Genomic DNA, 72,089 nt, shown 5'->3' with positions numbered 1-72,089 from the left:
AATAAAAAGGATGGAAAGAGAGATAGAAGGTGGCCATTAGCCAAACTTGGCGAGCAAGTTGTCAATCTTGGAGGCGATGCTGAGCAGTTGATGGTTCATCTGATCATTGTATTCTTCAAAGGCCTCTGCGGTGACAAACTCATTTGCCAAGGGCCGGGTTTAGCAACATGATCAATATCAGCGTCTTCTTCTTCTTCTCCATCTTCAGAGGGGGTCTTGGACTATTCTACAGCAGGTTCTTCCAGAGGAAGTTCAACAAAGTACTCACCATCTTCACGAAGTAGTGGAGGAGCATTGATCATTTGGAACTTCTCGGGATGCATGACGAGCAATATGTGTGGTATCAAATTATTGTTCTGTTATGATATCTTAAGCTAATTAGAGAATTATTTTCCTCACCATGAGTGTAACGCCTCTTGCATGACGAATCATCTTTTCATGTGAATATAGTATAAGAGAAAGGTTTCTACTTTATTAATTTGAATTAGAAATTTTATTTGGATGTATTACTTAAATTGCAATTGTTATATATTAATATTAAATATAATAACTTTAAGTATAAGAAAAAATATGATTTTGTCTTCGGAAAACCTCACTGTGATATGCGAAGTTCAACTGTCCAACTAAATAGGGGGGAAGAGAGAAGAGTAGTGATTTTAAAATGCACCAGACATGACTGGTGTGCCTGTTTAAATAGTCTGAATAAAAGTATGTGTTAGATTATCAAAATTCAAACCCGACATAAATTTAGCACAACTTAATGCAACCCGAAAATGAACCATTTTATTATTATTTATAAACAGTTAAAAATAAATGTAAAAGAAATAAATAAGTGTAGTAATAAAATATTTACTTTTTTCTATTTTATTTATTTTATCTTCTCATGTTGTAGAAAAATGATTTTGTTTTTTGAATTATTTTGAAAAATTATTTTCAAGTTCATTTTTAAGATGCAATGGTTCATGTAGAGCCGTTAGATAGACCTAGCCACCCCACTTGCCGACTTGCCGTTGGCCCATGTGCACACATGGCCAGAGCAAAAAAAGTCACGTGCCTTGTGGCCAAGAATCAACATATTATTACTCTTATTTGACGGATATCACCACATGTTTGAGAAACAGTTGCATGTTTCTCCCAATAAATGTCTTTTTTAGGATTTGAATTTGTAATCTCATTTTTACGAAATCTAGTTTACTTACCACTAAACCAACACGTTGATTACCAATAAAGTAAATTTGGATAAAAAATTATTAAAGTGACTTACTTAGTACACTTTATGGGGTAGTCCACTCCATAAGCCTTTTTTGGCATAGTTCTAAATTATGAATATGATTATGCAATAAAATAGTGATGTGCCTTTTTTATATTCTGATAATTATTTGAATTTTTTTCTGTTACATACAGAAAGAAACATCACATTATTTAGGGTTAAATATGTTTTTCGTCCCTGGACTTTCAGCGAGTGCTGGTTTTCGTCCCTTGCCAGCGTAAAAGCTGATTTTAGCCCTTGAATATAAGGAAAATAGCTGGTTTTCGTCCCCGCCGGAGTGGTGGCGTTGACCACCGTCTCCACATGTACTGGTGAGCTTACGTGGTCCTTCCACGTCAATTAATGAGGCTGAGGTGGATTTTTTTTCTTTTTTCATTTGTTTTTTTTTTCAATTTCATATCATAATTAATTTATTCTTTTTCTTTTTAAAATACAAAAAAATTAAGTAAAATTAATTAACATAAATAAACAGAAATACTTAAATCCTCATCTTTTTATCACCAGTTTAAAAAAATAAACTTTTTTTATCTTCAAGAGATCTTCATCTTCATGAGAGACATACACACAGACTGAAGAAAACGTTCTAAAAAACTTCCTCTCTTCATCTTCTTCTTCTTCTTCTTCTTCAAGTGTTTTCCTTGTTTCCAAACCCAGAAATTAACCCAATCCAAACCCAAAAAATCCAAACCCATAAACCTAAGATGTAGAAGAGGAATAAAAGCTAATATCCCTATATTCTTCATTCTCTTTCAACCTGGATATTTCTTCTCCATCAAAACCTCTAGTCCCCTACCACAAACCTCAAATTTATTTACTAAAAAAAAACCCAACCGTAATCCCCACCCAACCCATAACCAAGAACCCCCACCCAAAACCTGGAACCAAAAACTAAGAACCCAAAAACCAGATCTTGGCTTGCTAACATGCCCCACCCCACCGCAACTCCCCACCCTCAGCACTTGCAACCCCAATCCAACCCAGAAATCTCAACCAATCAGCATCACACGTATCAACACCCAAACCCTCCACCCCCACCTCAGCCTCACCCAAATCGAGCCACCCCAACACATAGCCACCACCCTCAACCCCAACCCACACAGATTGAGCCACCCCGACACCACCGAACCCAACAACTAGTGGAACAAGCAGAGAAAAAATCAAGAAAAACCCCAGAAGAAACAGAAAGTTCAGAGCTTTGACTTCGAATTGAAGAACAAACATGGACCGGCCACTGTTTCCTCGTTCTTTATCTTTTTTGTTATCCCAGATCTGGAGCTTATTTTTCTTCCAAACCCAGAAGAAAAGGCGGTGTTGGCTAGTGGTTGGTGGTGGTGGCTCGCTAATGGAGTTGTTGTGGTGGTGGGTGCTAGGGTTGGGAGTGGTGAAGAAGAAAAGGAGGAAGAAGAAGAGGAGAGAGGATGGAGAGGACGTAATTCTAATCTGATGAACCTAATGGTGATTTTGTTTTTCTATTTTTTAATTACTTTTTTTTGTTTTAAAAATAAAAGAATAAATAAATTATAATATGAAATTGAAAAAAAAACAAATGAAAAAAGAAAGAAAAAACCACCTCATCTGCCACGTAAGCTCGCCAGTACATGTGGCCACGGTGGTCATTACCACCACTCCGACAGGGATGAAAGCCAGCTATTTTCGTTATGTTCAAGGGTTAAAATCAACTTTTACGCCGGCGAGGGACGAAAACCAACACTCGCTGAAAGTCCAGGGACGAAAAACATATTTAACCCCATTATTTATTCTCATAAGCTATGTATAGGGAAAAATAAAAACAAAAATATATAAAAATAAGATAAATAAAATTATTTTTAATGTATTAAAAGATTTAGCAATGAAAGAATGTATCATATGTGAATGAAGCTTTTAAATGAGAGTGAGATGAGTTATTATGAAGCATTAAATCTAATCATTAAATCTGGACTGGGCGGGTATAAAGAATTCCATGCCCACCCAAAACAAGTAGTCAGCCGGACGAAGGAAGACATGGCGGGAACTGGTGAAGCACTGAGGATTCTCGCCCTCCCCTTTATGCGGACCCGCAAGCCAGCTGGAAGATTCTTCCGGATTTGTCTTATATGCATAGGGATTTGGGCCCTAGTTGTCAGGCCCAAATGTAGGAAAAGTCCATATCATGACCATACCCTCTATAAAAGGGAAGGTCATCACCTTGTACTAGAGACTTTTGAACAATTAATGAGAATATACCCTTTTTATTACATCTTTACTGCTTTAGTGCTCTGCTAGGGTTTGCTTTCCATTCCTCTTCTTCCGTAAGCTTACCTTAGGACAGTACATTGGCGCCGTCTGTGGCTCTAACCTAGATCTGCCAGTGACGTAGAGGGTGAGAGTTACGATTCATGGAGACCCGTTCGTGCGGCGTAGGCCGCCATGATCATCGCCGGAGAGGTGGTGGTCGTTAGGGCGGACGCGGCGGCGGTCGAGGCAACAATCGTGCAATACTTCAAGAGCAAGAGCAGGAGGTTTCCTCAGAAGGTGTTCACTCCGTGGCGCAGTCACCAGCGTCGCTGGTGAATTTAGCTCCGGGAAAGCCCTCAGATCTGATAGCCAAATCTGATCCAGGTGTCAGGCGACGATCAACGCCGCCTGAGTACGTAAACTTAGTAGATCTTAAAAACAACACTCCGAGGAAAGCACAAGAAGTGATAACGGGTATCACGCTCGTGGCTTTGAAGCAAATGTTGGATACTTTGCAAAAGGTACAAAACCAAAACGAGCAGTTACAAGCCCAAGTGGAATATTTAACTCAGAGGTAAGATTTTAAGCAGGGACAACGTTTTGAGGCTGAGGACGTCGTCGAATTTCAACATTTTGTTCCCGCCATCACAAAGGTGGACATACCAAAGCATTTGCAAACAATGGCATTAGACGCCTTTTCAGGCGATTCTGATCCCATGGAACATTTGAGGTACTTTAACACCAAAATGGTAATTGGTGGGGCGACGGACGAGGTGAAGTGCAGATTGTTGCCTTCGACATTCAAGGGAATGGCAATGCAGTGGTTCATCAGATAACCGTCCTTCTCCATTGACAATTTTACGGATTTGTCTACTAAATTCTTAACTCAATTCTCCGCCAACAAAACTACAAAAGCAACTATGTTTAACCTCAATCAGCATACATCAACAGCCAGGAGAGAAGCTAAAGACCTACATGGCGCGCTTCAGTAAGATGGCTGTTCAACTGGAGGAGGATAACCCAGATGTATGCCTGGCGTCTTTCAAAAATGGCCTTAGGGCGGGGGATTTGAATCGAGATTTAACAAGACGACCAGTGAGAGACATGATGGATCTTCGCGCTCGCGTTCAGGAATTCATCTTAATTGAGCAAGACGATCAGAAAAAGCAAGAAAGGGAGGAGGGGCGAAAACACGCCCAGCCCGGCGGAGTTTCGTAGGAAAGACCCAAGGCGGGAAAGGAAACAAGGATAGCTCAAACTCCACGTATGCCAAGGCCTGGTCCGTATCAAAACTCCAAACCCGGAATCCAGAATACATGACATAGGAATCCCCAAGGTACCACTGCAGCATCGGCTGGTCAACATGGTGCCTCGCCAACTCCAGTTCCACTTACTAAATTGAATGCCCCCCTAAGCACCATCTTGAAAGCAGTGGGACAGACAAATGTTGTGCAATATCCGCCGCCGCCTCGGCGACCACCAACTAATGTGGATACAAACAGATGGTGTGAGTACCACAAAACGTTGGTGCATACCACGGATAATTGTTGGAACTTGCGGCGGTAGATTGATCGGCTGATCAAGGCTGGCCATCTGGCAAATTTTGTTAAAGAGGTAGCAACACCGGAGGCCACTAAGGTAACTCAAGGGGACAAAGGAAAAGGAAAGGAGATAGTTGAGGAATTGGGCGATCCTGTTGGGGAATGCTCATCCATTGCAGGGGGATTTGGAGGGGGCACGATTTCTAGCAAGGCCATAAAGCGTTATGTGGCGGCAGTACATTCCGTGCACGAGGCATACGAGGGCGAATGTTGGTTAAATCACTCTCCAATTATATTCACCCCTCAGGATTTCGCACATGTAATTCCTCATGACAACGACCCGATTGTAGTAACAATTAGGGTTAACAATTACATGACGATAAAATTGTTTCTAGATCAGGGATCTTCGGCGGTCATCATTTATGGAGATGCCTTTGATCGCCTGGGGTTAAAGGAGTCAGATTTGAAACCATATAAAGGAACCCTAGTGGGATTTACAGGGGATCGTGTCAATGTGCGGGGATACGTGGAAATACCAACAACTTTTGGTGAAGGAGAGTTTGTCAAGAAATTTCAAGTGAAGTATTTAGTATTGGCGGGTAGAGCCAATTACAACGTACTTTTGGGGCGGGACACCCTTAACAAATTATGCGCTGTAATTTCAACCGCTCATTTAACTGTCAAATACCTAGCCTGCAATGGGAAGGTCGGGGTCCTTCGCGTGGATCAGAATGCAGCGAGAGAATGTTACCTAAGAAGTGTGGCGCTCTATGGGAGAAAGGCCGCCAAGGAAAGACACCGTATCACATAAATTTTTCCACAAGAAGGGTTTAGTTTAGACCCAAGGGATGATGCTGATGACTTCCGCCCACAACCTTTGGAAGAAACTAAATCGGCGCAAATCAAGGATAAGGTTTTGAAGATTGGCAGCAGTTTAACAAAAGAACAGGAGGAAAGGTTGATCACCCTTTTGGGCGATAATTTGGATCTCTTTGCATGGACAATTAATGATGTACCAGAGATTGATCCCAATGTGATCACTCATAAACTGGCCATACGGCCAGGGGCGACGCCAGTCATCCAGCCAAGGCGAAGGATGAGTGATGAAAAGAACAAGGCGGTGCAATTAGAAACTGAAAAGTTAATCAAGACCCAATTCATTCGAGAGGTGTAGTATCCAACCTGGCTCGCCAACATAGTGATCGTCAAGAAAGCCAATGGGAAGTGGAGAATGTGCACGGATTACACAAGTCTGAACAAAGTGTGTCCCAAAGATTCATATCTTCTTCCCAATGTTGATAAATTGGTGGATGGAGCTTCCGGAAATGAACTTTTAAGTCTCATGGATGCATACTCTGGGTATAATCAAATCATGATGCATCCCTCGGATGAGGAAAGTACAACATTCATGACTAATCAGGCGAATTATTGTTACAAAACTATGCCTTTTGGTTTAAAAAATGCGGGAGCTACATACCAACGCCTCATGGATACATTTTTTTCAAGCCAAGTTGGAAGGAATATGAAAGTATATGCGGATGATATGATTGTTAAGTCTGCCAAGTCCAGTGACCACAACGATGATCTTAAGGAAGCATTTGCTCAACTAAGAAAATATCGAATGAAGTTAAATCCCGAGAAATGTTCATTTGGGATTCAAGGGGGAAAGTTTTTGGGGTTCATGATAATATCAAGAGGGATTGAAGTGAACCCAGATAAAGGTAAGACGATCTTGGAAATGAAAAGCCAAACAAATGTCAAGGAAGTACAACAATTAACAGGACGCATGGCTGCCTTAACACGTTTCTTGCCAATGGCGGGCGACAAAGCAGCTCCGTTATTCACTTGTTTGAAAAAGAACTCGAAGTTTCAATGGACCGAGGCATGTGAACAAGCTTTTACTAAATTAAAAGAATCATTAGAAACGTTACCGGTACTATCCAAGCCAACACCAGGCGTTCCTTTGACGCTCTACTTGGCAGTCACGGATAGGGCGGTCAGTACGGTGTTGCTTCAGGAAGAAGGGAAAAAGTAGAAGGTTATATATTTTGTGAGTCATACTCTGCAAGGTGCTGAATTGCGATACCAAAAAATTGAAAAGACGGCCTTGGCAATTCTAAAAACAGCGAGGCGCCTTAGGCCACACTTCCAAAGTTTCCTAATCAGAGTTAAAACTGATGTTCCCTTAAGGCAGGTACTGCAGAAACCCGATTTGTCAGGGCGATTGGTCAGCTGGTCAGTCGAGTTATCTGAATATGATATACAGTATGAGCCAAGGGGACAAGTTACAATCCAAAGCTTGATTGATTTTGTGGCGGAATTAACACCCACAGAAGGCGAGAAAACTCAGGGAGAGCAACGACACGGGAAGTGGAGCATGAATAACTATTGAAAGCCCGGATAAGATGTTCATCGAGCAATCTTTGAAATTCGAGTTTAAGGCGAGCAACAACCAATCAGAATACGAGGCACTAATCGCCGGATTAAGGCTCGCCATTGAATTAGGCGTTTTGAAATTGTTCATCAAAGGCGACTCACAGTTGGTTGTTAAACAGGTAAAAGGCGAGTATCAAGTGAAGGATCCACAACTTTCTAAATACCTGGAAGTGGTACATAGATTAATGATGAAGATAGAGAAGATCAGGATAGAACATGTTCCAAGAAGTCAAAATGAAAGGGCTGATGTGCTAGCAAAATTGGCCAGTACGGGGCGATTGGGTAGTTATCAAACAGTCATCCAGGAAATCCTTCCTCGCCCCAGTATTGACTTGGTGGAAGTTAAGTTAAAAGTAGTGAAGTCAGTGATTGAAGGCGAGCCTTCGTGGATGGAGTCAATCAAGACTTTCCTAAAAAATCCTCCAAAGGATGATGATCTGAACACAAAAGAAAAGCGTAGGGAGGCTAGTTTTTACACGCTGGTAGACGGTGAGCTATATCGCCGGGGAATTATGTCTCCTATGCTCAAATGTGTTGACACAAGAGATGCCCTGGGAATCATGGCGGAGGTTCACGAAGGAGTATGCTCTAGTCACATAGGTGGGCGATCATTGGCAGTAAAGGTATTGAGAGCAGGATTTTACTGGCCGACGATGAAGAAGGACTGTCTGGAATACGTCAAGAAGTGTGAAAAATGTCAAGTTTTTTCTGACTTACATAAAGCTCCGCCTGAAGAGTTAACAACCATGATGGCACCTTGGCCATTTGCTATGTGGGGGACTGACATTTTAGGACCATTCTCAGTAGCAAAGGAACAAATGAAGTATATCATTGTGGCGGTTGATTATTTCACTAAATGGATAGAAGCGGAAGCAGTGGCGACTATTACAGCCGCCAAAGTCAGGAACTTTCTATGGCGACGAATTGTGTGCAAGTTTGGGGTCCCCATGGCTTTGGTAATGGACAATGGGACTCAATTCACAAGCAATTTCAGCCAACAAGGTTATTTTGAAGGGCTTAAAGAAAAAATTGGATGAGGCAAAAGGTCTTTGGGCAGAGGAGCTCCCAGGCGTCCTATGGGCGTATAACACGACTGAACAGACAAGCACGAAGGAAACCCCATACCGTTTAACCTATGGAACTGATGCCATGCTCCCTGTGGAAATTGAAAACCAAAGTTGGCGAGTAGCCCGATTTAATGAGGACGACAATTGGGAGAATTTGATAGCGAATCTAATCATGCTGCCTGAGGAACAACGGGAGGCACACTTAAGGAATGAGGCGGGGAAGGTGAAAGTTGCAAGGAAGTTCACAACGAAAGTGGTCCCAAGAACGATGAGGGTAGGAGACTTAGTGCTTCGAAAGAAGACTATACCTGACAAGCATAACAAACTTTCGCCCAATTGGGGCGGGCCTTACAGGATAATTGGTGATGTTGGAGGTGGAGCTTATAAATTGGAACAACTTAATGGTCAAAATATTCCACAAACATGGAGCGCCTCACATTTGAAGCAGTACTTTAGCTAAGAGGAACAACAAAAATGAATGAAGCCGCACTCTTTTTCCCTTTCTTTGGAAATGTTTTTAATGAGGCGGCATATGTAAAGAATGAAGGGACAATAGCTCCCATGTATGGAAAGTAATGAAAAGATCATTTCAAGAGATTGCCTATTTTTTTTATTTATGTTACGAATTTATGCGGCGCAAGTCGTATCAGGGTATAAAATACCGCGAATAATCCTTTCGGAATAAGAAAGTATCGCCATCAAATATCAAAAGTCTTGGCAATTCTAGTGGCCACTAGAAACCAAGCCTCGTTGAAAAATCGACTAAGGTATATAAACCTAAACGTTAATAAAATTCAGTAAATAACAACTTCAAGGTAACAACAGTTAAACTGAAAAGAACTTCATTAAAGATAAGAAAAGGGCGTGGCCCATACATGTTTAAAGTAACAACAAACAAAAGGGCAAAGCCCAAAACAAAGCTTGACTTAAACAAAATAAAACAACAAATAAAATCAAGCCAGGTTCTCATTGTTGGCGTTGTAGTCTTGGCTTGCGGCAGCTTTTGGGTCCTTCTCCCCTTCATCCCCATTCTTGTCCTTGTCATGACCATCTTCACCATTTTCTTCCTCAGATTCACTTTCAGAATTGAATTGAGGAAGGAGGTCAATATCAACATCATCATCGCCGACTACCTGACCATCCTTAATCTCCTTCAAAAACCCGATACGGGAAAGATCAAAGCCTGGTTCAACAACACTGATTTGCTCTTTAGCCTTAAGAAAGCCTTGAGCAAATTGAATGGATGCACGCCCTAGAATGGAGGCATTCAGGGGTTCATATTTCTCTTCCATTTTTCGGCACTTAGCCTGAGCAGCAGTGTGTTTGACATTAATGGCTTCCTTCAAAGATTTAGTCTTTTGAAGGAGCAGGTCAGAAGTCGCCAAGTCTTCAGTTAACTTAGCACATTTTTCCTCGGAAGACTTCAGGTGCTTGTTGGCGGTTTCAGCGTCGACCTTTGCTCGCTCATATGCAGCCTTATAGTCAGGCGCCTTCTTCTCAAGACGGTTCTTGGCCGCATGCAAATCCTTCACATAGTGAGCCATACCCGCCACGGTACTGGCGGCAGAAAGAGCATGGTGAATGGCCATGGAAGCAATGTTGGGGGGACCTTGACCAGAAATGCCTTTGTGAAGCCTGTTGTCAAAGGTTCGATTCATAAAGTCCAAACCGTTGAAAGTGAGGATCGGACAAGCTTAGCAAGGTAGGGAGAGCCTCACCTCTAATGGCTGAACTAGAGCCAGCATGACCAAATGGAGTTGGCGGGCGGTTGATCATCGCATTTGGATCCTCCCGGGGTGGCGGGACATTATCATTTCCCTTCTTTTTTTCTGCCGGTCTACCTCTAGAGGCTAAACCGGAGGGATTGAGAGTCGTCTAGTGTAAGGGTTTATCACCAGCAGTTCTTTCAGTGGCGCCTGAAGTTATATGGCGCTTAGGATCCCTGGTGTTGTCAAAATCCGAAGTACCTTCAAGTTTTTTCTTCTGCTCAGCTTCCGCAGCTCTTTTTCTCGCCGCCTCAGCAGATTGGGCGAGATACTCTTTCATCTTCAACGGGCTGGCATCGACCTTGACTTTACCCATCGTGGCTACACAGGAAAGTATCACAGTTAGAAGTGAGGCATGAATAAAAAAGCAAGTTATGTGTGAAGATTATAAACTTACTAAAAAATTGATTTAAAGTGCCAGTTTTCGACGCCTCGATCAAATCATGACCAGAGACTACCGGCAATGAGAGAAGATAATCGGCGACCCCTCGCTCAGAATCATCCAAGGCGTCAAATGAAACAGAGATTTTTTCGGCGAGGATTTTTCGTCCAATAAAAGGGGAAGAGAGGATTATTGTTGGAATCTCGGAACAAATTCTTTACTTCAGGCGACTCAACAACTTTAAAGTATTTTTTCTGCCACACTTTGTACTGGCTCTTAAGGACAGTAAACCGACTCATTTTCTTGCGGGCTAAAAGAGGGACCCACTTCACGGAAGTAGGTTTCTTGGTAACAGACTTATAGAAAAGAAAAAACAAAGGGTAGGTGGGCGTGAAGCTCAAATAGTCACATAGAATTTCGAAGCAACGGATAAAACCCCAGGCGTTGGGCTGGAGTTAGCAAGGCGCCACATTCAGAAAGGACAGAACATGACATATGAAAGGCGAAAAAGGAAGTTTAATGTTCAAATCAGTGAAAAAGTAACCATAAACGAAGAAGAAGTCGGGCGATTCATCTGATGATTCTTTGCGTAAAAGAACACAATCATCCTCGCCGCATGGAAGAACGTTTAGCTGAAGGTCTTCGTTATGAGAAGTGGCGGGATTTACCTTCGTAAACCCTTGGGCGGATATCCGAAGCGAATTAATGCTCCCAATACTACCCCAAATGGAACGCCACAGACATTTATCTTCAACCAAGTGGACGTTTGTACGCCATTCGGGCGAAGATAAATTCCCATTGGAGGAAAGGACAGAATCAACAGAACCGGCTGGTCCGGAATCCTCGTGAATGGAAGGCGAGGATTGGATTTCAATAACGGAGGGGGCAGGAATTTCCCCCTCCGTTGAAGGTGATGAAAGTTCTAAGGAAGAAACGCTAACACTATTTAATGACATGCTTGGTAATTTCATGAAAGTTAAAAAAGGAAGATGAACAGTGTCAAGAAAGAGAAAGAAAACAAAATGAGAAGAAAGGATGTAAAGAACTCACCGGAGGAAGAAATGAGAGATTGGGTAAGGAGAACGTCAGCTAAAGGAGAACACCGCGCAATGACGACGGCCGAAGTAAACGAAGGTTCGCCGGAGTTCAAAGAAGAGAAAGTGGTAGAATTTCAGAGGAGTTTCAGAAAGTAAAAAAGAGTGTTTCAGAAAGTAAAGAAGTGAAAGGTTAAAAGAGGTTTTATAGGGGAAAAAGAGGAGAGAGAATGAGTGGGATAGGTAGCGAAGAGTCATGGGATTTGAAATTCAAAAAGGTGTGAAGTGAAAAGGCATAACTCCTCGAGACACACAAATGGAAACTGCATTCATGACAAATGATGACGAATCCCGGAAAACAAGGATTGCGTGTGTCAGTCGAAAAGACGTGATTGACGGTTATGACAATGACGACATATCTCTATAAAAAGTGGCGGCGTAACAACAAACATAAAAGTGGCGGCGTAACAACAAAACATAAAAGCGGCGGCATATCAACGATTACAAAGAATGGCGATATAATAACAAAAGTGAAAGGGGGAGTGAAGAACAACCAACATTCACAAATAACTCCACCAAAAATCACTCAGTGAACAGTGAAGGCAGGCGACAAAATAACATATTGAAGACATTTCGACTCAACCTACCTGAGCCTCATGTCTTGGGGGCATGTGGACTGGGCGGGTATAAAGAATCCCATGCCCGCCCAAAACAAGTAGTCAGTCGGACGAAGGAAGACATGGCGGGAACTGGTGAAGCACTGAGGATTCTCGCCCTCCCCTTTATGCGGACCCGCAAGCCAGCTGGAAGATTCTTCCGGATTTATCTTATATGCATAGGGATTTGGGCCCTAGTTGTCAGGCCCAAATGTAGGAAAAGTCCATATCATGACCATACCCTCTATCCTTGTACTAGAGACTTTTGAACAATTAATGAGAATATGCCCTCTTTATTACATCTTTACTGTTTTAGTGTTCTGCTAGGGTTTGCTTTCCATTACTCTTCTTACGTAAGCTTACTTTAGGACAGAACAAAATCTAATCATTAATGGCCAAGATTAAAACATAAATTTGTGTGATTTTTTCACATGATATTTTTAATTGATCATGTTATAATCAAATGATAATTAAATTATTTTAATCTTGATTGTTTATAATTAGATATAATGACTCATAATTAGTCCCTCACTCTCACATTAAAGCTCAATTTTCATACTCATATGATATATCCTCTTAGTTATGATACGAAGAGGATATCATATATATCCTTCGTGTCAGTGATACGAAGAAAGAGTTTTTTTTTCACAATTTTTTCTCTTCAACTCTTTCATGGAATTTGATACGAAGAAATAATTTTTTATATTATATATATATATATATATCACTTATCAAATTTTTTTTTTATATCCCTATTGTGATAGATGTCTAAACTATTTAGATGAACACCAAATATTTTTCCTAAGATTAATCAGTTCTCCACCAGCGCGCACGTGAGATTGTAATGATTACCCAGCCACACCCATACACTCCTCATCTTTTACTGCAAAAGAAAGGTCAAAATTGTATTAAAAACTAAAAAGATGCCACAAACTTTTCACTTTCTCAACAAGTCCACGGGTTCATCGCTTCCCATCCCAATAACGTGATCCGTTATTTTCCCTCCCTTTTTCATGTTTTCATAACGGAATTTCCCACCTTTTTAAAACCTTCGTCTCCTCCTTTCATCTAAATTACTCCTTTGTCCTTCTACATTTTTATTCTTCTTAGTCTTTCAAGTTAGTGTAAGATAATATGTAGATAGTTCGGCGTCTTAAGCATCTAGTTTAGGGTTCGATTCCTGAACAGTATATATGAAAAATATTTGTTATGAAAGACTTATTCGCTTAAGATGTTTTCAGAGACTTGGGAGACTAATCTTATGACAGATAGCTATGGGATACCTTGGAAAAACAAGATCAATACTTGCAAATTAACACGTAGAAAGGGTGAAAGGGTCATTTGATCACGTAGAGATGTTTATATATAGCTACCGCTACGGAGAAGTTTCAGCCCAAACTTCCACTTTCGTCATTACACGATCAAACACAGCACTTTCATTCTCTCCCCTCTGAAACCGTACCCAATTCTTCTTTTTCTCCTCAAATGGAAGACCAAGTGAACAGAGAACTAGACCTTCTACCACCATCGCGGGCCGACTCCTCCCTCCTACGTCTGCGATCCACGGCGGCAGCAGACAGCGGCTCTCCATCGGTAGACCTTCAGCTATCCATAAGCGTGCGGCCGCCTGCGGTGCTGATGTGCGAGGGCGTGGAGGCGCTGAAGTGGCAGACGGCGGAGCAAATCCAGCTGGCGGCGATGGAGAAGGCGTACGCGGAGAGAGTTAGGGAGCTGACGCGGCGGGAGATGGAGCTAGCGCAGTCGGAGTTCGCACGTGCGAGGCAAATGTGGGAGCGTGCGAGGGAGGAGGTGGAGAGAGCAGAGAGGATCAAAGAAAGAGCAACCAAACAGGTTGATTCCACGTGCATGGAGATCACCTGCCACTGTTGTAGGCAAAGATTCAAGCCTGCTTCTGCTTGAAAATTTTCACTTGATCCATGATCCATGATCTATCAAATCCAACATTTTCCATCTCAATTTTCTTTCTCTTTGATTTCTTTCCCTCTTTCTATTTTCTAACAATTGAAACCAAGCAATAACACTTTCCTTAATTGATTCCCCTGCCTTCAATCGTTTCAATAAACAATAATCAGAAGAAGAAAAAAAAAACAAGTTCATGTTTCAATTGTGATGACCGATGAGTACTGGATATGGACATGGTTTCTTAGAAATTTGCTATTCAATTCAATGAGTTAGTTAATTAAGACGGTGTGTTCTGTAATCGTTTCGTCTCTTGTTCATTCTTTTGATCTTGAATTAAGTTTCAGGAGCAAGAGAATTGACAAGAGACGATACACGTACAATTAAATGTACGTATAAAGGCAAGATTGAAGGCTAGAAGATTAAGTTCCTTTTTAAATTATTTTTTGCATGTTTTTATGAATTTTTTTTAGGGGCTAGATGGATAAATCAGAAAGAGGTAATTATTAGTACTCGATGGCGACCTTGCTCTGTTGTGTTATTTTCAGAAACTTGTTATATCATGTAGCTATCTCGAGTATTGTAATTTGTAACCAAGGTCCAAGATCACAAGATTCCATCACAGGTTCAGAACTTTGTGCCAATGATTCTGTGTGCTATTCAGCACCCTAGTACAGTGCTATTGGGTATTCGCATTAATCATATAGTACGTCTATACAGTTTCTGATGATTAGTTTAGCTGGTAATAGTGTTTGTTCGTTGTAATAATTGAAACTGATTGTGAATACCGGGGTGGCGAGAAACATGGTGAAAAAGTTAGATGAAGATGGAACAAATGAATCACAACAAAAAAGCATAGCATAGACACGATATATAGCTGTATCCACTTGTATTCATGCTTGTTAACTTTAGCTCAATATCACAAACCAAACACCCACTATCCTTGTCGATTTTTTGGATCGGATTATTACTGACTAAAAGCATCAATCAGGACAGTGCTCACCAGTGTCTAGTGCTCCTTTTCAAAGATGTTGCAAGACTGGAATTTGTTAGCTTCATATGTCAGCAACCTTTGTTTCTTTTCTTAAAAAAGTTTACATTTATAGGGAAATTCATCAATTTAGACTACTATGTCGGCAAAAATGTATAGTAATATGATCATAAAATTCATAATGGGTTAATTATTGTCCTGAAATTGATTTAAGTTCTGACTTTACTAGCTAGTTTGGATGATTGATAAAAATGTGTCAATCCGGTTTGTTCCTTTCAAGCAATCTTTAAGTAACGTAACACTCAGAAACAGCTCAAAATGTGAAGGGTGTGGTGTGACACACAATAATAATACAGCAGTCACATTTGATTCTATGATGAACTGCGAAAAGTATCTAGTGGGCACAAATCAGAGACTTTGCGAAAAGTGAGTTTTAGAAACGTTTGGCTAGTCGCAATCTCGTGATGATAAGCTAACTCTATACCCTGCAGACCCTCAATTTTGTTAATTAGTAATAATGTAGAAATAATTCCTTATGAATTGGCTTACTAACTACTAGTGCTCTTTTCTACCAACTTTTGCTCAACTTGCTTCAAAAGAAAGTTACACTGCATGGAAAACTTTTAACAAACGATTAACAATGGTTTAATTAATTTGCACATTATTCATGCATGTCATTAATTTACATCTTTTTTTTTAAATAAAGAAACTTAAATCACCTGCTACCGCCCAATGCGCTGACTGTGAACGAGAGTTTAGTCACATGACTATTGGCGTGAGAATACCTCGATCCATTATTAAAAAAAAGTACAATTCAAGTGTACTCTTTATTGTCAACTTGGATTGACACAACTAATCACAAGTTGAGGCTTCAAATCACCCTTCGTTGAGTAAAATCTTAATTGGTGAGCAATCTCATCAGGAAGATTATTTGTTGCTCCTACAGTCCTACCTATATAGGAGTGCACCTTAATCTGTCTCCCCAGCATGTGTCACTGTTGCTCTGTCCAGTAGACTGGATGTGTCTTCTCTTAAAAATGTACTTACTATTTTTTTGAAAGAATGATAAGAAATCTGTTTTTAAGAGCTTTATTTTTTCTTTGATACAAGTATATCAATTTGGGACCATTCTATCGGAAAAGTCCACATCATGATAGAGCTAACTCTTTTAATGAAAATTATTATTATTATTTTTTAACTTGCAAGACTCTAAAATCATTAGAGATATTACTAAGGGATATTTGGATTTAAATATGTACCACCTAAACTAACTAATCGCCTGTTGAGTTATTTTTATGTTGTTACCAATATATTTTTTCTTTTTAATTCTTCTGTTTCTTATTGATGTTAGATTTTATCAAAATGGGTTTTTTCTACTTCTTCTTTTTGCTGCTTAGAAATCGGCCCACGTTAATACCTTTGTTCTGTGTATAGTATATATATTCAGTTTCATCAACATCTCAAAACTTTTGTTTGCAGGTGGCCCTGTGATTAGTTCAATTTTTTCATAAAGCTTCAAAATCAGCAGAAAATATTGGAATGTGATTAAAGAAACAGTTTCTCAAACAAAATAAGTAGTCTGCTTGTCCATGAGGAAAACTCAGGTTCTTTTTATGCTCTTTCTTTGTAAATGAGGACAAAAACTTCAATCTCAACCACAGAAGAACAATAATTCTATGCGAATCCAAACTCAGCTAAAACATTACCATTTCACCATGGTCAATAAAATTCATGATGATCAAAACGTACCCCGACAATGACCAGCTGAATCGCAGTTACATTGTCTTTTATAATTTATTTGGTTACAATCATAGAAATGCTAGAACAATCAATCAACTTCGTTCACAAAGTCGAAGGCACGATAACTATGTAGGACATGGTGACCGATCCATCAAACTAGCCATCATGACAAAACCTTAACATTTGTCTTTTCAGGTTGTCCGCATATAATTGTCAAGTGATACTGTTTCCTTGCTAAGATTGTGGAGAATCATATACAGATGATGCTTACATTATGCATGAATCATCATATATATGTATAAGGAAGACATATCATTTTCATTATAATGGGACAAGCAAATAAATCTTCATCGGCATTGCAGGGATATGCAATGCACAGTTCACATCACTAACTTTGATTAGTACATTTCTATAACACCATGAAGACAAACAACTGTGCCACGTATTATATATAGGGCTGCTGCAACAATGTTATATGTTCGTATATATTAGAGTTGTGTTGAATTGAAAGTCTTTTCATCGAATCTAACTCTTTTATTCTTTGAAAAAATGTGTTTTATCATTCAAATATGTGCTAATGTAGTTTAAAAGTGTATCTAAACACACTTTAAGTTATTTGACGGAAATATATATATGGTGGTACAATGGAGATATCATCATAACTCTTAGTAGTTTCCATATGACAATTTAGATCAAAATCTTATATTCTTATTTGGTGTTTATTTCTTTGTCGAATTCTTTAAACATCACTCATGTGGGTTGAGGTTGACGGAATCTCTTCTTCTATGTGGGTGATGCACGACCTTGGAAGACTTCTTTGGCACAACGAAATTGTGTTGACATGATAGAAGGTGTACCTATAAAAGACACTTTGAAAATCAAATTAATAATGAGAGAGTAAACAGAGAATCTTCAAGTATAAAAATAACTCAAAGTTTTCATAATCAGCAATGCGTTAATAAACGAATGACTGCACATGTATTTATAGGCTCCGTAATTGTCATATTGTGAGGTCTATGAGAAGCATTAAGATAAGTCTCCAAGATAAGGGTTACCTTTGAGTATCCTTATTGTGTCGAGACCTTTGCTAGAATGTAATGTTCTTTATAAGTTGAGTCATCTATTAGAAATTGAGAGGTCTAACTCAACTCAAAAGTTTGCTCAAGAGTTGAGGGTTGTTCTACCCCTATAAAAACTATATATGTCATATATCTAGTCAATGTGAGACTTCTAACACACCCCATCACGCCCGGGGTTGGACAACTGATGCATGGAATGAAAACAACAGATGGCTCAAATATAAAAGGTCTTCACAACAAACAAATGGATCTTGGATAAACTCTGATATCATATTAGAAATTGGGAGGTCTAACTCAACTCAACAGCTAGCTCAAGAGTTGAGGGTCGCTCTACCCTTATAAAGGTTATCTATGTCATATCTCTAATAAATGTGAGACTTCTAACATCATCTCGTCTGCCACTATGTAGTACTTCCTTTTGTTATAAGACATTTTGGCCAACTGAGATGCTATTGCCTATTGGGTTTTATGCCCTTTTAAGTCGGTCGGAATAATCATAACATGACACAATTTAATTGATAGGACATGAATAATACACCACATGGGGAAAAATATATTCTGATTGTTCAATATATATGGTTCACAGCATCAAGATTTCCTTTAACTAGAACAACTTTTTGAAAATCTAGGTAGCTAGGTAAGTTACTTGTAAGTTATATACAGTTGTGAAATCTGCTACAATACAAATTAAACTTGGCATTTACTTTGGAAAATAATGAATCGGTCAAGTTGTCATGTGAAGATTCAGGTTCAGCAAAGATGATATTTATCAAGTTCTCTCACTGACATAAAGTAGGAAAACATTTCCAAAAATGACGGAACTGTTTTCCATCACTATCTAGGCTGTGAAGGAGAAAATGAAAAAATGAAATAGAATGACCAAGGTTGTTCAATCAAATCATTTAACCAATCAGGCAATTAAAAAAGGTACCCAGCTTTCAAGAGCATAGGAAAGTTCGGATCCTGTTAGGCTAAAACTCTTGTAGAGTCACACCATGTGAGATTGTCAAGTACACTTTCTATTATTGAGCTTTGCACGTATTTGCTCTGGGATGCTCAATATAACGAAATCCAGGAAGAAAACACATGAGTTAAGCTGGACTGCATGTTATGCTGAAATATTGTCTTGTAGAGATTCCTAATTGTATCACATGCCATGCATCCGTTTACACTAAAATTTCAAAATTGGTTTAAATAAAAGGAAAGCCTCATTTATGTACAAGAGCAGGGCTTAATGAGTTAGTTCGAAGGCTAGCTTATTCTAAAAAAGACCATCTCGAGGTGCAAAGTATTATCATTAAATTAAGAATTCACTTAGTGATCAAAGTTCCATAAATATAATTGAAGGTAGAATCCCAAGACCCAATACAAGTCGTATGCTTTCGTGAAGTTGATGCGAAGGGAGTTCTAAGACAACATAGCTCAAGCTTAATTCAAGTTGTTCCAAAACCAAAGTGTTGAGGCTCGTGCGGATTCTCTCACTGTTGGATTGGGTTGGAAACTTAATATGTTGTTCAAAGAATTCATATATATGGCAAGCACGATTGGCAAAATAGAAACGTGGGTAGTAGTGTAAAGTTCAAACGACTTATTTATAAATTCTCTAACCCTATGTTTTGAGAAGTTTTGAATAATAATAACGTTCTTAACTGTCTTATCACAAGTTTCTCTTTAAACATTTGATGTTTTGCATTTTCAAGGAAACCAACATTTATACGCCCTGTCGTTCGAGGAATCGGTACCATCGTCCATGTATCTATCGTCCTCTGAGCTCAACATGGTTTGCAGTTTACAACGTCCAACCTTACATCGACTAGTTAGCCAAAGGGACTGTTGCACTTAGTTGAAGAAACAAGAAAGATTCGTTGAAGATACTAAGGCAACCCTAAAGAGATAAATGACTCGAGGAAAGAGAAGTTATCACGTGAACTACAAAGAAGCTAGTTGAGCAGAAAGGGAAAAGGTGAAAGCACAAAGTTGTCACATCGAGTCAAATCCGACAGCCACCTACCAACCCTAGACTTTCACTCAAAAGGAAGCTATCAAGTGTTTAAGATATCCTACCTAACACTCAGATCTCATTTGGACAAGTTTTCTATGAAACAAGTACAATAACGGGCAAAAACATTTAATGCGTGGCATATGTCGATTGTACTCAGCAGAAGGATGGACGATCAAGTATTGATGATCTACAACGTTCAACCATACATATGAAGTTGTATATAAAGAAGACTTCACAATTAGACAAGATAAGAACTTCATCTATCTATTAAGCATTCAAGCAAAAAACAAGTCAAAAGTAAGTTCTTCATTCAGATTCAGATCATCTAAGTGTCTAATCCTCTCTGAAATACTCTTGAGCCTATTAGTGTCAAATTCATACACTTGTATAAGAGTAACCCGATCTTAAACTCTGTACATTATTCTTTAAGAAGAGATTCAAAGTAGAACAAAAATCCTTTTGAATTTAGGAGAAGTCTTGTCTAATACTAGGATGAGTCATGTAGAATACTTGTTGGGAGAAGTCATGTCGAATACTGAGAGAAGTATTGTTTAATATTTTTTTAGTGGAAATCTTGGTGGATACCAAGGCCTGAACGTAGCCCACCAATATTAGATGAACCAAGATAAAAATCTCTTCTGATGCAGGTCAAAAGGTGTCAGTCAAAATCGGTGCTATTGAACCACCCAAAACTGGTTTGAACCAACCATATTTTAATAAAAATTAAAATACAATATTATTTTTAATTAATATATATATATATAAAGGTGTCAGTCAAAATCAGTGCTATTGAACCACCCAAAACTGGTTTAAACCAACCATATTTTAATAAAAATTAAAATACAATATTATTTTTAATTAATATATATATATATATATATATATTTCATTCGAATAAATATCCAATGTTAGATTAGCATACTCATATATATGAAATTTTTGTTACCTTTATAATTATTCTTTTTTATCGTATAAAACATAGAAAAATAGTAATTTTAGTTCAATTTAAAATTAGATTAAATTTCTCTTAACATTATATTAATAAATATTTAATTTTGTCACAAAAAATAATTATTATTTAATGTATTATAAAATATATATATATATATATGACAGGTCCAATTCACAGTTTGGCCATTTTTTTGTAAACATATACTTATTTTTAAGGATTTTTGCATGTAAAGAGATCTTGTCACTATACATATCATTTAGGACTCATTTGAAAGATTTATTTTAGCTCACCTTAGTTCTTATATAAGTGTTTGAAAGAGTTTATGTAAATAGTATATAACCTACCTATACGTTGTTTTGAAGTTATTTTCACAAGTTATTCATATAACTTATGAATAAGAGTTTATGCTTACCTATTATCAGCTTATTTCAATAAGTTTTTCAAATTAAGTTATAAATAAGTGTTTATGCAATAAACGCTTAATGGTAACCTATTTCCCACAATTAGACCCTTATTCCATTAAATTCTTGAAGGGAAATGTTAACAACACTGTTCTAATATTGAAATAATATTGACAGTTTTAAGCTCGAAATCCTAATAAAGGTAGGGTCTTGTAGTAATCTAATAGCCTATGCATAAATGGTCCAAAAAGTCATTTCTCAAGGTGCAAACATTCCATTTTATAGGGGTACATGAAACCCTAAATTAACCCTGTTGGACTCTTGGGCCTTATAATTTCTAGCCCAAGAGTCCATACAAGCACTATGCCCGCCTTTGGCAGTTACAAATTAGTACGTACACACTAAGCATTATGGGCGGGTTCCCTATTTTATCGAGGGTGCTCGTTCAGTCCAAACTCTTTCTTTGACACTCTTTTAAACATTTTTTTAACACTCTTTTATTGATTAATCAAAATACATGTAATATTATCTAATTTATATGAATCCATCTCACAATTTGGTGAAAACCTACATAAATTTTAACTAATAAATAGGAGGGTTAAAAAAGTTTTACATAAATTTTAACTACTAAATAAGAGGGTTAAAAAAAGTTTTAGATAAGCTAAAATTAATAAATTAAGGAGTACAATGGGTACTCCAACCAATTACAAGTAAGAAAGAAGTTAGCAAAGGCTAACCAGAGGGAAAAGAGGACACTAGCTCTCAAAGGGACTACTCCAACAAAAAAGAAACTAAAGAATACATAATTACAAAGTCATAAGCATACAGCTGAGTAATATGCTACTCCCTCCGTCCCTAATTATAAGTTAAAGTTGTAAAAATCACACTTATTAAGAAAGCCTTAATTGATGCATTGGTTTTCAAAAAAAATGTACAACTTTCTATGTTTACCCCTATTTATGATAACACTTTTTCATCATTGTACTACTAATGGTGGTGCTCCACTACCAATAAATGCAAGGGTGAATATGGAAAGAAATATTAACTTTTGCAAGGTTAGCTTATATTTAGTGACACAAAAAAAGTCTCAATATTAGCTTATAATTAGGGACGGAGGAAGTATATGGTAATATAAACCAGCCAATAAATTGGCGTGAAAACCACCTATGCAAAGTCAATTCTTGAAAGTAATCCCCTAAATAGGATTTCTTAAAATAGCTTCTTATCTTCCATGTGCATATGTCTTGATTCACCCGCTAAAAAGGTAGACAAGCCAGTGATGCTTACTATTACTGCCTAAGTTCCGTGTCTTTTTTGCTTGTGTTTTATGTATGTGGTGATGACTGATGAGCATAAACAGTTAAATAATCATCAGAATTTGACTAGTTGAGTTTCAGCAATGTCGGTAATTCCATATAATATGATCCTTTTCTTGTGGGCTTTTTTTGTTATATCCTTTTCTGTTGTATGATTGCAAGCTCAAGGGATCTGGACTAGTTTTCATTAATTATTTTCGTTACCTAATTGCATGCCTTGATAATGATACTCCTTTTGCTTCTTACAATATAATTATGCCAAAGCATTTGTACCTTTGTTGCTAGTATTTCCTTTTATGTTTGTCTGCTTCTTTCTCTCTTTCTTGGTTATGTACTACCTTTGATCCTATTTATAAAAACTAAGAAAATTATTTATGTTAATATTTTTTATATGAACCAAATTGAGGTTTGTTCTATACTTCATCTGTTTCTATATAACTGACATTTTAATGTTGTTGCACAAGTATTAAGAAATAGCTAGTAATTAATGTTATTGTTTTATTCAAATTACTATCTAACTTTCTCTTATACCCTTTATCTCTCTTATTGATTCTAACTTTTAAATTTTCCTACCACCAATAAATGAAGGGTACAATTGGTAAAGTATAATTAATGCTTTCTTGAAATTGTAAAAGTGGCAAATAAATAGGAAAAAAAGATAAAAATAGTGGCAGTTATATAGGAACTAGTGTGATGACCCGTGCGTTGCACGGAAATTATAAATTGTTCATTTTTTTATATATATGAATGATTTAACTTAAATTTATGTAAATTGTGATAGTATGTATCTTTTTTATTGTTGAAGAAAACGTGTTAGTATGTATCTTACATGTTAGTTATGTTGTTTAATAGTAAAAATTTCCAATATGTATACTGGATAATTTATTTAGTAAAAAAGAATAAGTAAATACATGTTCGTTTAATACAACAAATATTAGTTTTCCTATGCACCAAAAAAAATACAACAAACATTACCAAAAACTTCCTTATACATTACATTCAAGGTAGAAGTTTGTATGTTTCTTGCATCACACAATATACAAATTTAATGTCCCCTCTTTGATCGTACTCTAGAGCGTGCTACGTACAACTGACCGTGAAAAAGAGAAAGAGGGGAGTGCTACGTACAGCTTCTAAATTACTTCACTAATGAATTTATTCAAATAACTTAATATAAATTTGTTTAAGTAGTTCCACCAACAGTGAAAAAAGGTAATGCCATGTATCCAACTATAATCCATCAATTTGGCATGACATACTTAAATTTGAACTTAAAAATACTTCAATAATGCGCTCATCGTATTCATTATCATTGCTCTTTCTTACATCAGATTCATAGGTGTAATTTTTTTGCTTTGGCAAGACAAACACTCTCTCGACTTATATAAGGCTCATAGGCTCAAAAGGCTATGGGGTTCAAAAGGCTCATAAATTTTATCCCAGCCTTTTCCTCGTCTCATTTCTTCCTTTAAAATCCTATGCATAAAGTTAAAAGAATTAGCATGATAGGATGCAAGAATTTTGGAGCCAAGCTCATTGATATTATCTACGTCCATCAATATAAAGAATCCAGCCTCATGTTGCCATCAACAACATCAGTGTTGTCTAACATCTAACGACTGCAAACCAACGGCTCATTCTAGGACACGTGTGCGCTAGTATCAAGCCCTTTGCCCTTAAAAGCTAAAATATCCCCAATTGATTGTGCAATGATGATTGGCGATAGATATTTCACCGGCACCCTAGATTATAGTCTCAAACCCTTAGTTGAGAGTCCTTCAAATTTAATCATAGCCAATTTTATCCATGGTCTCTCTAAGGCAACCATAGCTTCCGATACTATCTGAATGCACAACTCCACATTTAAAACATAGGCAGTTCAAAAAATCTAAATAAACCTCAATCTAATGCACAATATTTGGAATTCATAAATGTGGTTTACTAAATCAATAGGTAGCAAATTGCTTTTTACAGATACATGTGGTAAAAGTGGTCTTGATTCCTTTTCTATGTACTCGCGTCTGACTTCCAATTCTTCTTCTTGGTGCCCATCAACACTTGCAACTTCTTTGCATCTAAATGTTCAGATCAAATAGTGTTTCCTTTGTCAACACCATCATTCTCATGACTAACTTCATTGTTGAATAGTTAATGAGGTTAGCTATATGTTTCACTAAAGTATGTTATGAAATTGAATCCTTAATCTGAATCAAGTTTGGAATAAATATCTTCTCGTAAAATGTTACTCCTCTTAATAGATTCTAACTTTGTAATTTAACATTAAACAATATAGACTATGCATGTATTAATATATTTTAATCTCCGCACGACATATTTTCATCATCATATTACCGTACATTGATATATATATATATATATTTACTTGTAAAATTATTTTAAAAATAATGAAAAAGATACTTAGTGAATTAAATTTGAATTAAAAATATGTTTACATTAAATTATTTCCATTTAAAATAATTTATCTTGTGAGACTTTTTTATCGTGTAATTTAAACATAATACTTGTACCAAATATATATATATATATATATATATATATATCCCCACGATATATTTATACTGTCAAATTTTCATATTTTCATTTATATTTTACTTTTAAAATTTTTAGTTTAAAAAAATACTTTTAAAATTATTAAATAAATTATGAAAAATGTTTTTATTTTTTATAAAAAATTACTTTTCTATTAGTTTTAACATTAATGTATTTTTTTAAACTGTTCCTCCCCACAAGAGCTTTTTATTATTTAATTTCAATAAAATCAAAAGTAGACTGTATAATTATGTTAGTGCATATTAACATTAATCTATGCATGTCAAAAATAAAATCATATATATTATCTAAAATTGGCAGTTTAAAGTAAATTCCTATTAAGTGTAATAAATTATAACACCTAATAAAACACCACAATTTGATATGCAATAAAGAAATGAATAAAGAACATAGAGGGCAAGGAAATTCTTGATGAGAGTTGTCAATTATGAATACTTTTACTAAGTCAATTCCAAGAGCAGTCAAATCTTTGGTGTAGGTACCATTGTTGGTGATTTCTTTCTTCAGATAGAAGAAGGATCCCTCGGTAGCTGTAAGGTGAAAACCTAGCAACCAAATGAATTCGATGGTGGTGAAGAGAGTGATGATGCAGAAAAAAACAAAAAGTTCCTCTGTATTTGTTCTTGCTCCCCCTCATATTATTGAGGATAGTTAGAATTTTGTCACGCTTACTTAGTAAACTTCTTGGAAAAGAATAATGTTAAAAAATTAGTTAAATATTAGTAAGAGTTATATGAAATATTCATGAAAAAAAGAATAATAAATAATTAAATATGATTTCTATATTGAATGAAAAATGAAAGTCATCCTCCATTTTATATGTACAACAATTTCATACAAAATTCATCCTCATGTCATCGCAAGAGAAAGAGACGCCTCCCCAATAAAAGACTCTTCTATCAGCTTGCTCCAATATCTCTATTACGATTGTTCTTTGGCGGATACCAAACATCCTCTCTTTGCTGGCAGGAAATGTTGGGTTGAAGAGTTGAGCTTTCTTAAACACAAATTTTGTTGCTTATAGGCTAGAAAAGAAATCATCACTCCAGGACAACCCGTGGGACTTAAACATAGAGGCACACCTATAGAAAAAGGAATACACAATTATATGATAGCATCTTCCAATAGCATTTTGGTTCTAGCTTTTGCCTTGAATGAAATTTTCGTGTCCATATTTAGCTCATGAATCTGAAAAGACCAAATGTTGGTTAAACTCAATAATCATGCGTCAAAGAGAATGAATTAGAGCAAAAAGAAAAAACAGATCTTCAGACTTTGCATAAAATGATATTCGTAAGTAATAAAAAACATTTATCATACATTTAATTAGATGGCATTGAGTTATAATATGAGATCTAATAATAAGAGCAGGTATGAAATTTGGACTAAATTGAACCCAAGTACACTTCATGAACGGTGGATGGCTAACTGTCTTCCAAACACCTAAGCATCAGTTGAAAGTCATGCTGTCAAGTAGTATGATCATTTTCAAAATCATAAATTCACAATCAAGGCAAGATATTAGTCTCTACTGTGGAAGCAAAGGAAATTTGTGGGTCAAATAAAGTGACACCTCATTTTGGTAACTATTCGATAAATTCTATAGAAGAAAAAGTCAATTTGAAACCAAGACACTAATCTTAAAGCTATAAGAACTTAATCAAGAAAAAAAAAACAATACTAAGTTATCAATTCCATGAAGAACATCAAATTAGAGAGTCTTTATCATTTTCAGTGCACATATTATTTAAAGTACAACACCAGAACATCATGCAAGTGTGTCCAACGCTATTTCTTTAATATTGTGTTAGAGAGCTGCGATGATAAAGGAAAGGATATGAAAACTAAAAAATAATGAAAATTTACCAAAAAAAAATAAAACTGTCAAAGTAGCACTCATATATTAATCTAAATCAAACCATAAGTTTAAGCAAAATTCTAGAAAAGTATAAAGCAAGGGCTATAATTACATCAATAGAAAATGTACAGAGATATCTTCATCTTTATCAAAGTGTCATGCATAAAATCAGACATAATTATTATGTCTATAAATTGCAGGTGATGAAGCTTGCTTTTCTTCCCCTCCACTATTAAACTTGTTTTGGCTAGTCTCTGTTCAAATTTCAGTACTAAGTGGAAAACTCCAAGGAATGCTATGCTGACTATCAAATAGAAAAATCAGCTTATGACTTGTGAACATTGCACTTGGCATGCTTACTTAACTGGCATGAGTAGAAAACACCTCACCAAATGTATTACATTCTTACTTTTCTAGCAACAAAGGCCCAAAGAAAGGATGTCCATAACAGACTGTATGTCAAACACTATCCAGAAAAGTTAAATGATGCTCGAACTCATAATTGGTACATCAAATACTCAATGCTCAAACTCAGTCACTGCTTCTACTGGTAAAAATTCTATATCACACTTTAAAAATAATCAGGGGCAGCAGTATTGCAATGAAGTAAAGCTATCTATATCCAAGAGACTTTCACAAAACCATGGGAAAAGCAATTTCAGGGCAGGTCACATGTCAGAGAAGGGCATGTGCATAACTATTCTTATAAGCGGATATATTGGTTCATATGATGATTCAGGTGGTATATTGTATTCTTCAAATACTTGCTCAAACAAAGGGGAGGATAGAATGATAGATCCGATCCATCATCCATCAAACCAAAGTTGAATAAAAGTATGAGTGATAAACGAACTTGAACTATATGGACATGTGATTAGTACTCACTTCATGAAGGGAGACCACCAAACAAACAAAAAAGTGATTTGATATATGTGTTTGAGTAGCAGACAATCTCCAACCTCAGTAAAACTAAAATCCTGAACAATAAGAGTTGAAAGGGTACCTGTAAAAGGGCTCATTCTCATCAGAGGTGCCAAGCATTTCATTGACCAATAGTTGACGTTCTTAAGGACTACCAGCAACCAATTACTTTATGAAACTTGTTCTTACAAAAAATGCTAAGATAAAACAAAAGAGAAAAAAAAATCAGAGAGCAAAGGTCTCATCATAGACATGCTTCTAAGTTTTAAAAATTGGAACATAAAGTGTTTTATATATATGAATATTACAAAGAGGACGATGGAAAGCTCTTTATATATTTTACCCCACGTTGTAAACAGACCATGGAATATCACAACCTTTGGCTGCTACAAATGAGGTATCATCATCATATTTTGCCACCATGGAATATCAGCCTGTAACATGTCAAATTAGCAGCTGCAGGTGCAGCCACTAAAGGAAAAAAGGTGAGGCAAAATCTTTGTCATCTGTTAAGGCCAAATCCCATAACTCATATATTTTCAAAGAAACTCAACATTTTTTCATACATGCCTTGAACTGAAATAGCATGTTAATGGCTAGGGGCATGAATTCGGGTACCTGTGCAAACAAACAAAATATAATTAGAGAGACATTTATTATTCAAATTCAAATTTGAATTGCAGGTCAGCATATCTTGGCTGATCTTAATTCACGCAACAGGAATAAATTGTTGATATTAATTTCTATCTTGAAAGCATATAAATAAATCAAGATGTAACTGAATGAAAGAGTAACTATGAAAAGGAAAAATTAATGGGATTCCTTTTTCAGCCTCCAAACAGTTTCAAAATTAGGGAAGAAGAGATGGACTTGGCTCGGAAGGACCATGGTGGCAGCACAATGTGGCAGTTCCAAAATCATTTGAATTGAAATAAATCCAAAAGATTCACTTTAATTTTGAATGATTAATTTTGAATTTATGACTTACTGTGAGCATGCTTAACCTGCAGATGAATCAGATAGAAAAGAGAAACCATCTGGAAAGCAAAAAAATAAAAATACGGCTTGAAGATACCAGAGATGGCGATGAGGGCAGCCAGGGTGAAGATAAGAGAAGATCTAACTGCTTGTGAAGAAGATACCTGAGTCGTAAAAGAAGAAATTAATCAAAAATTTGAATGAGAAATCTAAATCCCTAAATCAATTGAGAAATCTAAATACCTTAATCTATTAAGCCCAAGATGAAAATAGCTGAGTCGTTGCCGTCGCGCCGTGGAGAGGAGGGAGGTTGCAATGATCGGAGTGGCGACGGCGCTACAGCTGAGAAGCTTTAGAAGAGAGAGGTAAGAACGCGAATGAGAGATTGAGAGAGGAAGGAACGGAAATGCCTTAATTATAATGCAGCTTATGTTAATAATTTTGTCAAAATTTCCATTTATAAACATTAAAAATAAATGCAAAATGACGATTCACGCTCAAATTTGATGTTGAAAACGTATTGCATAAACATGTGGTATTTAATGATTTATTTATTGGTTTATTGACCTATTAATTTGGACCAATGAAAACTAACTAATGTAGACCAATAAGATTAGGACATTTGGAAATTCAATAGTAACAGCCAATGAAATGAAAACATGTGGAAATTAAATAACAATGTGACCCACTTTGGTGGATGAGCTTTATATATTATTAAGATAAGAGAAGTATTACAGTAGAAACTCTTTAAATTAATAATCCTTAAACTGTACATACCAAACAAAAATACAACTTTATGATACAATACAAAAAATACAACACCTGAGCTATTGGATTCAATAAGAAAAGTTAGAGATGAGCTCCAAATAGACTTGAACTTTAAAGGAAAACAGACAACTATTGAATTATATTTCAATAGAGTGTAATATTTTTTTTCAGTTTCTTTGAATTATTAATTTATGATTTTCTTGGGACCGAAAATTATAAAGGGATCTCCCGAAAAATTATCTTATTATTTTATTGAGTTTTTCAATTTTTTACATTGGCCCAAGTCGGGACCGGACAAATTTATTATTTTAGAGAGTTTATTAATATACCGAGTATTAATTTAAAGAGTTTCTACTGTAGTTATTTTTTGACACTATTGTCCTTAATCATTTTAAACTAGTAAAATTTGTAGCTCATTTATTATATTATCTCTCATCTCACTCATCAAGACTAATTACACTTTCCTATGTCACTTATACATACAAGAGTAGATTTGGAAATTTAAAATAAATTTAGAACAAACTTATTACATTTAACTATTTTAACTTCTTTTTTTAAACTGTTTGAGGTATATTTTTGGCTCTTATAAATAAAACTAGAGGCAATTTTTTTTGGCCTAGCCTATATATATTATGTATATCAAAATGCGTGATTCCAATCTTCTAAATAGAACAAATTCATTGATCAATTTTCTATAGTTTAATACACTTGCTAGTAAAATGAGAGTTTTTTTTTCACATTAGAAAGATAAATTGCACCTGTTAGGAGTTGATTCCTGAAGCTTCCCCTTCCCCAACTCATATGTCACTCAACTCTTACCACATGAGCTATCATCGGAGACAGTAAAATCAGAGATTAATCTTACTATTTTCAGCCTGGGGAATATTTTAATTAACTCTGAAAATGTGTAATTCCAACACTGATGCCATTAAGACACTGTTTTAAGACTCGGCTCGGACCGGCCGGTCCGACCGGTTGGACCGGGACTCGGTGACCTGACCGGTCCGAGCCTCACCTTAGATCGGTTGTGCATACCATTCAGCTGGAACCGGTTGAACCGGCCGATTTAATGATTAAACCGGTGACTCGGCCGGTTTTTTATTAAACCGGCGAGTCACCCATTTCATGTTTTTTTTTTTATTAGTTTGTTGATGATGGGCCATATATACAAGCCCATTTTTCGGTTGACTATTAACTATTTAACAAATTGGGCCCTTCAAATCGTTTTTTTTATCCAGTTGGAAACATTTGGGATAAAGTTGAACAAAAAAACGTGATATTGTGTTTAAAAGTGCAGCCAGGAGGGTTTGAAGACAGGTCACATAGGATATATGGAGAGTAACTTACCAGTGCACCATCTGACTGTTATTGATTGGAGACGCATTTTAGAATTTATATATTAACTTTATATTGCATTGGACATTTTTTATAATTTTTTAATATACACCGAGTCGAGCAATCGAACCAGTGACCCACCGGTCCGACCAGTGACTCAGTACCCCGACCGAGTCGATGACCGAGCCAAGTTTTAAAACACTGCATTAAGATACTACCTAGTTTAAAAAAAAATACTACCTTGTACTATTAAAACAAGGGTTAGTTTTGTTTTGGTCCAAGAGTATTATTATAATGAAGATTACTATCTAGTTTTACTCGAATTGGGCCAACCCAATGGGTTTAGGGTCTGGCTTAAACTGGACTAGCCGGACTGGCTTGTTGGATGAGTCATGAGTGGGCTGGCGGAATGTACATCCTATTGTGAAATGCAGTTTTGAAAGTGAAAAAAAAAAAAAAAAAATGCAAAACAAAGTGACGAATTTTTTAGAAAACATTTTACTTTTATAATGTTGTTTTTCATCATGTAAGCACCTGATGTGGGTGTCTGGTTGGGAAACATTTCATTTGAAAAGCCACATGTCGGAGAAAAACATAATAATCATCTAATCATTAAATAATATAAATCGCCTCTAATAATTGAATAATTATTTATCAATGGAATGAGTGAGAATGTGTGTGAGAGAATAACTGTGTGAAATAACCAATGCATGTAAACCATTACACTAGAAGAAAAAGGGAAATAGAGTCGGTTAAAAATCATCGCTAACATGCCAAAAACTTATGCTATAGCAATTTTAACATTGGCGTTAGGTAGATGTTAAACGACTCGAAGCTAAGTTGTTAAGTCGGCCAAGTAAGTGATGCTAAGTGCTATCGTTGGTATGGATAACTCTAGGCTGACGCAAACCCACCTGAAACGGTGGCCGACACAAACGCATAAATACTAAATTCGGTTGCATGAGTCGCCGCTATTTAGAGTCTGTTTCTACGACCGACTCTACCTAGTGTGAATTTTACAATTGACGCTAACAAAGATTGTCAATGCACAAATGATGATGGCCTACACCATTTGATCACAATTAATAAGACCATGAATCAATCGCTCTTGATCAGGCCAAACATTATCCCTATTTTGAAGATATTATGTTAGCATCTCCAAATTGGGGTAGTGTGTGTGTGGCCTACTTGAGAGAATTAATTTACACTCTTGAAAACTAAATTGTTAACAAATGATGTTAGTCATCACCAAGTTTGCACTAACAATCACAATTCACAACCAACAAGCAAGAGGTAATAAATGTACACAGCACGGGGAAATCATAGCATAATGTCAATCAATGTAGCAAAAAATCATATCAATATAATAAATGATGAGATGACGTAAGATCTCAATGTCAATCAAATTAATCACAAGTTCAAAGTACATCACAAATAATTGTAACTTAACATAAGAAAATAATAAATAATGACAAAAGTAATTAAAAACTTCCTTTCACATTTCTCATGTCAACTCATATGTACGTTCATCAAACGTCATTTCTTCTTTTATCGTGAAGAAATAATTTAAAGAACATAACTTAAATTTTATTTCACTAAAATTACCTAAATGATGAGTCTAATCTAAAATTCATGATTTTAAACAAAAACTGAATATATTTTCTCCATCTTAGTTAAGTCACGAATGGCAATCAACCGATTACTCGTGCCATTGGACGCTCCTATCACATATCTCATAAACAATGGAAGCATTGGATTCCACTAGTTCAATTCGGTTGTCAGCAGTCTAGATGATATTTTAATGATTCTCACATGAATTAGTTGTTTAACCCCTTTCAGCACATACAACACACTTGTCATGGTTGATCCAAGCAAGCACTGTAACAGGACATTTCAATCGATCTGCTCGGTTAACGCAATAGATCAAAACACGTGCCCATTACGTACCAAAACTTCAAACATCATATTATTTCATAAATTTTTCTTCATTACATACACTAATTATCTTATCCTAATACATAAAATTATTTGCATTTACACATGATTCCAACACTTTCATATATAATCAAATTAATATTACTGATTCTAAGACACATAGTCAGAGTTAGAGTTGTTTCATTTCATCAAATAAGTGACGTGGGGAACCTAGTAGAACCAACAAAATAATAAAGATCAATGAAGAAACTACTTAAATCAGTTAAATGGTTTTAATATCAAAAGTTGAGGAGAAATAGTTGAGGCTCCCAAGCTAAACGAGTTTGGAGATCAAACAGTCTGTAGAGATACTAGGCACAACACGGCAGAAGTAACGAAGTCAAAGCGGCAATGGGGTGTTGCGTGGTAGAGCAGTAATAGGCGTGGTGCACGACGGAAAGGCAGTGGGGCGACTCATGGAGGAACGACAGTGGGGATGCAGTGTTGTGGTGAGATCATGTGGATGAGGTGGAGGGAGGCAGATCCGTTGGCTGACGGAGATGGAAAGGGTAAGGGTGGCGGAGGAGGATTAGGGAGGAACCGAGGAAGAGGATGAGAGAGACAGCGGCAGAGAAGGAGGAAGGGCGATGGCTCATAGCCTTAGAGGAGTGGGAGGTATTGTGCACTATTATGTAATCTTTTGTTTTGAAATGTCAAACAAACATTTATATTTCTAACCTAGATACGGGAATTGGGTTTTCCACCTCATCTATTAGGCTTGGCACCCCACTTTATTCAATACGAGATTTAAAGTTTCATATCAATACGAGATTTAAAGTTTCATATCAATACGGGATTTAAAATTCCGTATTTATTTTAGTATGCAATGAATGGTTGAAAATGTGTCACACATGCTTAAATACAGTACGGTTTTTTAAGTTCCGTATTGAATACGGAACTTTAAATCCCGTATTGAATAAAGTGGGATGTCAAACCTAATAGGTGGGGTGGCAAACCCAATTCCCCCTAAATACTAATACTCAGCCGAAACTTCTCGCCAAAATTTAACCTCTCTCCCATATTTTGTGTCCTTCACAAACCATTCCCCTTCTATGCCACATGAACTCACTTTTCCTAGATGCTTCCACCAATTCGAACTCTTTTTGAAGCACTCATCATTTTTGCAACTCTTGAACCCCTTATTTTGCTCTCAAAACCCTTCCCCATTATGATTCAACCAAATCAGTCATTCTCAATCTGGAACCTTAAGTCCTCAACGTGTCCCACTCATTCAATAATGTAGTCATTAATTCACTCATTTTTTATGTTTATGACTTGTTGTTAGTTTATTTTATTAAATATTCAAGTTGTTCTAATAACTTTATCTTATATTCTAATTTTTATGCATCTCTAAACGGCCGAATCCCCTCTGTCTCGCTTAATATAGAATTAAAGATCATATAAAATGGTGATTGGTCGATAATTTAGATTTTCCCCCTAGCAAGCATGCAGCCAGAGTAGGGAAAAAAAAATCTGGGTGTTATTTTCATCGGAAGTAGCAATTCTAGACAAATGTTGATATAAAAATGGTTGTACTGATGAATGTAGCTGTTTTTACCAGACCAACTTTCTTTCCCAACCAATTATGTCCAAGGATTTTGCTGGTATGTCATCCAATGTCTAGAAGCTGCTAATAGTTTTACACTCATACTTCAAAATCCTTTTCAACAAGTTAACTACTAACTTCTCAGTGATTAAAGAAAAACTGAAAAGTTTTTCTACAATCAATTTTAAAGTCTGAATCAATTATTAAGAAAAATTAATACATGTAATTTTTCGGTTTTAGAATTCATTATGGAGAAAAAGATGGTGTTCTTTAGCTGAAAGATTCAATGGCACGATTTCCTTGAAATCAAACATGATGCCACAGCTGAGTTGACTTTCACCAATATTATGAAATGTCATTTTCCATCCAAAATATAAAATTCCCAGTGTGACGTTACATTACCAATTAACGAATAGGTGATGCCATTGCAATTGTAAAGCCTCACCTCAAAACTCTTCTCCTAACTTTTTCTTTACATAAATTGATAAGAGTTATAAATCAAAGCCAAGTTGATATTCTTTAATCATGGTTTAGTTTAGTCTGAAAATCAATAACAAGTGCAAAGCATAATTCTGGAGAATACTGTGCAAACAACTATTTCTTGTTTCTGAAAGTGGTGGAGACAAATATTAACATGGTAATGAACAGCAAGGAGCATAGAGGATCTGAGGTAAAGTAATGAAAATCCAAGGCTTATTTTCACTTCATATTTGCTGTTATTTGTTATTTGTTATTTTTATTTCAACTCTAAACCTTGAGCAATTGAAAACCTTATTCAGGAAATGGAAGAAGGAGAAGTGAAGCACCCTCAGAATGTTCCTGTAGGAACTATATACAAATTAATTGCAGAGAATACCAAATCAAACAGTTTAGTCATTAAGGTAATTTGCAGACTCATTATTTGTTTGTTATTATGTACCACTGAAACTTAACAATGGACTTAATTGGTACCAAAACAGAAACCATATGGGATGATTCCTCCTCACATCATAGCAGAAGCCATATCAACTATCCGCGACATCGATCTTAGATGGTCAGGTCCAATCACACAGAAAGAAATGGAGTATGTACAACAGTATGCCCTAGCAAAGTATCCAGAATATGCAGGTCTCATTGAAGGAGATGGGAATGGAACGATAGACATGTCTAGTTTCATTATCAATGATGAGCCTTCAGAACCCATGTCAGCTGATAGGAGAAAAACACCAAGATCATGCAGGGAGCCTTTGTTTGGCAGTAATCTCCCTGAAATGGACAGGACCCAGTTGGAGCCATCAAGATTATTGGATATATTCACTGAGAAATCGTCGTTTCATGGAAGTTTCATCTCAATCCCAGAAATCCAAGCCCAAAACAAGGTTTTGAGGCATTGTGGGTTGCCTGATGATGAGTACCTGGTTCTCTTCACTCCAAGTCACAAGGATGCTATGATGTTGGTGGGGGAAAGTTACCCTTTTGTTAAGGGGAACTACTACATGACAATTCTTGGTGAACAAGAGGACTATATCAAGGAATTTGCTTCTTTTAAGGAATCTAAGGTTATCGCAGCTCCGAAGACATGGCTAGATTTAAGGATCAGAGGGTCTCAGCTAAGCCAGAACTTTAGGAGGAAGTGTAAGATCACCCCAAAAGGGTTATTTGCTTATGAAGCAGATGTGAATGGGACAATGCATTGGGTTTCAGAGGCTCATAGGAACTATTGGCATGTTCTGCTTGATGCTTCTGCATTGGTTGTGGGAAAGGATAGCCTACATCTTGGCCTTCACAGGCCTGATTTTGTGGTGTGTTGTGTAGAGAACACACATTCCAACCCTTCAAGAATCATCACTTGCCTCTTGGTGAGAAAGAAATCTTTTGATTCCTCCACATCCCAGGTCAATGGTTGAGTGACACTGAGTATTTGTTTTCTAGTGCACTACAAGTATCGAGTCAAACATGTTCGGAACGGGGATATACAGATACCATGAGTACTTGTTTGTTATTATTTGACAGGCTTTGAAACTGCATAGCAATTTGTCAATGTCTTAATTGTATCATGAGCTCTCCTTAAAGCTGTGAATTTTACTGACTCACTTTGTAGATTGAATAAATGCTTTAGCCCGTATAAAGAGAAAAACACTTATTCCTGGTTTTGAAGCATGTGTATTCCTGATCATTTGGATGGTTTGTATTTTCTACTTATTAATATTGTGATCTTTGCTTAGTTTTTGGCTTTTTGCAGTCAAAACCAATTTTCCTAACAGTTAATCTAGCTTGGAAGTGTTTATAATAATATGACCATAACTCAGAAAGTAATGTAGCTCCATGATTGAAGGTTGGTTCTATTATTGCTACACCCCAAGTTTTAAAAACTTGGATGATTGCTAATTGAGCAGCCACCCTTGACTTAAATTATTCTGTTTTTTGTGCTCTATTATGCTTAGCCATACCAAATCCTTAGATTCCAACAACTTCGAGTCACAAAATACAAACCCAAGTGGTCCTGCCGTCCTGGGTGTCCAAAACTTTTTATGAGTGGTGTTGCCATGTTTTTTCGGTTGAGCTCCGGTACGTGAACCGCCACCAAACATGAAATGTAACAAAACACAAACTTTGTGGCGATCGGTGGAGCTTATAAACTGTCAAAAAATTTTACTCTGCACCGCGTATGTCCATTGTATGCCACTGCATCAGTATGTTCAAGAATCCTTATTCTTATGTGTTTCAGCATCATGATTCAGATTTGTTAAAATAGGAAATGCATGCTAGCGTGGACCAAGACGTGTTAGCAACTTGTGAGCAGGGTGAAGGCCAAGGAGTTGTCATTTAGAAATTGAATAATATGATGGGGGTGGTGACTTTGGTTTGCGCAGGAGTGACCTTGAAACATGATGGTTAAAGGTCAATGAAGGTGTGCCTTAAAATTGTGACCTTTCTCCTCTTCCAGTATCTGAAAGGGGGGAAAACTTCTCTTCTTCGTAAACCCCCCTTTTGACTGAAGTCATCTTAAATTAATCAACATAACACTCGATAAAAAAAAGCACATAATTTAACAAATTTTTCAATCGACCACCTTTCGTTTATTGTTACTTCTAATAAATTTTCATCTAATTAATGATTCTGTAAATCCCTCCCTGAAATATACTCAAGATTTTCAGATTATTTATTGAGTACTGTCTCTAGCATATGAAAGCCGAATCATTTGAATGTTGTCCAGAACGTTCATACCTGAGATAGTAAATGTGCGCAAAGCCATAACTAGTACTTCTGTGATTCAGCACAATCCAGTTCTTCCTTAGATTCAGCTTGTAGCCACTTATTATGTTGGTCTCATTGTGCAGCATTAAATAGACTCAGCAAATTAACAGTCACAGATGGTTTGGATAAACTTATTAATAAGTATTTATAGGGAAAAAAATAAATTGGAACATTTTATAATAACTATGGAACTTCTGAACAATTAATACATGTTAACATGGTCAGAAGCTATCTTATCTAACATTTTTATGAACAATACAAGGACTTCTTTGTAATGTTGAAACCATAACTCAATTGAGAAGCTCACATAAACTAGAAATTGGATTCGAAAATCATATACCTCTCACAGAGCAATTATGATGATGATGATGATGATAAAAATATTGACAATCGCATAGCCTCAAGATATTTATTGCCGGTGTAAAATAAACAGATATTTAGAAGCCAGATAACTAAGAATAATCGAAAGAACTATCACTACAAGATAAACAAGCACACAGCAGCAGCAACAACAACTACCAAGGCTTGTATTAAGGTATATTGACAAGCTGTGCCTATGATACTGCGAGCCAAGAGAGTATGAAAACTCTCCAACATGGTAGCTGGAAACTTTTCTTACATTTTCTACACTTCCTCCTGACCAAGGCTGCTACTTTTCAAGATGTTATACTTGCAGAGGGGGCAAGTAGCATTCATACACAGCCATTTGTCCACGCAGGCACAGTGAAAATGGTGACCGCAAGGAAGTTGTCGTAATTCAACCCCATCGTCATAAGCAGATAGGCAAATGCAACATTCCTACAGTTGGCAACCAAAAAAAAAATCAGATAAGCAGAACAGAGATGCAACCAGTTTTTTCAATTATTAACATATCATAATTATCTCTCTTGTTTGAAGCATCATGTCAAATCCCTCCCCATGTAAAATGAAATAGCAAAAGTCCAGAAAGGCCCAGAAAGAAATATGGATGGAAGGCCAAGAACAAATGCAATTAAAATATATACATATTACATTCTCTCCACTGGAGAATGAGTTCAAAACATGCCTCTGACTCAGTTACAGGTGATAGTGAATCCAGTGTCTAAAGCATACACGGATTTCTCTTTTCAATGTATTGAAATGATATTTAGCAACAGAGAGAGCAAAAAGACCACTGAGATGAGGGCAGAACATAATTGGAGAACATACCGCATCCTCAGCAGAAAGCATATGTTCAGTTGGCGAATCAGAATGGCATTCAGTCATTATTCCACCAACAGGTCCTTCTGTGTCACCAGCAAGTTTCTCATTACTTTTTCTTTGGAATTTGAATTTTGACAACTGCTCAATGTCTTCCTGCGATGCCCCTTCCTGATTTTTTAGACCCCCCCAAAAAGGAGAGAAAGGCAAGGATCAGGACAATTATTATATTACAAAACATATCTCAATTAAACACTCTCAAGCTATCAGTCATCATCATCATGTCCACTCAAACACCCAATAACTAGCTATACATTCACAATGTACCAAGTCGTAGGAAAGCTAATCATATGACAACATTTACTACTTTTCACAGATCCTAGAAGGTAAAAAACGTAAACCTGAATGAAGCATACAAATATCATAATAAAGAAAGTTATCTCCGAAGAAAACAAAAGAGGACAGGTCACAACCTTCGTCATAAGAAGTATAATATGTTATAGTTCACCTCATCATCAACCTTTATAAAACCTAAGGGATATTAGCTCAAAAACAGTTTCCGTCTCCAAGGTGTTCCCAACAGATCAACCTAAGAAGCTTACCATTTACTCCACAGCAGGGCATGCCACCATCCATATCATCCATGCAAACGTATAAAAATTAGTTAAAGATTAACAAAAAGACAAATTTTGCATCACAAGCTTCAGAGTTCATCAGAATTTTTGTCAGACTTTACATAAATTCTATCGTTTTCATATAATACTCAGTAAATGCTGCTAAGTAGAGTCAATTTTTAAGAAACAAATACTAACTTGAGGCACAAGATACATATATCCACACTAACTCAAACAAGAACCAGTAATGATCGTGACTTGCCTGGTCTGCAACTGCATATAGAAGTGCAATGATACACGGAAGACAACAGCAAACAGCAATACCAATGATGCATGCCAGGGCAATGCAGAAAACAACGAAGAAGACATCAAAACCCAGGAAGACTATACATAACCTGCAAAGCAAGTATATTTTGTCAAAATTAATAGACTAAATTAAAGTAGATTCCAAAAAATGAAAATAAAATTATATAAATATAATAATAGATATATAAACAAATTGCGCCCGTCCTTCCGTCTAGGGGTGGTGTGAGAGAGAGAGCAGGAGAGGGAGAGGAGAACAAACCAGTAAAGTTGAGGAGAATCTTGGGCCAAAGTTTGACCATCAGCTGAAACCCAATAGAATCCAATGACCCACCAAATAAAAGAGAACATTGTGTTGGCTGATTCCAAATGTTTTGCCATACTGCTTGGAAAGACAAACATACGCATAACATAAGGATAAATAGGCTGAAAGCTGATTTACAGTTGGTCACTACACCGGTTGTGGTTTAAAAATCAAAAGCTTTGAGAATCTACAGGTACATATACTTACACAATTCCACCTGTGCTTTGAGAAATTGAGTAAAAATAGCGAAGTACAGGATAAATTAGGTCTTTATCACATGACACAGACACCCTTTATCATCTTTTTCCCCAATTAAAGCTATAACATCATTTTAAACACGCAAACCATTTTGAGACAGTTTAGAATTTAGATATCTTCAGACTTAAAAGGATTTGATATATTGAACCGTCAAAAAAATTTCCTTCACTGTTAAGAAACCTGAAATTTCCATGTAGCTCTTACAAATATGGATTGATGGTTTGCTAGGATATTCAATTCACTAGCTACCTTTTGCTTAATAGGACTAGAAGCACAAGGGTGTGATGGGCAGCCACCAACATCACATGCACATCCCAAAAATATGTTCAGTTAGACGGAATATATCATGAAACTTCAATAAGCTCAATGCAGCCTTATCACATTGTGGAAATATATGAAATGAAACCATGTAGGTTCCTTAAAAGTTAAAACCAATAATAGAAATCTACACTATCCCTAACCCTAATAATACGGCTCAAACCGCTCAAAGCAACCTCAATTTCACATCGAAAACAATTTTCTTCACACAACGTCTTACACTACTACCTCTACACCACCACTCTTGTAAGGTGAAACAGGGAGTATACAAGTGATCTAGGAATCAGTAGTGTGAAAAAATGAGTATTCTTTCCTATCAGCCATCAAATTACTCTTAAGGTTTTAAATCACTGTTATGACAGCAATGTCATGACTTCAGTAATCACCACAATCTCAATTGTGAATTGTGACTGCATCTTATCCACAATTTTCTGTAATATCAACTACCTTGATATTACAGCAACTGGAATTCCATGCTTATTCTAGTTCAGTGCTAACATAATTAATATGAGTAAAAGTGGAAAACTCAAAGCACAAGCAAATTTTTCATTGGCATCCCAAAATTTTGTAATTTCAAAGACCATGCTATAGAGATTCACCTTGTACCAGGGTCCTCAAACTGCCCCAAATTCGCATAATTCCCAGAACCATCCAATGAACCGGAGCTCAAATCTCCACTCCCCCCAACGGCTTCACCGTCGGGCTGTTCCCGCCGCCGCCTCCGCTTCCGAAACTCAACACAAACGCAGACAACATGGACCACACACTGCAAAGCGTACCCCAAAATCCACAACCTGAGAGGCGTACTCGGCGTCTCACTCCGGCTCAAAACCAACACCGTAGCGGCCGCAACAACAAAAACAAAGTTCCAGAGAATATCAAGAACCACAACAGGCTTCGAATACGCCCAATCGCTCTGCCGTTCTTCCAACTGCTCCGCCGCAGTCTCCCTCACCACCATCGACGGCTCGCGCATCATCCTCCTCCCACTCGCCTGCCTCAGGAACCGCGCCGCCTGTCGGAGACTCGGACGGCGGTTGAGTCTCCGGCCGGAGTTCGACTCGTCGGAGGACGTCCTCCCGATCAACGGCGTTGGATCGGCGGCGGCGTCCTCCGGGGACCTCGTGGTCGCCATGATTATTGTGAGCAGGTTCAGGATATCTGAATCTAGTTGTTTGAAATCGACGGTGATTCGTTTGCAGGTCGGAAAAAATCGAACAAGGAATTGGAATATGGAATATGGAAGTGTCGGAAAAGGGAAATTAAGATTGGAGAATTGGAGAGTGATTTGCTTCCTTTTTGGTTGTCTTCGTACGGTGTCGTTCTGGTGATTATGTTTTTCTTCTTGACTACACTTTTGATTGCTTAGTCTCTTCCTTTTTTGGTTGTCTCCATTTTTATGTTGTGTGATTTGGGTTCTCATATCTTTTACTACTTTTGTGAATTTATTCCTCAATTTTTTTTAATATCATAATTAATCTTCATAGATACTTTATTAAAGAGAAAATCATTTTTTGATTTGATTAAGAGAAAATATTAATATTAGTTTTTATTTTCTTTTTCTAAATTTTTTATTACTATTTTTAATTTTTAAATTAGTCTTCTTTAAGTTCTTAGTAGTTAATACTTAATATTAATAAAATGGTATATTGAAATATATAAAAGGGAAATTAATATTCTACAACGTTTTTATATAAAAAATATTCACTACATATATTATTTCACAATGAAATCTAAAACAAAACATTAATTAGTGAATTGTAATTAATTACTTCCTTCATCCCTAATTATAAGAGTAATGATACAAATTTAAAGTAATGATAATCTTCCATAAGAGTAATAATGATACAAATTTAAAGTTTGAAATTGAAAGAAAGTAATTCTTATAATTTTTCAAATGAATTTATATCCGTCAAATAAAAAATAAAAGTAAGAGAAAAAAAAATTTAATGAACAAGTATATGGTGTCTTTTTATTTCCCGCTTAAAACTAAAGGAAATGATGTCCATTACGTTGCCCATTTTTGTTTTTGTGTTTTTGTTGGTACATGTGGCAACATGAGTTGTATTTTCGTGAAGCTTCAGGCCTTCAAGAGTGAGACATGTCGGCAAGCTATTTAATAAATAATACTCCCTCCGGTTCACAATATAAGCAAAAAAACCAAATATTTCACATAACAAGAAATAACATAGAAACATCTGTTCTCAATTAACAAAGCTGAAACATAATTTTGTTTCCAAAATCACCGTTATCTACACAACCTTTAATCATTGATGACACCTTACAATGTTCATACGAGTGTGATTTATCGTATTTGGAAACGAGCAAAAGAAACGGGTGATCCTTGTCATAAGAAAACACGTAACTGTGGAAGGAAAAGAGTTCTAGCTAACATTATACAAAAATACGTGAAGTTTCATTATTAAAGCGGACAACACTTCGATTTTTCGCTAATGCTTTGCGTACTAATAAGACAGCACTGATAAGGTTGAAAAAGACCGGAGTTATACGACGTCATTCTAGTGCACTTCATCCGCTTTTAAAATATTGTTTGTCAATGCTTGATGATAACAGCATACCTCATAATTCAAGGTTTAAATCCTTCTATAATGTTGTCTTCATTGATGAGAAGTGGTTTTATATTACAAAAAACATCAATTATTATTTGCTTGTGGGTGAAGATGATGGTCACAAAACATGTAAAAATAAAAATTTTGTACCCAAAGTTATGTTCTTAGCTGCGGTGACTCGACCACGACTTGATAATGAAAGAAATGTGTCATTCTCAGGGAAGATTGGTCTATATCCATTCGTGTATGAACAGCTGGCCAATAGGAGTAGTGTCAATAGAGGGGCTGGGACAATGGAAAAGAAACCCATAATTTCTTTGACTAGAGAGGTAAACAAGATGTACTTAATTGACAAGGTTTTACCTGGCATTAAGAATTCATGGCCAATTGAAGATGTAGGGGACACAATTTTCATACAGCAGGATAATGCAAGATCTCATATCAACCAAAATGATGAAGATTTTCGCAAAGCAACAAGTGAAGGTGAATTTGACATTCAACTTATTTGCCAACCATCAAACTCTCTTGACTTAAATATATTGGACTTGGGTTTCTTCAATGTCATTCAGACTCTACAACAAAAGCATGTGATGAAGTCAATTGATGATATTATTAGCATGGTTGAAAAAGCATTCTATGAATTTTCTTCTATACAATCGGATAAAATTTTCTTAACACTTCAATCATGCATGATAGAAATAATGAAGGTCAAGGGAAGTAACAAGTACAAAGTTCCTCATATGAAGAAAGATTCACTATCTAACCAAGTCGGAATACAAAATCAATAAGACTGTGATCCTTTACTGATTGAATTAAGTCACCCAATATATAGAAAATGTAAATGCTTCTTGAGCATAATGTTGGGGTCCTGTCTGTCTTACGTTTCATTGGTTTTCCTTTACATTATTGCTCATTTGTTTGTTGTTAGTTTCATTCCTAGTTTATTTTCCTTGTCACTTACTGTTTCTGTCTTTTTCTAGTTGTATGACTTTACTGGGTATTTAAATCCCAGCTTTATCATCGTTGCAGAGGTTATCATCGTCAAGTCAATGTTCAATCAATACACCTCTCACCTTTTTTTCCTAAAATAAATTGAGTCAACAAAATTGAAAACCCAACAATGAGAGGTCACAGTGATGTTAGAAGACTTGTTAATTGTTAGAATGATAGTTTACTTGTGCTGTAGCTAGAACGTGCCACTAGTATTGGCAGTAGTTAGTTAGAAGATGTCAACAATTTTAGTGGCAGGTTTAGTTTTGCCAAAACCTTTGCCTTGTGTCTTTTGATTGTTGTATAAATATGGTATAGATGAATGAATGAAGGTAGAGAATACACTTTGACAGAAATAATTTTTCGTTGAGTTTCCATATTCTCTCACAGGTGAACCTTAAAATGTGGAGATGAGAGAAAGACTAATTCAAATAACCGTGGAAACAAAAATGCATGAAGCAAAACACAAAACAAAACAACCTTACCTTCAGCAACCTTTTAACTTGGATCAAAAACCATTATAGAAGTAGCACAAACAAAAAGTTAACCAACACCATTACAAAAGAAGGAGACCGGAAAAATAAGCGCTACTTAGTAGTGATCTAAATATATCTTCAGCAAACTTTTAACTGGATCATCATCTTCCTCTGGATGTCTGTTAAGGTCAATAAGCTTCTCACTCTTAGAAACACTTGAAGTTGAACAACCACAATCTTTAGAATGCCCTAGTTGCTTAGAACCACTAGAAGATGATTGAACTATAACTTTCCCAGTTTTTCTAATGAAAGGCTTTCTGCAGTTATCCTCCATCTCACTATCATCCTAGTCTTCAACAATTTCAAGATTGTAACTTTTTCAAATCTTCATCAGCAGCAGCATGCAACTTGTTCAAATCAAAGTGACGTTTCACTTTTTCTTTATCCTTTGGTTGAAGCAATTCCATTTATTCAAGTTGATGAAGAGTATTCTAGTATAGATGTACTTATAATAAGAGTTGTAATTAAAGTACGTGAAAAAGTAGAGGGATCAAATGTTTCTTATACATGGGAAAGTGAAAAGATTAAATGTTTCTTGTACATAGAAAAGTGGAGTACTTTCTAAATAATTTTTTTTTTGGAAATTAATATTTAACACACTCTAAAAACAAAGCTTTTTTCTTATATAATGGACCACCAAAACACCAATTTGTTTGCAATTGTGGACCAATGGGAGTAATAATTTTAATTCAACTAATTACTCCCTCCGGTCCTATTTATAAGCAACAAAAAAAATTCACATAGTTTAAGAAATGTAGTTAAACTAGATAAAATGCATTAAATTTGTCTTAAATCAAAATAAACTTCCAAAATTACCCTTTGTTATTAGTGTTGAAAAGTGGGAAAGAGAGAGAATAATTAATGAGACACATTTTACAAGTTAGAATTAATAAGGGCATCATTGGAAAAAATTAATTAATATAGCTCAAACTTTCATTTGGTTCTTATAAAAATGACCAAGATTTTTCTTCTCTTTCATGCTTGTAAATAGGACCGGAGGGAGTATGTGGTAGCCTTTTTGGCAAAGTGGGGGCAGTTTGTGAGCAAAACTTGACAAGCATTTGGGACTTGCATTTAGTTCAACTGTTTTGGTGGATAAAAGGGTACTGGACAAATTTTTTGTATAGCATGGATCGTTGCAAGTTTTGAGTGCATTAACATTTTGAGACACATACCTATTCGTAAGAACATATGTTGGGTTCCGCCTCCGTTTTTTTTTCGAAATTCAATGTAGAGGCGTCTAAGGGAAACCTGGGAATAAGTTATTTGGTGATGTTTTGAGAAACTATAGTGGTAAGGTTATAAGTTATTTTGCAAAGGCATCAAGCTATTTACGGGGATACGAGGCGGAAGTTCAATCCACTCTACATGTTTTGTTGTTTTGCCATAAATTCAATTTTCAAATGCTATAATAGAGAGCGATTATTCTTTGGTTGGGGTGGACGTTGAATGGTGATGAACAACATTTGAAGCTTCTGCAAGAGTTTAACCACATTAATTATTTAATGTTTCTAGTTAATTGTATTGGGGTGATTCATATATTGAGACAAGGAAATGTTTTTGCAGATTATTTAGCTAATCAAGCTTGTGGTAGGGATTGTTGGAATAATAACACCAAGAAAATTATTTTGATTTCTTTTCCGTTAGACTATCCTAGTTAAACACATTAATTGAGATTTAAAGGTTTCTTTCGGTTTCCTTTGTATTGATTTTGTAATATGCACAATTTTATAACAAACTTTATTATGTTTTAATTTGATAAGAGTGGAGTTAGACTATTTAAAAGGGAAGCACGACTTGTGTCTTGGGTAGAAGAAAATGGATGAGAACAAGTGATGATAGAAAATAGAATAGATTTTTCCTCTCTTTGAGAATTCTGAGCATTGTTGTAGATACTCCAACATGTGTAGGTTCTGAGTGCACAGTACCTTGCATGTGGCTGTGTTAACCTTGGGGAGCAAACCCCCGACAATAGATTGCACCGGAGGTCTGCCGGAATTTTTGCTTTCAAGGCAGTGGTTCGTCCACGGCGCAGCTATCTTCCTAATATTTCCAACAATTTGAAAGAAAAAATTTATTTTTACTCTTGTTGGTATTGATGGTGATGCTCAACAAAATTAGGAAGCGGAGAAGCAAATGACTTGAAAGATAAGTATCTCTCTGTTTCTTTCCTAAAATGATTCAAATGTTAAGAATGAGAAGATGGAAAATGTGTTTTAATTATGTTCATTTTCTTTCCTTTTTGTGTGACTGCTTCGACCGATGGAATCCATGGAAGAGCAATTTGTGATCTTGTGGAGATTCTTCTCGTACACATGAAGACCTTGTCTTTTAAGGCATGCGTGTAAGTGTCGCTACCATGATGAGAAAATGGCCTTGGGTAAAGGCATGCATGTGAAACTATGCTTCGATGTAAGTGTTTCTCTTCGCTTTCTGTTTTACAATTGCAAGGGCTCGAACTATATATAGTCTATATGGCAATAAGGCTGAGTATTACAAATAGTGTATTTGAAGACATTATCAATTTCATGACTCCTTGAGATTGCAACATGAAATTATGATATTGGAGGTGATCCTTAATCAGGCTCGATCACCCTATAATGCCCAAAATGTATATGTACATATTCTTAAAGTTATGCCCAAAATGTATATGTACATATTCTTAAAGTTAGGCGAATCTGATTTAGTTAACAACACAGTGACAAAATTGATTTTGTATACGTGTTTAATTTATGGACATAACACTTTCAATCTTTAACTTGTAAAGCATGGAAGGAATAGTGTATGATAGATCTAAATAGATCAAAATGAGATTGCTTCATATGTGCTCTATCATAATGATATCATGTTTTTATTAACATGTATAACATGAGTTCCAACCTTTATTGGTGGATGAAGTCAAAAATTGTTTTAGTGAGAAGCAAGTAGAACATTATGTTGATACGTTGTTGAAAGTAGAATAATTATGTAAAGATGATGATCTTTCATAATATTCATGTCCTTTGGTATTTTCAAACTCCTTTATGAATATTTACAAAAGCTATATATATTATAAAGCCTTGAAATTTGTCTTCCTTGGCTTAACAAAAAGTTGACAATGTCCAAATACGGGTATTTGATTATATGTCGTTAAGTTTGATAAGTTGATATAATCTTGTGTTAGTCATTAATATAGCTTGATTTGACTATAACACAACAAAATGACATAGCGGAAAGAAAATAGGTTAAGGGAAAATTGATGAACGCTATGTTACTCAATTCTTATATGTTTGTTGTATTCTTAACACAGTTTCTGATGAAATTGTGAAAACTGTTTAAGGATTGTAGAAATGATTTTTCTTATGCTTGAAAATCATTAAATTGTGGGGGTATTTGACTAAAGTAGGAATACCAAATGTTAAGAGAAAGAGTATTGGTGCTAAGGCATATTGCTTCATTGGTTATGCTCATGATGTTATGTTCTTGCCTATGAATTCTTAATCTTGAATGATAATATGATAATTGAATTGAGATGTCTTGAGTCTTATGAAGGATTTAATTTGTGCTTGTGCTTGTGCTTTTGATTCACAAGAAGCAAGCGAAGTTGACAATGACGAGACTTGAAATAGAGAGAAAAGACATATACATGTCATATATGTTGCTAAGAAGTTGATTAAGAATTGTTTGTTTTTTCTTAAGTATGTAAGAAGAGAAAATAGTTTTGTTGATCTTCTTGCTAAAGGATTTACCAAGAAAGTTGTCTTGGATACGTCGAGGGGGATGTGGCTTAAGCCTTGGGAAAGAAGAAAGTATGGTGGATACCCATTTTGTTGGTCAAACTAAGCCATATGATTATTCTTATGCATTACATTCTCATCCCTATGACGCGAGGTAATGTTGTTTTTGAAAGAGATGCATAGTCATTTGTGGTGGTACTATTGAGACGCACTTGATGTATCTAGGATAAAGTGCTTTTGAGACGCACTTGACTTACTTTCAAATAAGATTATAAAATGAAGTTTATTCACAATTGACATGTGTGAAAGTGCTTTATGAGGCGCACTTAAATGCTTATGAGATGCATTTATTCACAGTAGACATGTATGAAAGTGCTTTGTGAGACGCACTTAAATGCTTATGAGACGCATTTAAAATTTATGTGAATAAATATGTGAGTGAGATGGTAAAAGCCTCCATCTATGAAAGACTTGGGCAATCTTTCTAAAACGCTCACATGTATCCCAAGGTTCGGAAAATGACTTTAATATTCTATCGCAGAGTCTCTACATTTTAAAGTTATGGTGTGTGTAGTGGTGGTTCCAACCAAGTCAAACTAGTTCAAGATTCGTTCACTCTTTTGACAAAAGTTGTTGCCTCACTTCACTACGTGTTAATTCAATCCTTCAGACATTAACACTTAAGCACAAATATTAACTTTCTTTGCTCAGAAAAATTATCTCTTTCTTGGTTGTCATTAGTGGGGGATTGTTGGAATAATAACACCAAGAAAATTATTTTGATTTCTTTTCCGTTACACTATCCTAGTTAAAAACATTAATTGAGATTTAAAGGTTTCTTTCGGTTTCCTTTGTATTGATTTTGTAATATGCACAGTTTTATAACAAACTTTATTATGTTTTAATTTGATAAGAGTGGAGTTAGACTATTTAAAAGGGAAGCACGACTTGTGTCTTGGGTAGAAGAAAATGGATGAGAACAAGTGATGATAGAAAATAGAATAGATCTTCCTCTCTTTGAGAATTCCGAGCATTGTTGTAGAGACTCCAACATGTGTAGGTTCTGAGTGCACAGTACCCTGCATGTGGCTGTGTTAACCTTGGGGAGCAAACCCGACAATAGATTGCACCGGAGGTCTGCCGGAATTTTTGCTTTCAAGGCAGTGGTTCGTCAACGGCGCAGCTATCTTCCTAACATTTCCAACAGGGATGACATTGTTTGGGTCCTGTATGATCATCTTTGTAAATGCCTTTATGAGAAAGTTGTTCACATATTATCTTTATTTTCAACAAACTGTTTTATTAGAAAAAACAATATAGTTGATATTATTAAAATGACTTTAGAATACTTTCAGTTCAGTTGTAGATGTTATTATTATTTTTTATTACAAAGATGAAAATTAAAAGAGCACAAAGAATTACATCATTGCATCCAAGTACAACAACGCTATAGTCAACGAAGGTGGAAGCCTTCAAACTTGACGGGTGGTGCCCTCCCTAAAAGCTAAACAAGCCAGAAAATCTGATTCTTTGTTCTTCTCTCTAGATATATAAACCACCAAGACATACCAATCTCAAGTAAGTAACATTCTAACGCGCAAGGTGTTATTTAAACTTAAAAATGTAAACCAACCATTGACCCATATATTTAATTAACTATTTTTACCTAATTAAATAATTATTTAAGTAAATTCATACTTTCCTAAAATATTATTAAATAATAATTCATTATTAAATATTTTAGCATTTGTAATTTGAATAAAAGTTATTTTAAAAGCTATGAACGATATTAATAATTGATTTTTTTGAAAAAATATTTCTTAATTATAATGTTTTATTGTTTTATATATTTTGTGAAAATATTTGTTCATTATAGTCAATATAAATAAATATGTATACTCCTCATCTGCCTCCATATTAATATTTTGAATTTTATTATTATATTAATAATTTGGTAAAACTCTCACTATTAAATGGCGTACGATTCAGATTTAGCGTCATGTGGAGGAGGGTTTGTGGAAGTCAGTGCGTATAACAAAGGAGGGTATATGGATCTCTCACCTATTCTTTGCTCATGATGTTTTACTGTTTCGCCAAGCCTCTAAGGTGCAAATTCAGATGGTGACAAATACTTTACAGGACTTATGTGATGCATCAGGAATGAAGGTGAATTTGGATAAGTCTTGGATGTTATGTTCTACCAATGTTGACCAGAGGAGACAACATGAGCTTTCTGCTATATCAGGGATCTCGCGGACTAGCAATTTAGGGAAATACCTTGGATTACCTCTCTTGAAAGGGAGGGTTACTAAGGAGAATTTTTCCCCGATAACTGACATGGTGAATACCAGGTTAGCATCATGGAAGGGGAAGCTTTTGAATAAAGCAGACAAACTTTGCTTGGCGAGATCTGTGTGAGCCTCTATTCCGGTGTATGATATGCAGTCTCTCTGGTTGACAGAGTCAATGTGTGAACATGTGGACCAAATGGTTCGCTGGTGCATTTGGGCAAAGGGCGAGCACACAAGGAGTTGGAACTTGGTTTCATGGGATGAGGTAACACGACCGAAGGCAAAATGGGGTTTGGGATTACGTCTTGCGCGACAAAATAATGAGGGCCTTCTATGGAAATTATTCCACAACATGTTGCACGAGAGGGATAAATTAGGGGTGTAAGTTCTGGCACAACGGTATGTCAATTCAGATTCGGTGTTGACGGCGCAAGTGCGGAGGGGTGCTCATGGCTATGGGGCACGCTTGGAAGCGGGAGCATCGTCGTTCTGGTATTTAGAATTGGTTGGAGATAGCAATTCTAGCTGAGAGGGTACCGTTTGTGCAAATTACCAATACAAATCTATATGTGGCTGACATTTGGCGTAGTGGGGCGTGGGACTTCAGTGTGCTTTACACACAACTTCCAGACCAGATCAAGGAACATATTGTGCATGTGCAGGTAGGTACCTGCGTTACCAACCGGGGATGATAAGGTGTTGTGGAAGGAAGCTAATGATGGTAGATATTCGACAACATCTGTATATCAGCTGCTTACGGAGGATGGGGCATCAGAGTCTCGAATTTGGGGACTGGTTTGGAAGTGTTCTGCTCCGGAGAAAGTCAGATTCTTCCTCTGGTAATGGTGCGAGACGCGGTGCCCATGAATAAGTGTCGGCAACGCTTCATCTTGTCGACGACGACAGTTTACCCACGATGCCAAGGATCAGAGAAGAATATAGATCACCTAGTGAGAACTTGTCCTGGGCCTGTGAACGTTTGGAGACGGTTTATGCAGTGTTTGCCTCATGTTTCTGGTGCAGCAATGACTCGCCAGTGGATGTCAGCTAATCTATAAGTGGCGCATAATGCCTTATTTTGTGCGGTTGTTTGGAATTTATGGAAGTAGCGGAACAACTATGTGTTTGAGCAAGCTCCTTGGCCAATTGCGGTCGTGCTTCGTCAAGTGCAAGCAGACACAGTATAGTTTCAGGCTTGGGGTTGTTGAAGGTGAGCACTCCACCTCTTGATAATGGATGGGTCACGTTGTGCACTGATGACAGTTGGGTTCTAGAGCGAAGTCAGATGAGTGGAGACGGGGTGATTCGAGACAACGTGAGGTGTTGGATGACTGGTTTTTCAGTTATGTTTGGACCAGGGTGGGGTGCGTTTTCATTTGAGTTGCGGGTGTGAGACTGTAACACCCCGATTTCGGTGGTGCCACTTTAGTGACTTTAAATCAATAGTGCGGAAAATGCGTAAATATTTTTTTTCGTTTTCTTTTCAAATAGAAGACTTAACATAATGAAGACTCAACCCAAAGATAATAAACATAAAGTAATTGGGGATAGTGCCCGCAGGCGAATAAGTACATCCCATGGTCAGAGCCATGAGTTTTGTGAATACAGTTTTCAAGAAGATGAGTCAGCCCCAAACGGCCTTCGAAAGACTTTCTATGCCTGACAAACTCCCTGTGATCCTCCTGGAAGAGAACCACACAAAAGCTAATAGTCGGGGACCTACCCTGCCCCAAAATGAGAAATGACAATCAGAGCTGTGAAAACAATCCCCCATATAATATACTCCTAACATCGACCCTCATCCGATCATGCATGAAGTCCGGGTCGACGTCGAAGGCTCAGTAGTAGTCATTGCGCTCAGGATCCTCCCCGAACGACGAACCATCTTGAATCAGCTGTTGGACGTCTGGCAGCAGGCCGACCGCCCAAACACAACCATACACACAAAGCCAAGGCGCTAGGGTCAACTCACGGAATATAATAGATAATACAAGCAACATGTGATGAATAAAGGGGTATATATATATATGTTATATATATACATATAAGTTTTGTATCGTCTACCCTAAGGTATATACATAACATGTTATCAGATTTCTAATAACAATTCAACATTCAATATCTCAAAAATTCAATAAGTTATATCTCGAAAACTCGATAAGCAATATATCAACGAATATAGTTAAGTGCATGGTATGCCAATGCAATGTCATGCTCAAAAGATGATCCGGATAAAATGTCACCCTCATGATGACCCGAAGCATCTCGCTCCGCTAAAGCATCTCGCTTTTATGAAGCATCTCGCTCCTATAAAGCATCTGGCTTTTATGAAGCATCTCGCTTTTATGAAGCATCTCGCTCCTGTAAAGCAGCACACTCCTATGAAGCATCTCGCTCCTATGAAGCTGCACGCTCCTGTGAAGCATCTCGCTCCAATGAAGTCCGATCTGAGATCGTCCTTCGGAAAGCAGCACACTTTCCAAGAAATGTATGCATGAATGCAATATGGTTAGCCAAACAACGAATCGTCCTCACCAAGGTACGCGTGTCTAGCTAAAGTACATTGTCTCTACAATACCCTAAGGTAAACAAAGAAGTGCTAATCGCATTTGGTAACTTTCCTAGTCACTTGGGCTCACCGTCTCGATGGCCAACCAAACTGCTCAACGAGCAAAAGAATGCATCTCGCACTCAGTGACCTTTCAACTTACCATGGCGCACCATCTCGATGGCCAAACAAACTGCTCCACGAGCAAAAGAGTATCAACATACTCAGAACTGACTAGTTCCCCGGCTTATCCCTTGGATTGGCCAACCAATAAAACTTGCTCATCGAGCAAAGTGCCAACGCACAATGGTTTCCCCAGAAACCTAGATCCGACGACACTTCTCATTTTCAAAACTTAATGTTCAAGCCCTAAACTTTCGTCTGAGTCTTTTATCATTATATTAAGGGTTTTGAGGTTGTTTAATACATTATGGAGGTTCATTATGAAATTGTTTAAGTTTCGTCTCTAATCCTATTAGTTTCAAAGATCCCATAATTCCAATGATTCCCTGGAGAAGGTCTCAAAACAAAAGGTCCATCATCACCCAAGTAATGGCCCGAGAAGTTCCCAGGTAAGCTGGCCGGGCACAATGCCTCATTAAAAGCCCTTCTTGCCTTAGACAGAACAACCCAAGTTCTTACGTGACTTCAAATGGGGTTTTTCCAATATCATTTTCAAACTCAATTTTCCTTTGAGAAGGTCTCGATCCATAAAACAATAATAGGGTACGAACCTCGGTCCGTCCCATCAAACTTTATCCAAAAACTCGTCAGGAGTCTGGCATAACTACCCGTTATCCACTATCTTGACGTTCCTCACTCATTCGCACAATTGCACGGTATATACAATATAGTCAGCAATTCAAGTGCGTAATAGAAAGACACAATATAATCAATATAGTCCAAATATCATGTGAACAAATAATCACATAGCCTATAGATAACCATTTAACAATTAAGCATGCGAGTCAATTATCAACATATCAATGCAATCTTCAATATCAAGCAATATTCAAGTCGAAGTTATCGACGCCTACAATGCAAATAGCTAGTAAGTAAGTTGCCCTAACCTCGAACTCGTCCAGTGTGTTCAAGCAAGGCTCCTTCACAATCCTCTTTTCCTGCTCCAAGTGTTCCTCCAAACGAATCTTTGAGCAACGAAGCGAAAGTCAATCAAAACAAGTCAGTTCGGTCAAAACAATACTAACTAGCGTTAGAAAAAGCTTAAGAAGCTTCAGAGTACAATATTTAAGCATGGATAGACGACAGAACCTCGTTCGCTAAAACGAGCATAACTCGAGCTACAGAACTCGGAATGACACGAAACCATCGCCAAAATTTCGACAATCGAAAGAGCTACGCAATGGCTCAGGTCATAGAGACCCAAAAATTATTTTTCGACACGGTACCCTAAGCAATAGGTTTCGGCCACTATGTAAAGTAGGGTTTCCGAACTTTTTCTTCGATCTAAATCGATTCCTAGGTATTCTTAGGCGATATCTAGGCCAAGGAAACTCTCATAAAATTTATCGAATCGAAAACTATCGTAGGGGTATTTTGGTCAATATTTTTAGCTCGGAAACTCAAAATCATAATTTCGAAAAACAAATTAGATGGGGTCGATACCAACGATGATTATGGCGACTAATCTTACTAACGCTAAGCTCAGTCGAGGGTTTTAAGCCCAAAGGTTGGAACTTTAGCCAAAAAGGGTATTATGAGCAGAATTGAAAACTCGGCGGCAATTCGGCGAGAATCGGCGAAATGTAATCCGCTAAACATGCTCAGGGGCACGCAGGGAAAATGTTTAGATAGAAAGATGAAGTTATTTGGATAGTTTTGCAAAAAGCTCAAAACTTAGAGCACAGAAAAGCATAGAGAAAAGCGGCAGAAATTACGATCAGAGTAAAAATTAGCATAAGTACCTTGACACCTACGCGTAGCAACGAACTATGGAACGATCAGGCAAGAATCGGCGAAAAAACTCTTCTCCTCCTTCTCCTCTTGTGGCCGCGGGTTGTGTGTGTGTGTTTTGTGAGGTTTTTGTTTTTCATTTTTCAAGCTACAACAACCTATATATAGTGAATGAAATGGAAGATATTTTGTAAAGATTGGATAAGGATGAATAGATATTTATCAAAGATTGGATAAAGATGAATAGATATTTATCAAAGATTGGATAAAGATGAATAGATATTTTGTAAACCGGTACAAATTAGTTTAGATATCGGAGGATTTAACTCATAGAGTTAAGATAAAAATATAAGAGCGATCCCGATATTTTAGACACGATATTCTCCCCGCTGAATCATCTAATTCTTCAAAGAAATATCAGTATGATTTTTGGTTTTCGAGGCTTGCTATATAGAGGATGAAAAAACGCGGGAAAATGAAAGTTTCGCGATTCAGATTTTTCCGGCTTCGTTCTCCGTGAATTCTAAGATAGGTTTTGGCGACGTAATCCCAAAACTAAAAAGAGATCTCCTTGTATTTTAGGTGACTACTACAAAGTCGGTGTAAAACTATTTTACCCGATAAGTTACTTTTTACAGTGGATGCCGGAATAGAAAACTTCCTTCTGAAGAAAGATGGGGAACATCAGGAGAAATGGGTGTACGCGTGTGGAATCTTCATTTGAAGCTCCGAATAGAAAAAGTCTTCATCGTCGGTTGGTTTTAGGGTTCTTGAACTATCAGGGTTTTAGTTTCGGCAAACTTCCAATGATTGGAATCGGACGTTCGTAGATCCTAGAGTTTCGCCTTGAAACGCTTGTCGTATAAGGAATAAGAGAAGTTCTAACTTTTCTCTGAAGATTTTTGGAATTAATTTCCATCGTGCCTTTAAGTGAAAACTAGCTATTTACTAGGGTTTCTGCCCTAGGTTCAAGCGTATATCGATCGTGCTATACCTTTTATCGACTTTGATGAAATCCTTAGACTTTTCCTGAACTTTCTCCTTCACAAATTTATTCCTTTCGATAAACTCTTGTTCAGGTTTTTCCTTCACGATACATTAAGCCTAGTCGTAAATGGAAATCTCTTCCACTTATTCTAAACTTAAAAACTTGGGTCTTACAGAGACCCTAAATTTTAATTATAGAAATAAATAAATAAATTTCTATTCATGATTAGGTTCGCTGTATCGTGAAGGAAACCTGAACGAGTGTTCACTGGTTTTAATGACTTAATGAAGAAGAAAGTTCAGGAAATGACTAAAAATAGTACTATAGTCGCTATAGGTTATAGCACGAGCATTATTCACTTCCGTCTTAGGGCGAAAGCGTTAGTAAAGGCCTAATTTGCTCTTAAAGCACTGTAGAAGCGAAATTCAAAATCTACAAAGGAATATAAGAATTTCTCTTATTCCTTTCCATGACAAGTGTTTCGACACGAAACCCTGGACTGTACGCACTATCGATTTCATTACTCGGAAGTTTGCCGAAACTAAGATTCTAACGACTCAAGAACCTTAAAATGAACACTAGATGAAGACTTTTTATATTCGGAGCTTCTAACGAAGTTTCCATACACGGTGACTTATTTCCTACGATGTTTCCAACCATTCTTCAGAAGGAAGTTTCTTCATCCGATATCAACTGCAAAAAGTAGTTTTTCGGGTTAAATCAATTTATACTGTTATTGAATCGATTACTTTAATTCCAAGAAACCTGTTTTCAGTTCTGGAATTTTGTCGTCAGATTCTCACTTAAAATTCACAAAGGAATGTACAAGAAAAGTCGGAATCGCGAAATTTTCATTTTCCTGTGTTTTCCATTTCCTATAAATAGCATGAAAAATCAAAATTCTCATCACCATTCCACCATCAAACCCGCGAGCTTGAGAGGAGAGGAGGGGAGAAGTGATTTTCGTCGTTTCTTGACTGATCGTCGCACTGTTAGTTACTATACGTAGGCATCGAGGTATGGATACTATACGTAGGCATCGAGGAATGTCTTTCTGTGCTCAAATTTTTGAGCTTTATGCAAAACTGTCCAAATAACTCGATTCTTCTTTCTAAACTTCATCCCTACCATTTATACATCACAAATACTCTGCCGATTCTTCCCGGATCGTCGTAGGAATTCAAAACTTCTCAAATACCCATTTTTATGCTGATGTTTCGCTTTTTGGATCAAAAACTCTCGACTGAGCTTATCGTCAGTAGGATTAGTTGTCATAAACTTCGTTAGTCACAACCTCATCAAATTTATTTTTCAAAATTCCAACTTTGAAATTCTGAGCTAAAAACCTTGACCAAATTGTCCCTATTTTAGTTTTCGACCTGATAATTTTTCAGAGCTTTAATTTACCCTAGATACGACCCATGATAACCTAGGAATCAAGTTTGACCGAAGAAAAAGTGTTAGAACACAATTGTGTGTGCACGACCGAGAGTTCCTCCTAGGGGGAGAAAATTTCTCTTTTCGCGAAAACTCGTCTTCTCGTGTTAGGTTATCGTACTCTGGAGCTTATAATGCTTCTTCCAATGTTAGTAATTATTGTTTGGTTAGTTCTGACTTGATTTGGTTGAATTCTTCTATGTTTTTTCTCAAAGGTTCGACGGAGTAAACCTTTGGAGCTTTAGGAAAAGTAAGTGGAGAAACCCTGTTGTGTGAAGCTGGAAAACCTAGAGGTGAAGGAAACTTACCTTGCTAGTTAATGACTTAGGCGTCGATAATTTCGACTTACCTGGAAAATGTTTTCTGAGGCTTAGGCCGTTGTTAATCAATAGAGACGTGTGTCTCCGAATTCTGGGGCTTCAGCCGACATATGTGTTATTGTTTGGTTATTGCTATTGATTGATTCACATGCTATACGTGCTAAGTAGTTAATCATAGGATCGGTTGATATATGTGCCATGTTTTGCTGGATTGTACTGACTTTATTGTGCAATTATACATATATCTATTATACGTTATAGTGTGAGGAAACGAGAGAGTTATGCCATACTAGTGACGAGATTTTGGGAGAATGTTTGATGGGACGAACCGAGGTTCGGGCCCTTATTGTTTTAATGGATCGAGACATTCCCAGGGAATCATTTGGGTTGATGGGATCTTTTAAACTTATAGAGTTAGAGACGAAAACAAATGGAAACTACTTTACTAGGAAAATTCATAATACACTAATCAACATCTGAACCCTTTAAATAATGAAAACAAACTCTGAAGAAAGCTTAGGGCTTGGGAATATGTTTTGGAAAATGAGAAGTGTCGCTGAATCCAAGTTTTGGGGAAAACCCAGTGTGCATTGGCACTTTGCTAGATGAGCAGTTTTGTTGTTTGACTATCTAAAAGATAAGCCGGGGAAACTATAAGTTTTTAAGTACGTTGGTACTCTTTAGCTCGATGAGCAGTTTGTTGTTTGGTTATCTAAAGGATAAGCTGGGAAACTATAAGTTTCCAAGTACATTGGTACTCTTTCGCTCGCTGAGCAATTTCTGACCATCAAAATTGGATGAGTAAGGTGACTCGAGAAGTCATCAAGGGTGATTGCACTATTTTTATAATAATTTCATTTTGTCGTAGAATCGACATGTAGCCTAGGTATTTTTAGAGATAATATATTAGCTAGAAGACGTGACGACGTGACGAGTGAGGTCGATACGTTGTTTGGCTGTTCATATTGCATCATTCAGACATATTGAGGTTAATACATGATGGGAAGTTGGAACTCGGTGAATCCCAAAATCGTCATTAGACCCGGGTTTCACATAAGAACATTGTGTGTGGTTCTTAGTAGCAGACGGAAATGACAGACCTGGGGGTTACGACTGATCTGACTACATTTGTTTGGTGTAAGAGACGCCCGAGTAGAAATGGTTAAACACTAGGCCAGTGTTAGGACTGACTCGTGGGTGTGTATCTATTCCGGAGCATTTCTTGCAGCATGACATACATCTCATCATGCATTTGTTGTTTGTAATATACATATTATTATGTGAGTTGACCCTCGCGCTTGCTTCGTTTGTATGCTTGTGTATGGGCGATCGTACGCCTATTGCTAGATGTCGATGACGGATTGGTTTGCGCTGGCTAACCCTTCGGGGGGGGATATGAGATGCTGGACCAGGATATCCCCGCCGCGTGAGTGACTGACCCCGACAGTCACCGGGCTATTTACATGGGGAGGATCATGGAGGATCAGATCAATGAGTTTGGGAATCTGAATAAAGGAGTTTTATGACATTACTCAGTGAGCTTTAACCTGCCACCTACTGTGCATTGTGGACCCGGTACTGGAGTCCCACCACCACCGTCGTCTGACGACGAGAATCCCTCTTAGGATGAGCATGCCGATGGAGCATCGTCTGGATCGAGCTCTCCCGCCGCCGCTGACCGTTCTGATGCCGCTTCTTCTTCTAGGCCTGTTGAGTCGGAGGATGAGCCTGACACTGCAACTACCATTCGCTTCAGGTCATCTTCCTCCCGTGGTTATCGCATGGTACCCTTGATCCACGTGATGGAGGGGGATGTGCTTGTTAGCGTGGTGGATGCAGAGACAGGGGTGATTGGGTTAGTGTCTTGGTCTGTGATGAGAGAGGTGATAGATGTGGATAATGAGTTGATCATCCTGGATTCTGACTCTGACGATGACTATGCCATCGAGGAGGAGGAGGAGTGTTGAGGCACGCTTCTTCAGGTGGTTAGAGTAGGAGTTGAGTCGTAGCTCTGATTGTCATTTCTCATTTTGGGGCAGGGTAGGTCCCCTACTTTTAGCTTTTTGTGTGGTTCTCTTTAATGAGGATCATATGGAGTTTGTCGGACGCAGGAGGTCTAGTAGAGGCCGTTTTGGCCTGACTTATTCTTTTGGAAGACTATACTTACATACTTATGGCTCTGATTATGGTTTGTACCTATCAGCCTGCGGGCATTACTTTCAGTTACTTTCCGTACTTTCCGTCACTCAAGGTTACTCGTGACGTTGACTTTTACTTACAGCGGGGACTGTATATATATTGTATATTAGTTGATGTTTCTCGCATTGGGTTGAGTCTTTACTTTGGGAAGTCTTTTATTTAAAAAGGAAACGAAAAAAATAACTGCTTTTCCGCTTTATTTTGTTTTTGAGTTACTAAAGTGACCCCCCAAAATCGGGGTGTTACAGCGGGCACTAGCACAAGGGCTTCAACTCGAGTGAGATGTTGGGATGCGTCAAGTGATGTGTTTCATCGATTTCCAGGAGATGGTGAACACCGTGGCTACCACAACAGATGTGTAGGATTCATGGCACATATATGAAGTGCTAGTGGTAAGGGAGCTGCTAGCTCGATCTTGGCAAGTGACTCTTAGTCACACTGAGAGGGAAAATAATGTGGTGGAGGATGCTCTTGCGAAGGCTCATTTGCGGGATAGCAGGAACCTTAGAATATGGAGATTTCCTCCATCATTTGTGGTTCTGTTTCTTTACGAGGATGCTTTAGTTTAGCTCTGTTTTAGTCTTCCTTTATAACAAAAAAAAAATGGCATACAATAACAGACAACTCAATGACAGTTTGAGCGAATATAAAGTAGGAAAGAATAGAAAAATAGTAATTAAAGTTATAAATAATTAATATTTTTAGCAACATAGAAATATAATTATAATCATTAAAATTTTAAAAATAGTAATTAAAATTTTATAATAAATTATTATTTTTATCATTTTAATACAGCAATATATTAAATCTTTTTTAATGTTTCAAATTCTTAATTTTTTAAAAATTATAACTTAGTAATCTTATTTAAATATAATTACATGAATTAAAATTATGTTTTAGTATCTAGTCTATTAAAGTTTAAAATATATAAGAAATCAATTGATTTTTTTCAATGCATCCGAAAATTACAAGAAGAAAGTAGAAAAATTAAGGCACTCCTAGAGAGTCCTTAAGAAATAAAGTCTCCAAATATGGATGGGGCTTCTCATGGACTTGCGTCCTTGGTACAGAAAGAGAGGAACCAAGCTTGGCAAGAAAATCCGCTGAAATATTACCCTTACGAGGAACCCGATGCAATCTGACCTCCCAATCCTAGCTTAAAAGGCTTATGATCTCCACTAAGACCTGGACAAACAACAAACTTTTTGCATCATCAAGGGACGAAAGAAGATCAGCACAATCCACTTCACTCACCACCTTGCTATATCCTCGATTCCAAGCTATAATCTAATTGATTTTAATTTAATAGTAGCACGTGACAAATAATAAAATTAATTAAGTTTTAAAATTAGTCAATATTTAAATAATAATAAATTACATAAAAAGAAAATAGATTTTAAGTAATTAATAGAAGATGATAAGAGTAAATTAAAAGATATTTACTATGAGTTAGATATTTTTTAACTAAATTGATATGAGTAACTACATAATTTTTTGGGGTTGCAAAACATTACATATAAATGATTTGAAAAAAATACAATTGATAATTAATAAATTTGTATATTATTAAAATCAATATTTTTACATTTATAAATTAAATATTATAAAAAATATAAATATTGAAATAATTTAATTAGGGGTTAGCGTACTACTAAATAGTAGCAAAGTATTATCATATTCTTTAGGATGACTTCCAACCCAGCTCCCCTTCCATTATAAAATTTTACATATGATGAATATGATAAGATAAGAAACATGGTTGCATTAACCTTTCATGCCAGCACCACAAACATCATATTACAATATGATAAGATTACACTATCATATCTTATCGCATTATCCTTGACCACCAAACGAGTTAATATTATCCATCGTTTGCCACCATATTTTTTACATTGAAATAAGTTTAAAATATATATACACTATATATATCAATTAGTTAAATTTATAATTGTTATTAATACAGCCAAACTCTCACCATGAAATCTTTCCTCTTGTAACAAAAAAAAACTCTCACCATGAAATGACATATAACATCAATCAACTCAATGATGGTTTGAGCGAATATAAAGTAGGAAAGAATAAAATAATAGTAATTAAAATTATTAATAATTAAAATATTTTAATGCATTAATTTATGTGTTGACTCTTTAAAGTTTGGGTTTTTTGACTTGACAAAGAAATAGTATATAAGAAAACACCAGTAGCATTCATCTCATAGAAAATTTTGAAATTTCTCATAAAAATGGCTATTCGTGTTTGTCAACCTTTGCCTCTCCTAATTTTTGTAATTGCTTTAGTTCTATCTTCAGGTAAAAAGAATGAAGTAATTTTCCTTTCATATATCATATTTTTATCATAAAATCAATAAGCAAATTAGAAAATATTATTTTGTGTTATTACTTCGTAGTCTATAGTGCTACACAAGCAAGGTTTGTAATAACATTTCATGTATGAATTGTCTACTATTTTTATTTATCGAAGGTATATTATTAAGCACACCAAAAGTTAATTTTAGTAGAATCCTGTGTTGTTAATATGCAAACCCACGATACTATTATTAACTTATCCTTTTTTTTTTGAATGAATTATTAACTTATGCTTACTTGTGCATAACTTTGTAAATTAACTTTGTTCTTACTGCAGGTCCAAGTCCAACAACAGGATTTAATTTGTTCCCCAACTTGTTCTCCGGTTGCCTAGGGTTTTGCACTTCTGGTGATGCCAAATGCAACGAGAAATGTATTAGTAAAGGGTATTCGGGGGGTGCATGTGGTGACCATGCTGGTTTGCTTTGTTGTTGTGATAAAAAATGATTTATATTGTAACTAAGAATTATTGATGACACTGATGAATAAAAATGTACTCAAACAAAGCTTTGGTTATAATTAAAGTTAAAATTCAAAAGGGTATTTATAACATACAATTTTCTTAATCGCAAGTGCTTGAAAATTAAGAATGAAATTATCATTCACATTATGCTTACTTTTGAAATATAAGAAGATAGACATCGTATGAAAATAAAATTCTCACATGAAGATTTTTTCTAGCATTTAAGTTGACAGAAGAATAGTTATATTTTTACATAATTTTTTTATATTTATTTTAATAAATTAGTGAGCAATATTTATCATTTCTAAACTATTTTTTCATAAGTTTAATATAGTGGCATATTAATATTTTTATTAATTGGAAAGTTGTAAATATTTAAGACTATAATTACAAATTTTTATTATAGCATTATTTGTTGGGTTTAAATAAAGAATTTAGAATGTGATAGTTTTATGTTTTTGATACGTAGAAATGCTTTTAACATTGGTCAACCTTAAACGTTCACCTTTAAAAAAAACCTTAAACGTTCTAAAAAAAATTTAAACCTTCAAAAAAAAAATAACACTAATCAATCTGCATGTGATGGATTGAAAACATATAAAATAAAGAGTATGTTTAGAAACTAGTTTTCTCTAATGTGTAATTCCTTAGTTTGCGATTCTTTTTATAATAACTTAACTTGCATTTTGATTCGTCTGATATATGAATCTCGGCTTACCATGCACCCTCCTTACTTGGCCAATGTTGCTTGTCATGAGAGGTCATGACAACACATACTTCTCGGCCACCGCTTGTACATTGGTCAGAGTTAGGGGACTTTTGATCTGTCGGAGGATATGAATCTCGACCTACCACCCTCCTTACCTTTCCTTTTCCACCTATCTTGAGAGATCACGACAGCGCATACCGCCTAACCATCATTCACACAAGGACCAAAACAAAAAGCTCTCAATCGTGTCGTCAATGAACCTTAGCATAACCACGCCCATCCCCGACGCCGCATCATGACTAGATCATGAAGACCTCGATCCTTGATAAGTTTTCATTACCAGTAGTTTCTCAACTTAGGAAGCATCACGCCTTGACAAACAGACCTTGCCTAGATATGAGTACACTCCCACCACCTGACAACCTTCAAACATTAGGATGAGACCATGAAAAAAGGCGCTCGGCCTTGTCCAAAGGCATATAGATGAGTACACCCTATAGTGAATTTTTCTCCTTTAAGATTTTATTTTAATGTCTTTTAATCGTTATTTTAGTTTCATTAATTTCTTTTGTTCTATTTTCATTTGTATTTTGGTGCATTAGGAACTATGCACATGCTAAGTGTGAGAGAGATTCAATATATTCATTATTATATCTCCATCTCTTAAGCATTATATATTGACTACACCTGCAATCTCTTGACTTCCATTTTTATTCTTTTTTGATTGTCCCACTAATTGATTGTTGTTGCTTCGAATCTTGTTATGATAAGTCATGAAAGGGGGATAAGAAATAAAAACCAATATTTTCCTAAATGTTATTTGTCTCACTGTTTGATGAATTGTTCATTAATTGAGTTGGTATTTTGGAGATTATTTCTAACCTTTGGCAATTGCCACATAAATTGTGAGGATTTGAGCTTAAATATGGGTTACCTTTATACACCCTTGAATTTCTTGTGTTGAGTTATTATACCTATATATCATATTTGTGCTTAGTTGAATCCTCCTTAGCATGCATATCGATTGAATGAAATACAACAATATAAGAATTTGAGAGAGGCAAGTATCATTATTTCTTGACCTTCAAAACTTTTGTACTTATATTGCATCCCATAGCAGCCCATTTGAGCCTTAAAAGCTGGGTTTTTTCGTGCTTTGGTTTGATGAATTGCATTGATTCTGTTAGGTGATCCATGTGTTGTTTATAGAGTAGGTTATGAAAAGAAAAAGGTTTCTAATGTTGTCATTGTTGTGTAAATATTATATCTAAGGTACTTGCCTCTAAAATTGAAAAAAAAGAAGATATATAGATAAGGTCTTGAGGTGAGTAAGAGATAGACGGTGTTAGTGTCACTTTTTGTATCTCCCAATTGCTTAAAAAATGTGTTGAAGGGAGAAAGTGAGAGAGAGGGGAGTTTTAGTGAATGAATTGATTTTTATAGTGTGATTTGAAAAGTAAGGGTCAATTAGATAAATTATGTATCCTTTTGAGTATATGTTTTTTCATGGATCCTACCTTGTACTACACCCTAAGCCCAGGTCTCTCTTATTAGCATGTTGCCTGTTTGTTTGATTTTGAGTTTATCGATTGATAAATATTTTGTAGTGTGCTTGTATGGTTGGGTGAATTCGTTCTATGCACCTAAGAATGAAAGAGAGGTTTGTGACCTCAGTTGAATGTAATTGATTCCCAAGTCTTTTCATGCATGCTTTGTATGCTCTGCTAGATGGACTTAGACTTTTCATGCATGTTTTATAAATACTCTATACCTGTATGATTTCTTGCTTTTGGTTATTTATTGTGTGCTGACACGCTTTGTATGTTGATAGTTTGAGAGTCTACTTGAGGACAATTTGAATGTAAGTGTGGGATGATTGAAGCTCGTCTAAAAAGCATGATTTTTACTATGCTTTTCCCATGATTTTGTGCCAAAGTATTGCATTTCATGGTGAATGTGCAATATGCACGTCACATGTATAAAAAGTAGAAAATTGAAGAAAAAAGGTAAAATGAAAGGGGAAATGGAAGTTCTCTTGCTAAGAGTTAGCACGATTATGCTTAATTAAAAACGAGAAGCACAATCGCGTCAAGCCGAGCACACCCATGCTGGTTAATTTTTGGAAGCATGATCATGCCTCTTAGGGAGCATAACCGTGCATATTGGTGCGACTAAGATATGCTTGAAGCCTCTAAGATACGCACAATGTGAGATTAGTATTCTACTTTCTCTTATATACTAACATTCTTTATCGAGTTTGGGACATAAGAGATGAATTGAACCCCAATTTTTGTATGTTTATTATTCAGTTTCTTATTGTGCTTGTATGCTCTTTTCTGTGCTTAATTCTATATGACGTATTTAACTGTGTCACTAGTAGGTTGGTTTGTAACATAATGAAAAACTTCTTCCAAAGGTTTTAGGATTAATTTTATATGTTTTCAACTCATTTAACCATTGTAGATTTTGAAACGTCTCCTTAGTAGCTTCTTCAGTTTTCACCCTTATTTAAGCAATCGTGCTTGCATAATGCCTATTTCAATGTAGTATCCTTGGGTAGATAGTATGATATCGCATGGAAGATTATTGGCTCATGAGAAGTATAATTGACTCACATATGATTCTTAGGTAGCGTATATAAATTCGAGGGATGTGATCTAATTACTTAGCAAATTACCAATACAAATCTATCTGTGGTTGACGTTTGGCGTAGTGGGGCGTGGGATTTCATTGTGCTTTACACACAACTTCCAAAATAGATCAAGGAACATATTGTGCATGTGCAAGTAGGTACTTGCGTTACCAACCGAGGATGATAAGGTGTTGTGGAAGGAAGCTAATGATGGTAGATATTCGACAACGTCTGTATATCAGCTGCTTACGGAGGATGGGGCATCAGAGTCTCGAATTTGGGGACTGGTTTGGAAGTGTTCTGCTCCGGAGAAATTCAGATTCTTCCTCTGGTAATGGTGCGAGACGCGGTGCCCATGAATAAGTGTCGGCAACGCTTCATCTTGTCGATGACGGCAGTTTACCCACGATGCTAAGGATCGGAGAAGAATATAGATCACCTAGTGAGAACATGTCTTGGGCCTGTGAACGTTTGGAGACAGTTTATGCAGTGTTTGCCTCATGTTTCTGGTGCAGAAACTACTCGCCGGTGGATGACAGCTAATCTGCAAGTGGCGCATAATGCCTTATTTTGTGCGGTTGTTTGGAATTTATGGAAGTAGCGGAACAACTATGTGTTTGAGCAAGCTCCTTGCCCAATTGGGGTCGTGCTTCGTCAAGTGCAAGCAGACACAGTATAATTTCAGGCTTGGGGTTGTTGAAGGTGAGCACTCCACCTCTTGATAATGGATGGGTCACGTTGTACACTGATGATAGTTGGGTTCTAGAGCGAAGTCAGATGAGTGGAGACGGGGTGATTCGAGACAACATGAGGTGTTGGATGACTGGTTTTCAGTTACGTTTGGACCAGGGAGGGGTGCGTTTTCATCTGAGTTGCGGGTGTGAGACCCTAAATTTTAATTATAGAATTAAATAAATAATATCCTATTCACGATTAGGTTCGGTGTATCGTGAAGGAAACCTGAACGAGTGTTCACTGATTTTAATGACTTAATGAAGGAGAAAGTTCAAGAAATGACTAAGAATAGTACTAAAGTCGTTATAGGTTATAGCACGAGCCTTATTCCCTTCCGCCTTAGGGCGAAAGCGTTAGTAAAGGGCTAATTTGCTCTTAAAGCACTGTAGAAGAGAAATTCAAAATCTACAAAGGAATATAAGAATTTCTCTTATTTCTTTCCATGACAAGTGTTTCGACACGAAACCCTGGACTGTACGCACTATTGATTTCATTACTCAGAAGTTTGCCAAAACTAAGATTCTAACGACTCAAGAACCTTAAAATCAACCCTAGATGAAGACTTTTTCTATTCGTAGCTTCTAACGAAGTTTCCATACACGTTGACTTATTTCCTTCCATGTTTCCAACCATTCTTCATCCGATATCAACTGCAAAAAGTAGTTTTTCGGGTTAAATCGATTTATACCGTTATTGAATCGATTACTTTAATTGCAAGAAACTTGTTTTGAGTTCTGGAATTTTGTCGCCAGATTCTCACTTAAAATTCACAAAGGAATGTACAGGAAAAATCGGAATCGTGAAATTTTCATTTTCCTGCGTTTTCCATTTCCTATAAATAGCATGAAAAATCAAAAATCTCATCACCATTCCACCATCAAACCCGCGAGCTTGAGAGGAGAGGAGGGGAGAAGTGATTTTCATCATTTCTTGACTGATCGTCGCACTGTCAGTTGCTATACGTAAGCATCGAGGTATGGATACTACTTATAACCTCTGATCGGCAATTATGTCGCTTTTCTACATGTCTTTCTATGCTCAAATTTTTGAACTTTTTGCAAAACTGTCCAAATAACTCGATTCTTCTTTCTAAACTTCATCCCTACCTTTACAAATACTCTGCCGATTCTTCCCGGATCGTCGTAGGAATTCAAAACTGCTCAAATACCCATTTTTATGCTGAGGTTTCGCTTTTTGGATCAAAAACTCTCAACTGAGCTTAGCGTCAGTAGGATTGATCGTCATAAACTTCGTTAGTAACAACCTCATCAAATTTATTTTTCAAAATTCAAACTTTGAAATTCTGAGCTAAAAACCTTGACCAAATTGTCCCTATTTTAGTTTTCGACCCGATAATTTGTTAGAGCTTTAATTTACCCTAGAAACGACCCATGATAGCCTAGGAATCAAGTTTGACCGAAGAAAAAGCGTCGGAACACAATTGTGTGTGCACGGCCGAGAGTACCTCCTAGGGGGGAGTAAATTTCTCTTTTCGCGAAATCTCGTCTTCTCGTGTTAGGTTATCGTACTCTGGAGCTTATAATGCTTCGTCCAACGTCAGTAATTATTGTTTGGTTTGTTCTGACTTGATTTGGTTGAATTCTGCTATGTTTTGCTCAAAGGTTCGACGGAGTAAATCTTTGGAGCTTTAGGAAAAGTAAGTGGAGAAACCCTGTTGTGTGAAGCTGGAAAACCTAGAGGTGAGGGAAACTTACCTTGCTAGTTAATGACTTAGGCGTCGATAATTTCGACTTGTTTATTGTTTATGCTTATGATTGATTATGTGATCTGGAAAATGTTTTCTGAGGCTTAGGTCGTTGTTAATCAATAGAGACGTGTGTCTCCGAATTCTGGGGCTTCGGCTGACATATGTGTTATTGTTTTGCTATTGCTATTGATTGATTCACATGCTATACATGCTAAGTGGTTAATCATAGGATCGGTTGATATATGTGCCATGTTTTGCTGGATTGTACTGACTTTATCGTGCAATTATACATTTATCTATTATACGTTAGAGTGTGGGGAAACGAGAGAGTTATGTCATACTAGTGACGAGATTTTGGGAGAATGTTTGATGGTACGAACCGAGGTTCGGGCCCTTATTGTTTTAATGGATCGAGACATTCTCAGGGAATCATTTGGGTTGATGGGATCTTTTAAACTTATAGAGTTAGAGACGAAAATAAATGGAAACTACTTTACAAGAAAAATTCATAATACACTAATCAACATCCGAACCCTTTAAATAATGATAACAATCTCTGAAGAAAGCGTAGGGCTTGGGAATATGTTTTGGAAAATGAGAAGTGTCGCCGAATCCAAGTTTTGGGGAAAACCCTGTGTGCATTGGCACTTGTCTCAATGAGCAATTTTGTTGTTTGGCTATCTAAAAGATAAGCCGGGGAAACTATAACTTTTTAAGTACGTTGGTACTCTTTTGCTCGATGCGCAGTTTGTTGTTTGCCTATCTAAAGGATAAGCCGGGAAACTATAAGTTTCCAAGTACATTGGTACTCTTTCGCTCATTGAGCAGTTTTTGACCATCAAATTTGGATGAGACAGATGACTCCAGAAGTCATCAAGGGTGATTGCACTATTTTTATATGAATTACATATTGTCGCAGAATCGACATTTACCTTAGGGTATTTTTAGAGACAATATATTAGTGTTGAAAGATTTTTTTCCACTCTACGTTTGAATCTCTCAAGACTCAATTGCAGTATAGTAAAGGGTTTTGTCGTATCCACAAGGAGGTGTAATACTTACGCCGTTCAATAGTTCGCAAACTTAAATGATGGATTCACAATAGTTTGATTGTTTATGCATGAAAGTAAATAGGAAAACAGATAAAATGACAGAGAAACAACAGATATGAGGAATTGTTGGGATTAGACTTCATTGTTTGACCTTTTTGCATTCTAGTGATTCAAATACATAACATGTTCAAGCATATGATTCATCTACACCAATTCAACCCTACATCATCGATGTCTCGCATGAGTAGATATCAATAACTCTCTAATCCTAAACATTGATGTCTCACATGATTAAGAAAGAAAGTTATCATGAAGTTTGGGTGTTTTGTGACTAACAAACATAACTCTATGTCTAGCAATTAGGATTATTAGGTGATTGACTCTAGTTCGGACTCAAACGTTGTAGCTTCCGCTCACAACTCGAATCAAACAAAATACCATAGGTGATCAATCTAAGATATAGCATGAAGATCAAGAGAAAGCCACTAAATCAACAACTAGAAACATGCTTTATATTGAGGAGAATCACATAGAGAGCATAAGTATCATACAACTACATCAAATCCCAACAAAAGAGAGATTAGCTATCCATGAATGGATAGCTTTACAAATAGAGAAGAAGAATGAGAATAAACGAAACCGTCGCGATGTCTCGCCGCCGAATCCGACCTCCGGAGCTTCTTCTCTAGCCTCCTAAGCCTTCCCCTTTGTTTATCTCGTGTTTCTCTGAGTTGGGTCGAAGTTTTGATCAAGATATCCACCAGATTCTTAAAAGAAGCTTTTTATATTGAAAAATAGCAGTACAGAGCGCTGGGCGGCCTCTTTTGGGCGCTGGGCGGCCAGATTCCTTCAAGGTTGGGTTTCTGGAACCGCCATGGGCGCTGGGCGGCCTCTGCAACCCGCTGGGCGCCCAACACATCTTCAAACTCTTTTTTTCTTGCCAAAGCTTGTCATCTTCCTTGAATCTTCAATCCTTCAACACAAATCAAGATGAAAATCAAACTTAAGCACATTCTATTCTAAAGTTCATCTATCAATAAGCTCTAATCAAAAGAAGTAGATTTGGTCAAGATTTATCATGAATTGACAAGGATAAATGCCTAAATTTCTCATCAAAATAGGTAAAATTGGCACTTATCAACTCCCCCCAACTTAGCACTTTGTTTGTCCTCAAACAAAAGGTAAAGACTTAAATCAAACAAGCATGACGAAAACTTTTTCAAAGCTCACTTTGCAAGATCTCACATGGATTGAATCAATGATCCAAAATAGAAACATGATGCCAACAAGAAAATGCATAACATTAATACAACTACTTATTCAACCTGGAATTCAATAGACATACAATCAATTACTCTTGATCAGGGAATCACTCAATCAAGCCAAGATATAACATGTAAATCAGGCAAGGTCAGTGTTTCGCTCATGTACATCACTGAATCACAGAAGTCAAGATTGTTACTTGTCTCCACAATCATCAAAGCTACATGTTCAATCAAGGATCACTAAGGTCTTTATAGGGTTGTAATGAGGCTAGGCTTCAAAGAGTTTGGTTTTTCAGGATATGCAAAGAAACTCAACAAGGAAAGAGAGCAATCACACTTTACTTTCATGATATTCACTCCCCTCAACTTGCTTTAAACTAACTCTCATTCACCATTTTCAATTGAACTTAACCCTTATCTTTCATCAATCTCTTCTTTATTCTCTTTTTTGTTCTTTTTTTCTTTTTTTTTTCTTTTCCTTTTCTTTTCTTTTTGATTTATTTTGAAGCATATAAACATGAACATTTTTCAAAGTACTTACAAAGAGATTGACACAATATACAAACCATAATAGCATTCTCCCCCCAACTTGCATAAAACCCTCACTAATAAATGCTCTCTTAGCCTATCAAGCTTAGGAAAGTCATTGTTTTTCTTTTAGGTTTAGGGTTATAATCATGAACAAAACACAAATCTTCAACTTTCAAGCTCAAAGG

General features: G+C 36.5%; 6 protein-coding genes across 19 annotated transcripts; 4 read left to right on the top strand and 2 right to left on the bottom strand.

Annotated features, from left to right (window-relative positions):
* The first annotated feature begins 13,763 nt into the window (after nucleotides 1–13,763).
* LOC130712949 (zinc finger protein SHOOT GRAVITROPISM 5) lies at nucleotides 13,764–15,407 on the top strand. Its single transcript, XM_057562760.1, has one exon. It carries the CDS (start codon nucleotides 13,852–13,854, stop codon nucleotides 14,284–14,286), a length of 435 nt encoding a protein of 144 aa, XP_057418743.1. The 5' UTR covers nucleotides 13,764–13,851; the 3' UTR covers nucleotides 14,287–15,407.
* A 10,695-nt stretch (nucleotides 15,408–26,102) lies between these two features.
* LOC130710685 (uncharacterized) lies at nucleotides 26,103–29,574 on the bottom strand. Of its 14 annotated transcripts, none has more exons than XR_009010454.1 (5): nucleotides 29,339–29,574; nucleotides 29,193–29,259; nucleotides 28,684–28,735; nucleotides 28,082–28,588; nucleotides 26,103–26,526 (listed from the first exon to the last, which is right to left on the bottom strand). XR_009010454.1 is itself a non-coding variant. In XM_057560032.1 (5 exons), exons 1-4 carry the CDS (start codon nucleotides 29,560–29,562, stop codon nucleotides 28,083–28,085), a joined length of 456 nt encoding a protein of 151 aa, XP_057416015.1. In that variant the 5' UTR covers nucleotides 29,563–29,574; the 3' UTR covers nucleotides 26,103–26,526; nucleotide 28,082. The 14 variants fall into 14 exon arrangements, 7 of the variants coding, with proteins under 7 accessions (XP_057416015.1, XP_057416016.1, XP_057416017.1 ...); XR_009010453.1 differs by having other exon boundaries at nucleotides 28,200–28,588; XR_009010455.1 differs by having other exon boundaries at nucleotides 26,103–26,420; nucleotides 28,200–28,588.
* A 5,556-nt stretch (nucleotides 29,575–35,130) lies between these two features.
* Nucleotides 35,131–36,854, top strand: LOC130715683 (uncharacterized). The gene is made up of 3 exons (XM_057565798.1): nucleotides 35,131–35,388; nucleotides 35,498–35,599; nucleotides 35,678–36,854. Exons 1-3 carry the CDS (start codon nucleotides 35,353–35,355, stop codon nucleotides 36,602–36,604), a joined length of 1,065 nt encoding a protein of 354 aa, XP_057421781.1. The 5' UTR covers nucleotides 35,131–35,352; the 3' UTR covers nucleotides 36,605–36,854.
* A 1,473-nt stretch (nucleotides 36,855–38,327) lies between these two features.
* On the bottom strand, nucleotides 38,328–42,312 carry LOC130712000 (E3 ubiquitin-protein ligase At1g12760-like). The gene is made up of 5 exons (XM_057561818.1): nucleotides 41,531–42,312; nucleotides 40,314–40,433; nucleotides 40,007–40,143; nucleotides 39,144–39,301; nucleotides 38,328–38,753 (listed from the first exon to the last, which is right to left on the bottom strand). The coding sequence occupies exons 1-5, from the start codon at nucleotides 42,064–42,066 to the stop codon at nucleotides 38,580–38,582; spliced, it is 1,125 nt and encodes a 374-aa protein (XP_057417801.1). The 5' UTR covers nucleotides 42,067–42,312; the 3' UTR covers nucleotides 38,328–38,579.
* A 1,176-nt stretch (nucleotides 42,313–43,488) lies between these two features.
* Nucleotides 43,489–44,289, top strand: LOC130712930 (uncharacterized). Its single transcript, XM_057562740.1, has one exon. The coding sequence runs from the start codon at nucleotides 43,489–43,491 to the stop codon at nucleotides 44,287–44,289; it is 801 nt and encodes a 266-aa protein (XP_057418723.1).
* Nucleotides 44,290–62,678: 18,389 nt separating this feature from the next.
* On the top strand, nucleotides 62,679–63,344 carry LOC130711739 (uncharacterized). Its single transcript, XM_057561460.1, has 2 exons — nucleotides 62,679–62,752; nucleotides 63,087–63,344. The coding sequence occupies exons 1-2, from the start codon at nucleotides 62,686–62,688 to the stop codon at nucleotides 63,254–63,256; spliced, it is 237 nt and encodes a 78-aa protein (XP_057417443.1). The 5' UTR covers nucleotides 62,679–62,685; the 3' UTR covers nucleotides 63,257–63,344.
* The last annotated feature ends 8,745 nt before the right edge of the window (nucleotides 63,345–72,089 follow it).

The sequence above is a fragment of the Lotus japonicus genome, chromosome 4 (assembly GCF_012489685.1).
Source record: "Lotus japonicus ecotype B-129 chromosome 4, LjGifu_v1.2".
NCBI classification, from domain to species: domain Eukaryota; kingdom Viridiplantae; phylum Streptophyta; class Magnoliopsida; order Fabales; family Fabaceae; genus Lotus; species Lotus japonicus.
The sequence above is the reverse complement of the archived record's forward strand: the minus strand, read 5'-3'. Positions and strand labels throughout refer to the sequence as shown.

Bases quoted from the DNA above. Each gene is read 5' to 3' on its own strand.
- LOC130712949 (XM_057562760.1), top strand. From the start codon at position 13,852: ATGGAAGACCAAGTGAACAGAGAACTAGACCTTCTACCACCATCGCGG.
- LOC130710685 (XM_057560031.1), bottom strand. From the start codon at position 29,562: ATGTTTATAAATGGAAATTTTGACAAAATTATTAACATAAGCTGCATT. The intron at 29,260-29,338 runs GTATTTAGATTT...TTTACGACTCAG, and splicing joins CTTGGGCTTAATAGATTAAG to GTATCTTCTTCACAAGCAGT. The intron at 28,200-28,687 runs GCATGTATGAAA...GCCCTTTTACAG, and splicing joins ACATGCTATTTCAGTTCAAG to GTACCCTTTCAACTCTTATT.
- LOC130715683 (XM_057565798.1), top strand. From the start codon at position 35,353: ATGGTAATGAACAGCAAGGAGCATAGAGGATCTGAG. The intron at 35,389-35,497 runs GTAAAGTAATGA...AACCTTATTCAG, and splicing joins AGGAGCATAGAGGATCTGAG to GAAATGGAAGAAGGAGAAGT. The intron at 35,600-35,677 runs GTAATTTGCAGA...GTACCAAAACAG, and splicing joins CAAACAGTTTAGTCATTAAG to AAACCATATGGGATGATTCC.
- LOC130712000 (XM_057561818.1), bottom strand. From the start codon at position 42,066: ATGGCGACCACGAGGTCCCCGGAGGACGCCGCCGCCGATCCAACGCCG. The intron at 40,434-41,530 runs GTGAATCTCTAT...CTTTCCAAGCAG, and splicing joins TTTGAGGACCCTGGTACAAG to TATGGCAAAACATTTGGAAT. The intron at 40,144-40,313 runs GTTTGTTCTCCT...CTTGCTTTGCAG, and splicing joins GATTCTCCTCAACTTTACTG to GTTATGTATAGTCTTCCTGG.
- LOC130712930 (XM_057562740.1), top strand. From the start codon at position 43,489: ATGCTTGATGATAACAGCATACCTCATAATTCAAGGTTTAAATCCTTC.
- LOC130711739 (XM_057561460.1), top strand. From the start codon at position 62,686: ATGGCTATTCGTGTTTGTCAACCTTTGCCTCTCCTAATTTTTGTAATT. The intron at 62,753-63,086 runs GTAAAAAGAATG...TTCTTACTGCAG, and splicing joins TGCTTTAGTTCTATCTTCAG to GTCCAAGTCCAACAACAGGA.